Source organism: Dromiciops gliroides, chromosome 3 (assembly GCF_019393635.1).
Source record: "Dromiciops gliroides isolate mDroGli1 chromosome 3, mDroGli1.pri, whole genome shotgun sequence".
In the NCBI taxonomy this organism is placed as follows: domain Eukaryota; kingdom Metazoa; phylum Chordata; class Mammalia; order Microbiotheria; family Microbiotheriidae; genus Dromiciops; species Dromiciops gliroides.
This window is the reverse complement of record NC_057863.1, coordinates 596,930,505-597,002,593: the sequence shown is the minus strand read 5'-3', so window position 1 is coordinate 597,002,593 and position 72,089 is coordinate 596,930,505. Positions and strand designations below refer to the sequence as shown.

General features: G+C 43.0%; 1 protein-coding gene across 6 annotated transcripts; it reads right to left on the bottom strand.

The window, feature by feature from the left end:
• Positions 1-28,310: 28,310 nt before the first annotated feature.
• Positions 28,311-65,296, bottom strand: AZIN2 (antizyme inhibitor 2). 6 transcript variants are annotated; one of them, XM_043997136.1, is made up of 11 exons: positions 64,850-64,984; positions 64,444-64,561; positions 63,835-63,971; positions 62,705-62,878; positions 54,706-54,878; positions 51,759-51,893; positions 50,774-50,942; positions 46,104-46,266; positions 44,915-45,027; positions 34,985-35,199; positions 28,318-29,315 (listed from the first exon to the last, which is right to left on the bottom strand). In XM_043997136.1, exons 3-11 carry the CDS (start codon positions 63,928-63,930, stop codon positions 29,183-29,185), a joined length of 1,371 nt encoding a protein of 456 aa, XP_043853071.1. In that variant the 5' UTR covers positions 63,931-63,971; positions 64,444-64,561; positions 64,850-64,984; the 3' UTR covers positions 28,318-29,182. The 6 variants fall into 6 exon arrangements, with proteins under 6 accessions (XP_043853072.1, XP_043853071.1, XP_043853070.1 ...); XM_043997135.1 differs by having other exon boundaries at positions 64,444-64,564; positions 64,850-64,974; XM_043997134.1 differs by lacking the exon at positions 64,850-64,984 and adding an exon at positions 65,222-65,296 and having other exon boundaries at positions 28,319-29,315; positions 63,835-63,992.
• Between the last annotated feature and the right edge of the window lie 6,793 nt (positions 65,297-72,089).

The window sequence follows — 72,089 nt, the reverse complement described above, 5'->3', positions numbered from 1 at the left end:
GCAGCTGCAGTAGTAGATTAGTACAGATTTGGGACACACTTCAAAAATCCTGCATAGCAAAGATAAGGATATCAAGTCAATGGGCAAAGGACTTCTGACTTTTTCAAAGAAAGAACTACCATAGAAGTCATTTTAAAATATTCTCTAGGAAGGCATAGAGGGATCTTAAGAAGTTAAGGGAAAAGAATAGGTTTGACTTAAAGAGGAAAATCTCTTTCTTTGCAGAAATAGAGAACTTGAGAAAATGTAGAAATTGCAGGGATAAAAATATAGGTGAGCAAGATAAAGATACAAGACCACTGGCCAGAAGACTTTGGACTTTTATAAAGTCAAGGGTGCTGGAACATAAGTTTAAAGATACACCCTTAGAAGGCATTGAGAATTTTCTACTTTAAAAATTAGAAGGGAAAAGTAGACCTGATTTCACTCACAACTTATGGAAATAGAAAATAGGTTAAAAATCAGCAAAAACAATGAACAGATGATCTGAAAGGCACTATGCCAAGTAGCCTTCAGATATAGGACAGCAAAAGCACCAAGTAAAATAGGTTTTGTCCTGAGACTTAAGTAATTTTTTTGTTTTAATATATTTATTTAATATTTTATTTTTTCCAAAATTACATGTAAAAACAATTTTAAACAATCTGTTTTTAAATGTTGAGTTCCAAATTCTCTTCCTCATTCTCTCCCTTTCCCCTGATTGAGAAGACAAGCAATTTGTTATAGGCTATGCATGTGCAGTCATGCAAAACATATTTTCATGTAGTCATATTGTGAAAGAAAACACAGACAAAAAAATCCAAGAAAAATAAAGTTTTTTTTAAAGCATACTTCAGGGGCAACTAGATGGTGCAGTGGATAAAGCACCAGCCCTGGATTCAGGAGTACCTGAGTTCAAACCTGGCCTGAGACACTTGACACTTACTAACTGTGTGACCCTAGGCACTTAACCCTCATTGCCCTGCCCAAAAACAAACAAAGCATACTTCAATCTACATTCAGACTCCATCAGTTCTTTCTTTGGAGATGGATAACATTTCTCATCATATGTCCTTTGGAATTGTCTTGGATCATTGTATTGCTGAGAATGGCTAAGTATTTCATAGTTGATCATCCATACAACATTGTTGTTACTCTGTAATCTGTTCTCCTGGTTCTTCTCATTTCACTTTATATCAGTTCATGTAAATATTCCCAGGTTTTTTGTGCACATCCTGCTTATCATTTCTTATAGCACAATAGTATTCCATCATATATGCCACAACTTGTTTAACCATTCCCTAATTGATGGGCTTCCCCTCAATTTCCAATTCTAAGCCATAAGTAAATGCTGCTGTGAATATTTTTGTACAGAAAGGTCTTTTTCCTCTTTGTTCTGATCTCTTTGGAATATAGACATAGTAGTGGTATTGCTGGGTCAAAGGGTATAAATGGTTTTATAGTCCTTTGGACATATTCCAAATTGCCCTCCAGAATAGTTTAATTAGTTTAGAACTCCACTGACAATGCATCAGTGTCTCAATTTTCCCACCTCCCCTCCAACATGTGTCATTTTCCTTCTCTATCATATTATCCAATCTGATAGGTGCAGGGTACCTCAGAGTTGTGTTAATGTGCATTTCTCTAATCAATAGTGATTTAGAGCATTTTTTTTCAAATGACTATAGTTAGCTTTGATTTCTTTGTCTGAAAGCATCCTTCAACCATTTATCAATTGGGGAATGGCTCTTATTTTTGTAAATTTGATTTAGTTCTCAAACATATTTGAGAAATGAGGTCTTTATCAAAGAAACATACTAGAACATTCTTTCAGAATTATGATTGCTGTGTATTTCCCTCCATCCTATTCCCCAATGCCTGCCCATTTGTCCTACTGTCTCTCTCCCTTCACCCTGTCCATCCTCAAAAGTGTTTTGTTTCTGACTACAGCCTCCCCGTATCTGCCCTTCCTTCTATCAGACACCCCTTTTCACTTATCCCTTCCCCTCTTACTTTCCCATAGAAAACTTTTCCTGGGTGTGTATGTTATTCCTTCTTTGAGCAAATTCTGATGTGAGTAAAGTTCAAGCACTCCTCCCCACCCTCATCTTTCACCCCACTGTAAAATCTCTTTTGTGCCTTTTATGTGTGATAATTTATTGCATTCTACCTCTCCCTTTCCTCTTTCTCACCCCTTAATTTTATTTTTTAGATATTATCCCATCATATTCAACTCATACCCATACCCTATACTCCTTCTAACTACCCTAATAATGTAAAAGTTCTTAGGAATTACAAGTATCATCCTCCCATGTTGGAATATAAATAGTTCGACCTTATTGAATCCATTATGATTTCTCTTTCGTGTTTAACTTCTATGGTTCTCTTGAGTTTTGTATTTGAAAGTCAAATTTTCTATTCAACTCTGGTCTTTTCATCAGGAATACTTGCAAGTACTCTCTTTTATTGAATGTCCATTTTTTCCCCTGAAGGAATATACTCAGTTTTGCTGGATAGGTGATTCTTAGCTGTAATTTTAGCTCTTTTGCCCTGAGTCCCAAGAGTGTCCCTGGGGATGGGCCAAGCCTGTGAAGCTTCACAGCCTCACCTTCCCCAGAAGCCAACAACTTCAGCCCTAGGGCAAAGGCACATGTTCTCACCAGGTGACCTGGCCTGGGCCCAGTAGAGAAGAGATGGTAGCTGGTAAGAGGAAAAACCCTGAGGTTGAGTGATGGAAGTGCCTGAATCCCAAATAGCTGGAGAAATGTTGGGAACTTCTGCACCATAATATTCCAAAAGACCATGGAGCTGCAGAGCTACAAGGGATTAAGCCACTAAACAGTGGACAAAAATATCAGAACTTTTCTACCATTGTGATTCATTCAGGTGGTGCTGGTCTGATGGGAAGAGGGTTTATTCTAGCAGCCCCATATCTTTTCTTTCCAGAGAACTGCAACCCCCCAAGATAAGTACCCTTTATAAGCCTAGAAGCTTATAAAGATCTCTGGAGCATAACTGGGATTCACCAGAATGGCAACTGGTTACCTACTTAGCAACCCTAAGCTTGTTTCTTTCCAAGTTGGGTCCAAACCTTTGAGGTGGTCTTCTAAGGCTAGAGTAGTGTATTGGTCTCTTGGGTGTAGATGAGTCTCATCAAAAAGGGGAGGAAAGCTGTATTAACTGTTTATGGTCTAGTGTGAGTCTTTTATATTGTTTATCATTTTCTGTGGAGGAAAATAAAGGTTGTCTTACCTCATATGCACTATTATCTTCAGTATTTGTATCAAAAATAGGTAGTCTTTTATCCACAACTATGGAACCCTGGACACAAGCTATATGCTAAGCTCCCAGAGGAATTTCTGGGTTGAGGAACAATAAATCAGAGATGTCAACTTGGAGTAACCTCTGATATTTAACCTAATCCTTGTAAACCCAGAGCTTAGGTTAATGGTTCTTGGGTGGCATATGAATAGAGCAAAAAGTTATACATCAATAATGAAGACAGCAAAAGGATTATCATTTCTAAACATAAACTTTCCTTTGGAACTAGTATTTTGCACTAAAACTGTACTCCAAAACTGATGAACTCTGAGTGCAAACTGAAGTATAATTTTTTTCGCTTTATTTTTCTTTTTTGTAGCATGGCTAATATGGAAGTTTTTGTCATGATTTCATATGAATAAGTGATATCACATTGTTTGCTTTCTCAAAGTATAGGGATGGGGCTGGAAGGAAGGAAAAAACTTAGAACTCAAAAAAATTTTAAGTGAATGTTAAAAATAAGCAAATATTTTTTAAAACTTCAAAATTTAAAAAAGCTTCTGTCACTATTTCTCTTATTTGAGTTTCTTCTGTATTGAATTTGTTTGTATATATGGTGTAATCTATATACATATATACATGTATTGTTAGCAATACATATACTGCTAATTCAACAATTTGATAAATAGATGCACAGGGACATCCCCTCTCCACATCGAAGCAGATTACAGCCCATCAGTATCCTCTCACTTTGTATGACTCATGTGTATTTCCTCCTTAATCTCCAACAAAGGTTCTCCACAATATACTGGTGGGTTTACTCTTTATCATTTGACATTGCATGGAGCCCAGTGTAGTATAAGGGCTAATCATCCTTGATGTGTTTCTCTCACCATGTCACACATCTCTCAATTGACATCCTTCCCATAGAATCCCCTCTGAAATTCTTCATTGAGACCAAGTCACAATCTACATGCATACCCACCAGAAGCAGTTCCCCCACCTTTTGGGTCATCCTCAACTTAAATTCTTCGGAGATGGTGGTGTTTCATCACTCATGGCCATATGGCATGATATGAAGAATAGTGGTTTTGTTTCAGGAAGGAATTTGGAGTTCATAAGCTTAGAACTGGAAAAAATCCTAGAGGCTATTAGGTCCAACCTCCTAATTTTATAGATAAGGAGCTCAAGAGTCATTAAAAGCCCTGAAAATTTTCCCAAAGGTAACTTTTGTTTGTGAGATATTCCCATTAATGTTATGACATAAATCATTAACACTGAATTTAGGGGGCAGTTAGGTGGCACAGTGGATAGAGCACCGGCCCTGGAGTCAGGAGTACCTGAGTTCAAATCCAGTCTCAGACACTTGACACTTACTAGCTATGTGACCCTGGGCAAGTCACTTAACCCCCATTGCCCCACAAAAACAAAAACAAACAAACAAAACACTGCATTTAATATGATTCCCTAGAGATAGTGATTATAAGTTCTGTATATTAGGCCCCAGAGCTGTGAACTGCATATTGTAAGTTTACTTGTTTAATCATAGGAAGGTAACTAGAGGAATTCCACCCTTGTTTTTCTTGACCAAGCCAAGCATGGCAGAGGTGACTCAATGACATGGAAAGTCCCCCAGCTATTTTTGTTGCCCTCCATCCCTCATCATCCTTGTATTGCCCAATATGGGGAGATAGCCATGAGCATGTGGACAACAAATAACCCTGTTTGACAGCCTATGGCCTGAGTTTCTACTGGCCCATTAGTCCATGTGGATATTTTGACATGTTTATCAGCCCATCCCATAGGTCTGCTAATCAGCTCAGTAGGACCTCCCGAATGGTCAAAATAAGTCTGTCAAGGCCTGCCATCAGCTCATTTGTCAACCAATTGGATTTTCTACTTTATGTAGACCCTCTCCTAGAGGGTCATGGTCAAGATCTATCAACCAGTGAGACTCTGCAACTTTAGTCTACTTTATCTGTATTGCCTGGGTCTCAAGCATTATAAAACTAAGACCCTGGAGGAAGGGGGCATTTCAGATCAGGAGGAAGTTCTGAGATCCACTTCATTAGAGTAGACCATGGACCCTATAATAGAGTGTTATTAGCTCAGAGCTCTGCCTCAGCTTCTCACATCATAGATTGGATAATTCTGAGCCTCACAGTCCTTCCTACAACGAAAGAGTACCAGTGGAGCACTCTGGTTGCCTGCCTGTCATCTCTTGCTGTTGTCACATGATCAGCCTTTCTTCTCTCCCTGTCATACAATTCCTTGATGATAACTCTTGATCCTATTCATCTTTAGAATTTTTCATTAGCCATATGTTGTAACCTGCTCACGTCTTCCATGCACCTCTCCATTTGTAATACTCATTTTTAGTTCTTCAGAGGAAGAATTTTAATGTCTCATTCCATTTATCAACATCAATAAAATGTTAGTATTGAAAAGATGGGCTCTGTGAAGCCTGGGATCAGTAAGAAACTTTGAAAATTCCCAAAGCAATATAGCTCATTCTCCTCATGAAGCTTGGAGTCAATATGGAGCTTTGCAATTTCCCAAATGCATTCCAGCCCAATATCCTCCTCCCATTCAATTTTAGACCCAATGAGTTGTCCAAATGTACTGACATATATAGACACACTTGGGATGAGCTCTATAAAGTGTCCATTCAAATGTATGTTGAAATCTGGACAATGGACAATCTTCATCCACTTCCTTTCTGTGTGTGGATGGACAATTCAAACTCATTTCATGGGTTACAGATTTCTTCCAAGAAGCTATGTAAAGCCCTGGATCTTGATACAACCAGACAATGTCATCCACAAATAGAAGCATCTAGAGAACTTCACCATCCATGAGGAAGCTCTCTATGACTACACTCTGGGTTAGATTCCTTCCATCACAGTAATGACTACCTTTAGTGACTATACATCTCCTTATTTTATGCCTCATCTGATGTTTATTATCAGAGAGTCATTCAATTAGATTATTTCTATTGTTACATCTCACAAGCAATCTTAAATGATGTTGATATATAGATATAGATATATATAAGAGCTTTAAAGGTAGAATTTTTCCTATGGAATTAAATGCTTTTCATATCCAATCAACAATAAGCACAATAGGATATTATATTCTCTTTTTTTGCTTGTTTTTTTTGTTTGTTTTGGGCAATTGGGGTTAAGTGACTTGCCCAGGGTCACACAGCTAGTAAGTGTCAAATGTTTGAGGCCGGATTTGAACTCAGGCCCTTCTGAATCCAGGGCCAGTGCTCTATCCACTTCGCCACCTAAGCTGCCCCCTATATTCTCTTTATCTGCAACCATGATGCTTTAATCTTTCAACTCTTCTGTATATGGTATTGATTAGACTCCTAAGTTGCTTCCATACCCCTAGTCTTTCTCCTCTCCAATCTACCCAATACATAAAAATAACCTTCCTAAGGGACAAATCAAACTATGTCATCCCCCTACTCAAAAACTGTCAATAGTTCCCCTTTGACTTCTGATTTTAATATTGAATATTGATCCTAGAATTCAATGTCCCCCATAATCTGACTTTGACCTACATCTCCATTCTTATGTCGCATAGTTGTCCTTCATATATTCTTCATTCTAATAAAGCTTACCTACTCTCTGTCCCACAACTCATTCTGTTCTCCCTTCTCTATGCCTTAACTTTACTGTCCTTATACTTAGAATGTATCAACCATCAACTCCATAACCCCTACCAGTCTGCTGCAGTCTGTGTGCCCCCTTTAGTTTTTCTCTGTTTGTAATGTTCATCTGCTAAAAGTGAGTGCCCCCTTTAGCCTCTGTTAATGAGTCACTAAATTTCTTTTCTCTCTTTTCATTCCCTTTACTTTATTAATCATAAGTATCTGTAATGTTATTGCTTCATGTAAGGAAATGGTGTTTCTTCATGAAGCACAGGGGGTAGTGTGAGATTAAGGGTGCCACCCCCTGCTGAGAAAGACATTGTGAGAACCAGGGTCCCACCCCCTAGCAAACCTGTGGCTTGGCTTGGCATCCGGAAGTCATAACTATTCATAGAACTGCCTGTAAGTCATGTCAATCAGTGCTACCAGCCAATTAGCCTGGAGCTGTGTGTGGGTACTGCCCTGCTTCCTCTTCCACAGGGGGCTTCTGGGAGAAGCTGCTGAGGATCACCCTTTTTGTTCCAGGACTTTGGGTTGGTGGCAGAGAGAGAAGAAAGGAGGTAGACTTTTCTTGCTTTACTATACTCCATGTGTTATCTTTACACTTTAATAAATACTTAAAAGCCTAAACTGTTGCTAAATTTATCAGTAAATCTTAGCTAGTTTCCCCCAAAAGTTGGGGGGGCAGGTAAAGACACATATTAGATTTTAAACATCACAAGTCCCTCCCTAGAACTTCCTTCTTTATACTCAACCCTGAAAGTGAAAATTGGAAGGAGAAGCTCCAGAGAGCATATTATAAGTAGATAACCATATCTCTTTATGGAAACTCAAACCTGTTCTAATCTGACTCAATAAAACATTTGAGGTCTTAAGTACAGGGCATACTACATTTTATTGTGCTTCACTTTATTGTAGTTGGCAGATATTGAATTTTTTACAAATTGAAAGTCTGTGGCAAACCTGCATCAAGCAAGTCTATCGGTGCCATTTTCCAACAACATGTATTCACATTGTGTCTCTGTGTCATGTTTTGGTCATTCTTGCAATATATCCAACTTTTTCATTATTATTCTATCTGTTATGATGATCTGTGATCTGTGATTTTGGAGGGGGGCGGGGTGAGGCAATTGGGGTTAAGTGACTTGCCCAGGGTCACACAGCTAGTAAGTGTTAAGTGTCTGAGGCCAGATTTGAACTCAGGTCCTCCTGACTCCAGGGCCAGTGCTCTATCCACTGCACCACCTAGCTGCCCCGATCTGTGATTTTTAATGTTACTATTGTAATTGTGTTGGAGCACCATGAACTGTACCCATATAAGCTTAATCAATAAATGTTGTGTGTATTCTGACTGCTCTACCAACTGACATTACGCCTGTCTTTCTCCCTTTTTTCAGGTACCCCTACTCCCTGAGATTCAACAACATCAAAAAATATTATGTAAACTTGGTTGGTAAAACAGTGTCAGGGTTTGAGAGGATTGACTCCAATTTTGAAAGAAGTTCTTCTCTGGGTAAAATACTATCAAACAACATCTCATGCTACAGAGAAATTTTTTTGTGAAAGGAAGAGTCAATCAATGAAGCCAACTTGATTGTTGCCTTATTCTAAGAAACTGCTCTAGCCACCACAACCTTCATCAATAACCACCCTGATCAGTCATCAACGATCAAAATAAAGGCAAAATCCTCCACCAGCAAAAAGATCACAATTTTCTGAAGGCAGATGATGGTTAGCAATTTTTAGAAATAAATATTTTTCATTAAGGTTTTACATGTTTAAGGCATGATTCTGTTGTACACTCAAATGACCACAGTATAGTATAAACATAACTTTTATATGCACTAGGGAACCAAAAACATCATGTGACTCACTGGAACCAAACCCACAATATCTCTGAGCTATGCTTGTATATATATATATGTATATGTATATATATATATATATATATATATATAGTCAAGCAGTTGCTTTACTTGAGCAATTGCACTGATACAGAACAATCTTGGCTCCCCACTGCTTCCATTGTCTGCAAAAGCACATTCTCAGTAAAAGATTGTTAGTTCAGGTCAGAGAGACAGGCAGGCAGTCCCTCCATCCTCTTCAGAAAGGCCACATCACTCTGTCTGGCCACTCATCTGAAGACCTGAGCACCCTCCTGTGGGAAAGTCTGTAATCAGCCTTTGTAATTTGCTCGCTTTTCCAATTTCAAGCCTGCCACACCATGGAGGGAAAATCAAATTCATAGCTATTAAGGAAGTTGATAAATTTCATTGCCCATTTCCATGGGCAAGTTGAGGTCCCCAAGTATAAGGGCAGGGTTTGGAGTAGAAGATTGTGAGTTAGACATGGAACTAAGACCTGGGTGCCCCTAGATTACTGCCAGCAGGATGTGGATAGAATGGTATAACTGCATGGAGTGAACCTTAGAAAGAAGGTTGTAGGAGAGGGCTGGCAGCTGGCAGTGAGGAGGAAGAGACATGTCTCCTCCCCATCCTGGCTCAATGCATTTGGGCAGGAGAGAAAGTACTTCCTGTATTAGAGAAAGAAGCCAAGGACACTGTCTTCAAGAGAAAATCAGTTTTCTCTAACTACAAGAAGATGGAGAAAGTATGAGAGGAAAAATCCTGATATGGAGGGCAATTGGTTAAAAATAGAATACCTCCACAACATATAATACAAGGGAAAGGGTAGAGTTGGATAGATTGGGTGGAGCAATAGCATGTACACGTGGTAAGGAGTGATGGATATGTAAGACAGCTGTGATCTAGAGAGCTTAAGCCATCAATGACTCAGAAAATCCCAAGGATGAAGGAATATGGAAATTCCAAGAATCCCGGGGAGTCATGGGGCAGTAGATTAGCCTGCCCTTTCAGGTAGCAATGATAATTTTGATTTGACAGGTATTCTGTAAGCAAGAGGTAGAGATTAAGGAATGGGGACAGGGGAAGGTGAGAGCTAATGAGTAATGGTAAGACAGATGGAAAAATGTCTACCTTGGTAGCTAAGCCCTGGTGGAATAGTTCAATGGGAGCAAGCTTTACATCGGGCCAATTAGATATAGAGGTCTGAGATCATCTCTAAGGTCCCTTTCAACATTCTATTAGAATTCAACACTCTATTAGAGTTACATATTATATATAATTATATATTACTATATATAATACATAATTACGCTCTGTTCTATAATTATATTCAATTCTATTACACATAATTAATTATATGCTATTAGAATTATAACTAGCCCAGATTGAACCAAGCTTTGTCCAGGGTACTGACAAGTGACAGAGGTAGGGGGGATGCTTCCTCTCAGAACTACCACTATCCCCACACCTTGCCTCGAATTTCTTCAGAAGTCACCACCCTACAAGGACCAGTTGCCATGAAAGGCCATCTCCTTCCAATGCTAATTAGATTGATCTCTGTACTATGTCCTTGCCCCCAACCCAATTTCTTACTAATTAGAAAACATTTCTAGTTATAACTTTCCATTTTCTAGGATCCCCTACAAGTCTAAATCTTATCCCTCCAGACCCTGCCACTTTTTCCCAGGATATCTCTGGCTCATTATTGAGTTCTGGTATCTCTTCTGAGGCTTGCTCCCAACTTCCATAGATACCAAAAGCTAACCTCTGACCTGACCCTTGGAGGGGGTGGGATATAGAAAGAGAGACTAGGAGGCTTCAGATATTTTTCTACTTCTATTTTTGGGAGATTGTGGGAAATAATACAACAGATGACCTAATAATATCTCACCCAGTCAGTGCATCTACACTCATATTGCTGCATTCAGGCCAGGATAGGGTGACATGTGTGTAAGCTTATAGAGCTTTAGAAAAGTCTCTGTTATTGTTTCAAATTGCAGAGTCAAATTTTAAGCTTTTAGGGTTTCTGGTGTCAGGAACGACTCTCCTGTCTTCCAAGTACCACTTTGGTCAGAAATTCTGAGGTCTTCCCCTCCATGATTGATACTTTTCTGATAAAGTAGGGCATTTGTTGTCTCAATTCTTACTTAGCCATTAGGCATTGAATGGGCATTGCCTCAGACAAACTGAGACCTGGGAAAGACCTTAATTTTAAAGGGCCAAAGTAACCCACTGGGTTCCCACTGGGAATCCTGGGTCATTGCCAATACTCAACTTTTATCTTGGACTTTGATGACTCTGGAGGAAAGAGTGAGACTAATGAATTTGTGCAGCTCTGCCTCTCAAATCTAATTCAGGTACATATCAAGACATCACTTTCATATTGTTGTTGGTCCTCTTCAAGAATTGAAGGATGAACAACAGCAATTACTTAGTAGTTGCCTAGAACCTCTCATCTGAAGCCCTATATTCCTGGAACCTAAACTAGGAGGGGAAATGGATACAACTCTTCTAGATTTATGTGTGTACATGTTCCTGCAGACAGGGACTGATTCATTTTGGGGTTTTGTGTCCCCAATGCCCAGCACAGAGCCAGGGATTCATGGCTTAATAAATGTCGAATGTTGAATCTATCAACAAGTATTTGTTAAATGCCTACCATGTGCCAGGAGTTGTGCCACCTATTATCAAAGACTGAAAATGAACAATGACTGTATTATCAAAGGAGAGAAGGGGAAGGGAGGGGGAGAAAGAGAGGGAGGGAGGGAGAAGGAGAGAGAGAGGAGGAAGGGAGATAGAGGGAGAGGGAGGGAGAGAGAGAGAGAAGAGAGGGAGAGAGCAAAGGGGAGGGGGAAAAGGAATGGGAGTGGAAGAAGAAGAGGGAGAGAAGGAAAACAACTTGCATTTTTTGTGATTTCTCAATATATTCTAGATCATATTCAGAATATATGGGAAACCTTTTGAGCCTAAGGAAAAGGTTCCTACTGATCCATTGGAATTATTAGGGTATATATTAGAAGAAAGCAAAAAGGGCCTGAAGCACTCTTTGGCTCCTTCTGTTCTCTATGGAAAAGCTATACTGCCTAAGCAAAGAAAAAAAACATAAGCTGCCTTTAAGGATTAAGTAATTAGACACAGATGTAAATGAGCTTTTAATTTTTACCAATCGTTCGCTGAAATCAGAGGAGCTCTTAATGGATCTGTTGACTACCCAAGTGAAAAGGTCAATGTTAATGGAGGCAGAGATGAATAAGCTATGGAAGAAAGCATGTTTTCTGACCCAGAGGATTCTTGGGAGGATTTCTTAAAACTAAAGACTATAAAACAGGATGATATGGATAATCATGTTTGAGAACCAGAGCAGATGGTAAAAGACCTTCACACTTACCCTATTTCAACCCTGCTCATATCCCTTCCCCAGGAGTATCTCCTAGTGGGTTGGGCTGGGGGAAGAGTTAGCAAAGAGATGGACTTTTAAGGAATTTGGGGCTGCAAGAGAAATTTAAATAACAGGGCAACAAAACTTTAGAACAAAGGCTAACGAGAACATAATTTAATGAAAAGTAATTTAGTGCTTCTGTCATTTGTAGAATTATATCAGCTGGGAGAGTTTAGAGATGATTTAATTATTGTTCTTGAAAAGCAAGTGAATAAACTGGAAGAGCCAGATGGGGATCCCACTTTATTCCTTTTCAGGTGACTGAAGTGGAGAACCTTGCACACTTGGCCCTATAAAGATAAATTTTCTCCATAACCCAGTTCCTTTATGATGGTTAGGGAAGGTGTGAATTTGTTTAAAGAGATGGATTTGATGAATAAATCTATTATTCCACTTCTGCACAACCTGCCAAGTCCTTATGACCAGCCTGCTTCAGGTTCAATTAGATCATGCCTTTTGGCTGATATGCCCCATGTAAGGTAGATAGTACAAGTATCACCCCCACCCCCATTTTATAGATGAAAAAAACTGAGAATGGGAGTAGCTGGATTTGAGGTCTTATAGCAAATTAGTGGCAGAGTTCAAAGTCTAGAGCTCCTAACTCCCAGTCACAAGCACCTTGTACTACAGCACACTATCTCTCCAAGGCTCTCCTCCTCAAAGAACATCTTATATTTTTTCCAGTATGAGAAGGGTTGCTAGTCCTTCTTCTATATCCAAAAAAAGTATGAAGTTCCTCCCCTCAGCCCCTGAAACACCCCTATTTTTATTATCTAAGAGCCCTTTGATCCCTGTTAGCCCCTGGAAGTCCTGGGCTCACTCAGCTCCCCACCACCAGGCATAGACATCACCACCAAACCTCTTGACCTTCATTCCTTTGAAGCAGCTCTGATGAACTCTTTAGGTAGGAACAAGGAAGCTACTAAGACAACTGGAAGCAAACGCTTTGAGAAAGGAAAGAATGACAGAAAAATGAGGTGTTTCCCAAAGGTGGAGAGTGGCTAGAAGAGAACTAATAAGGACTCAGACTGCAAACCTGCCCCCCCAAGGTCACACCCAACAATCATTCAACTCCCTCTCTTAGCCCAGACTCTCCAAAGCTAAGAAATATTCCAAAAGTTTCACTCCACCCCAGCCCAAGGAAAGTCAGGACAATGGTAAGTCAGAGCTAGGAGGGAACTCAGGATTCTCAGATCATCTTTACTAACAAAAGAGGAAATTGAGGCTCAGAGAGATTAGGGGAGCTGGGGTTCCTGTGCAATCCACATCTTTTACCAAGAGATCAACCTGAGCCCACTCTTTCATGCTCTACAAATATATCTGCTCATAGACTTTATCATGTTTTTGAGACTGTGGCTGGCTGTGTCTCCCATATCCTATATAGAAAAATTTTCTATGTATAGCTGGATTGAAGCTAAACATTGTTTTGTGTATCATATCTTTCCAAAAAGGTTGTACGTATTAATAGGTCAACCAATAAGTCCACCATCAGTGTGCCCATTTCCCCCCACAGCTCCTCCAATTTGTCATTTTCTTTTTTTGTCATCAGATTTTTCAATCCAATTGGTGTGAGGTCGAGCCTCTGAATCGTTTTAATTCATATTTCTCTAATTATTAGTGATTTGGGAATATTATTTTTTCATCCAGCCATAGGAAACCTGGATTTCTTCCCTTGATAGCTGCTTAAACCATTTATCAATTGAAGAATGGCTTTTATTCTTATAAATTTGACTCAGTTCTTCATATATTTTCAAAAGGAAACCTTTATCAGAGAAACTTGCTCTAAATATTTCCCCTAATCATGTTTCCCTTCCAAACTAAGCTTTTTATTGGATTTGTTTGTGCAAAAACTTTTTAGTTTTATATAATCAAAATTATCCATTTTATCTTCCATGATCCTTTCTTCACTCTTGTTTGATCAGGAACTTTTCTTCTACCCATAAATCTGATAGTTAATGTTTTAATCCCATCCCATTCCCCCAAACCTATACTTGACCCTTCCTGATCCCTTATGAAGGAGTACAACCTTCCCTCCTTTTCTCTGTATCTCTAATCTGGAGCAAGCAAACCTCTTCCCTTCTGCCATCCAGTGACACTGGCCTCTGCTATCCATCTCCCATCTCCAGCAATTTTCACTAGCTGTCCCCAGTGCCTGGAACATTCTTCCTCTTCATTTTTGCCTCCTGCTTTCCCTGGCTTCCTTCAAGTCTCAGAGAAAAATCTCACCTTCCACACAAGGCTCTCCCAACCTTAATGTCATTCCCTTCCTTCTGTTATCTTTTCATCATGTATGTTGTTGCTTTTGTTCAGTCGTTTTCAGTCATGTCCAACTCTTCATATCCCCATTTGGAGTTTTCTTGGCAAAGATACTGGAGTGGCTTGCCATTTCCTTCTCTAGCTCATTTTACAGAGGAGGAAATTGAGGCAGATAGGGTTAAATGACTTGTCCAGGTTCACACAGCTAGTAAGTGTCTGAGGTCAGATTTGAACTCAGGAAGATGCTTCTTCCTGACTCCAGGCCTGGCACTCTATCCATTGCACCATTGACCTGCCCTATTTATCATGTACACAGCTTGTTTATGTGTAGTTGTTTGCATGTTGTGCTACCCCATTAGACTACGAGTTCATCAAGGGCAGGAATCATCTGTCTTTTGTCTTTCTTTATATTCCCAGCACAGTTCTTGGCACATAATGGCTGACTGCCTCCATTTCCTTCTGTGAAGAAAGCAAACCAATTATAACACAGGATCGCTGAAATCCTTTCCACCTCTGACATTTTATATTTGACATTCCACCATCCCTGATAGTCCATGAACACAGTTTAAAGGTCCCTCCTGGTTTTAACATTCTACATTATAAGGTCCCTTCCAGCTCTGACATATTTTAAAAGTTCTAAGGGCCCTTCCTAGTCTGACAGCCTTCCAAGGCACCTTCCTGCTGTGGCATTTTATGTTCTAAGACTCATCCTAGTTTTAACATTTTACTTTAAAAGATCCTTTCCAGTTGGGACATTTGACATCGTGGCTTCCACGACATTTTACATTGTAGCTGTCCCTTAGCTCAAGTAGTCTATTTTCCAAGGTTTCTTCAAACTCTTTCTTTATTCAATGTTCTAAAGTCATTTCCTACTCTGACATTGTATATTCTAGAAGTAGAGTGTATGAGGTGTTTGAGGAGGAGCAGCACCTCTGGTGTGAAGGCTTGCTGAGCCCTTTTTAGAGCTGATCTTCCACCTTTGGTGTCCACCTGCCACCCAACTCTCACCTGTGACTCCAAGAAGCAGTAATGTGTGCAGTGGTCGCACCCTAGTAAAACCATCTAGGCAGACAGGCTAAACAAAATGGAGGGGAACTAACAGGCCCCAAACCCACCAGTGAATTAGGGGGCGTCTACCCAAACATATGAAGACTTCCCCCAGTGGAATGGGCAAAGGAGAACAATTTGTTCTCATGGTCATGGAGGTGGCTCAATCAGGTGCTGTGGAGCACTTAGGGCTTGGTCAATACCAAAGACACCAATGTCATCCACTGCATCTTGGTCATCCCTGGTCATCTTGACTTTTGTCTTGCCACTGGACTTCAATGACTCAAGACATCAATTCTGTGATGTCACCGGTCCTCTTCAAAACAAAGGATGAACAACAATATTTGCAGTCCCTTTTTGCTCAGACACACTATGTCCCAAGGTCCCTTTCTTGTCTAGAACTGTGTTCTAAAGTTCTTCCCAGTTCTAATAGTCTAAGTTCTAAGGTCCCTTCCTACTCTGACATTCTATGTCCTAAGTTCCTTCTTACTCTGAAATGCCATTGTTCTAAGGTCTATTTCCAATTCTAAGTCAGTGTTCTAAGGTCTCTGGCTTTGACATTTTATGTTCTAAATTTCTTTCCAACTCTAAATCCTATGTTCCCAATCAATGGTCCCCATTATTTCCTTCCAGGGTGTAGAACCACGGTGCTTATCCAGACTTTGGGCATCTTCTATGAACATGAGATGCATTCCTTCCAAGAGTGATTGAGAAGCTCTGCAGTGACCTTTCTACCCCCGCTTCTTCCTTCAAGTCCAAGTTGTAGGGTTGGGGGCGAGGGATGGGATGGGATGGGGGAGTAAGCACCAGTGTATAGGAGTATAGAGGAAGGAGGCACCCACATCCTAATAAAAAGGTGGCAAAGTATAATGCAAAGAATGCTGGACTTGTAGTAAAATAACCAAGGTACTGGGGCAGCTAGGTGGTACAGTGGATAGAGCACTAGCCCTAGATTCAGAAGGACCTGAGTTCAAATCCAGCCTCAGACACTTGACACTTACTAGCTGTGTGACCCTGGGCAAGTCACTTAACCCTCATTGCCCCGCAACAAATAAATAAATAAGTAAATAAATAGATAGATAGATATATAGATAAATAAATAAATGAATAAATAAATAACCAAGGTACCCATTGCAGCTCCAATAATTAACTGTGTGATCTTGGACAAATCACTTAAGCACTCTTAGTCTGTTTTTTCTTCTTTAAAATGGGCATGATAAAAAGGGCTAGTACCAATTATTTAATAATGTTGTTGTCAGGGGGGAACTATGTGAGCCCTAAAGAAATGTGAATTATGATGTCCCTAGAGAAGTCCCCAAGCCCTCTAAGTAATCTAAAGTGTGATCCTACCTTATTTTATAGAAGAATGAGCCCTAAACTCTGAGCCTGGACAAAGTCCTAGTTTCAGCTTTGCTACTGACATGTGTGACTTTGGGCCACTTCTTTGGACTTAACTGTTCTCCTCTGAGGGGTTAGACCAGATGGTCTCTTCCAGCTCTGACCTTCTAGGTGTCTGTGAGATGACAGATTTGAAAGCTGCTGAAAATGATTCTCATCCTTTGGTTCCAATGACACTTTAATCTCACGGTTTCCCTCCTACCTTTCTGACTCCTCCTTCATCGTCTTCCCTCGCTGGCTCTTCATTCTCCTTAAACATGAATACCCTTAGTCAAAAGTCATTTATTTAGCACCTACTATGTGTCAGGCACTCACTGGGGATACAAAGAAAGATGAGATACAATCCCTGGTGTCAGTGAGCTCACAGTCACAGAGACTATGTACAAACAAGATATAGACAGGATAAATTCAAAATAATCAACAGAGGGAAGGCACTGGGCACTTTCTTCTCCATCCTCTCACTTGGTGCTCTCACCTGCTCCCATGGACTCAATTATCACTTATTTTGACAAGTCCAAGATCTACATGCCCGAGCTCTAAGCTCCAGAATCACATCTCTAACTGACTGCTAAAAAGTTCTAGCTGGAGGTCTCCCCATCACTTCCAACTTAAAATGTTCACAGCTGAACTCATTCTTCTCTCAAATCCCCTATTGATAGCACCGCCAGATCCCCAGTCACCTACATGTGAATTCTGAGTCATCTCAACTCACCCTTCTCCTTCCCTTGCTACATTGAGTCAGTTGCCAAGTCCTGATGAGTCCACAGTATCTCTTAAATCCAGCTCTCTCTCTCTCTCTCTCTCTCTCTCTCTCTCTCTCTCTCTCTCTCTCTCTCTCTCTCTCTCACACACACACACACACACACACACACACACACACACACACACACACACACCACCCTAGATCAGGCCCTCATCTCTTCTCAGCTAAGCCCCTTGGAAAAAGGGTCATGCTTTGTATTTCTATCACCAACATCTAGCACAGTACCTAGTATACAAGAGGCATGTAATAAACACATTAATTGATTAATTACTCTATGTCAGGGTGTCCAAAGTGTGTACCCAGGCCCCCTGAGGGTGTCACAACCTGAACACAAGGAGATGGAGAGGACAGGATCAACCCGACAGAGGATTTAGCCCCAGCATAGGACACTAACTTTGACCTGGGCACCCACACTAGCAGCTTTGCAGGTGTTATTGGGAAAAGTCCCTGCTCCTTCCACAGTCCCTGCCCTCACACTTTTGACATCCAGATTGCCTCATGGAATCATCAGGTGCCCATCAGCTGGTGGCTGGACATGTGCTCCGGGGCAGTGATCAATAAGAGCATCAGCCCTTTTCATTTTGGATGGGTCAGAGTGAATCACACAGGAGGAGCAGGCATGGATGGTTTACAAGCTGCTTGTAACATTATCTTTTCTCCCAAACCCACCCCTCTTCCAAAATTCTTTGGCATTGTCAAGGGCACTACCAACCTCCCAGTGACCCAAACCTCCAGATTCAAGGTCATCTCACATATCCCAATCTTGTTGTTTCTACTTCATAAGATCTTTTGCTTTTCTCTACTCTACAACCAACAGGCCTCGTTCAGACCTTTGTCACCTCTTCCTTGGACCACTGTAATAGACTTCTTGCCTCAAGTCTCTCCCATCATTCCAATGCAACTGGATAAAGGTGACAAAGTGATTTCCCTAAAGCAAATGTCTTCCCCACTACTCAACAAAGTCAAAAGGTTCTCCATTGACTCTAGGACCAAATCTTCTTCCTCTTGACCTTTTCAAATTTTAATTTTCATATAAATTGTATAATGTATATAATTAGTAGTATATGTATATAGCTAAAGTAAATGTATATATGTGCATATATGTGTATACCTATACATACATACATAGATATGTATATATGGGGGATACTCTAAAAACTTTTAGTGATGGGGTCCACAGTCAAAAAAGTCTGAAGTCCATTCACATAGATTCTTATTAGAATCTACTAACTTTTCTCGCTGCTGCCATTTTTTTCTCTGTCTGGTCCTTCTTGCCTATACAAATGGTCTTCTTTTTTTTTAATTTTAGTGAGGCAATTGGGGTTAAGTGACTTGCCCAGGGTCACACAGCTAGTAAGTGTTAAGTGTCTGAGGCCGGATTTGAACTCAGGTCCTCCTGAATCCAGGGCTGGTGCTCTTATCCACTGTGCCACCTAGCTGCCCCACAGACGGTCTTCTTAATACAAAAGTCTGACCATGTCACTACTCCACTCAGAAACCTTTACTAGCTCCCTACTACCTACCAAATAAAATTTTAATGGATAGTCCTGGCATTCAGGGCCTTCCACAATCAATCTCCACTGTACTTCCTAGTTTGAGACTACTCCAGCCAAATTGGATTCTTCTTCATGCTCCATTCTCCTTCTACTCTCTCCTGGCTCTAAGGTACCTGTGCTCACCCCTCCACCATCATTAGAATGTACTCTTCCTCCTCCCACCTCAGCTACCTCTGTCTGTTGAAGTTCCTATCTCCCTTCAAATCCCAAATCACATGCTATCCCAAGCTAAAGTTTTTTTCCCCACTTGAACATGAACTTGTAAGCTACTTGAAAATAATCTGTTCCCTGACTACCTTTGAATCTGCGGTGCCTAGCACAGGAGTACTACATGGGACAGACTCAACAAATGTTTGTTGAATTGTAGAATCACAGGTTTCTAAATCAAGTCTACAAGCATTTATTAAGCACTTACTATTTGCCAGGGACTGTATTAAGTTATAGGGATGCAAAGAAAGGCAAAAACCACCTATCCACACCCAGGGAATTCATATTCAACAGGGGAGATGACACAAAAATACCTAGATATATACCGACATGTACAGAATAGTTATAAAGCAATATGGAAGGGAAAGATGCCAGCAGCTGGGGAGAACAGGCAAGGGCTCCTGAAGAAGATGGGATTGGAGCTGGGTATTGAAGGAGGCCGGGGAAGCCACGAGGTGGCTATTGAGATGAGAGCATCCTAGGCATTGGGGATAGCCAGTACAAAGACACAGAGATGTGAGATGGAGTGTTGTGTGTAAGGAGCAGGAGGTAGGTGAGTATACCTGGACTGTCGGGTGTATAAAAGAAAGGAAAAGCAAGCAGGGGCTAAATTATGAAAATCTTTAAATGTCAAACAGAGGACTTTCCATTTGATCCTCTAGGTATTTAGTAGTCACTGGATTCTATTGAATGGGGTAGTGCCATGATCAGACTTTTAAAAAAATTCCTTTGGCAAGAGGGTGGAGTTTGGAATGGAGTAAAGAAAGACCAGGAAGACCAATTAGGGGGCTACTGTAACAATCCGAGTAAGAAGTGATGAGACCCTGAACTAGGGGAGTATAATTAGAGTGGAAGATCTAACAAAGGCAGAAATGACAAGATTTAGCAAAGGATTAGATATGTGGGAAAAATAACAATGTCATTTTCTTCATGACCCCATTTGGGGTTTTCTCGGCAAAGAAATGGCAAAGTGGTTTGCCATTCTCTTCTCCAACTCATTTTACAGAAGAGGAAACTGAGGCAAAGAGGATTTAAATGACTTGCCCCAGGTCACACAGCTAATAAGTATCTGAGTTTGGATTTGAACTCAGGAAGATGAGTCTTTCTGACTCCAGGCCCTGTGCTCTATTCATTATGCCACCTAGTTATGATACTTTCATTTATATATTATATTCATTTCCTAAAATGCCCCCCTTCTTTTTTCCCTACCCAGAAAGCTATCCTTGTAACAAAAATTTTTTAAATAAAGAGACAGTTCAGCAAAACCAACCAACATAGCAATCAAATCTGACAATAGAATGTTCCTCTTCCAAAATTCCCCCACCTCTATGACTGAGAGTGCATTTTCTCAACTTTTCCCTAGGGTCAGTTTCCATAATTATAATTATATTACTATTCAGGTTTTGCATTAGCATTCAGTTCAGTATTAGCATTCAGTTTTTGTTTTACTGTTCTTTCCCTTTATATTTAAGTGTTTAGTGCCTGGCACATAGCTACTGAAACAAAGACAGCTGCACTGGCTCGGTCATGTGCACCGCATGCAAGACGGGCGCATACCTAGAGATGAGTTAGCCTCAGGCCAAAGACCTGCTGGACGCCCCCAGCTTCCCCCAGCTTCACAACAGAGATGTATGCAAGCGAGACTTGAGGGCTCTGGGAATAGACATCGGCAGCGGCAGCGGGGAGGCGATGGCCAAGGACCGAGTCTGAGTAAAAACTTAATGTTTGTTCACTCGACATAGTTGTATTCATTATGTTAATTTTTTCCTGGTTCTGCAAACTTTATTCCACATCAGTTTATAACAAGTCTTCCCTTGTTTCTCTGAATTCTTCATATTTGTCATTCTTCACAGTTCAATAATATTCCATCACACTCACATACCACCATTTTTCAACCAGTCCCCAATCAATGGGCCCCTGCTTTTTCCCCCAGTTCTTTGCTACCACAAAAATATAGTAGAACATTTTAATAAGAAAGAAAACATTAGTAGTTTACTAGAAACATATCATACACACCTGAAACCCAACATAGTGTGAGACCCCATATCTATTTGGGAGACTGCATTCAGGCCCAGAGTCAACTCCAGGCTATGCCATGGGTGCTCCCCAAGGTCCTCAGGTGGCCCTACTGCTAAAGTGTCACAAGTTAAAGCTTTAACAAGGGCAGCCCCACCAGGACCGGCAGAATTGGAGAAAGGACCTCAGTGGCCATTTAGCCTTACTCAGACATGAAAGGAATCCTCACATGAAACAAGTACCCAAGAAGTGATCATCTAGCCTCTTCCATAATACAGAAGAAAGAGTACTTGCTTCGGAGTCAGGAGACCTGAGTTCAAATCCCACCTCTCATATTTTGTACCTTTATGACCTTGAATCATTTCTTTTCTGAACATCAGTTTCCCCTCTATAAAATGAGAAAGTTGAACTAAATGACCTCTGACATCTCTTCCATCTCCAAATCTATTATCCTATTTCCTAGCACCTCTCAAGGCATGCCATTGACCTTTTGGACAGTTACAGTTCTAATTGTGAGGAAGCTTTTCTTGATATCAAACTGAACTTTCCTCTTTGTCCTCTAGGGTCAAATAGAGCAAATCTAATCCCTTCTGCCATGACAGTCATTCAAAGACTTCATGGTCCCCCCCTGTGTCTTTCCTTCTCCAAGCTAAACTTCCCCAGTTCCTTCTACCTTTGGTATCAAAATGGTTGGGGATTTATCACCCAACCAATAGTCCATGGGCATATCTCTGGACGCATCAGGCACAGAAGAGTGGGTTAGAGAGTTGAGATTTCAGCCCTCACTAGGAGCGGTAAGTTGTCGGGTGTTTAGGAATTACAAAATCATTATTAATTTCATTCTTGATTTATTAGTAAATATACATTAATCCACATGTGAAGGGGTAACCATTTCGGGTGATACATTATTTAAGGGTTTAGATTTGGGAGTTCAAGCCAAGCTAGTCATAATTTGTGAACTATTGCTGGATATTTTTATATTTCATATCCCAGCCCAGATGAGACTGAACCTGGGTCAAAGCAATCAAAGAACAATCTAGAAACCAAGGTCGTCCATACATGTGCTCAGGACCTAGACTGGGACAAAGCTCTATAGGTACCTGCATAAAAGGTCTAGGGCACATAATTCAAAGGTTGGGACACCATCTAGTGGCTACTGGAGACATTACACCCTAAAATCACTGATCAGGACAGAGCCTCATGCCTACCTGCTTATCTGTCTCTAACAGCATTGTAAAGCAGGTACTTCCTCTATACTAACTAATAAGGAAAAGCAACTTCGAATGGTGAAAAGAACATTGGAGTCAGAAGACCTGAGTTTGAATCCCAACTCAGATAATTATGAGCTATATGACAAGAGGCAAAGCATTTTACATCCCTGAATCTGTTTCTTTAGCTGCAAAATGGGGAAATTAACCATTCCTTCCACAGGGGCTGTAATGAGGCTAATTGAGAGACAGCACCGTGTATTAGAAGGAGCACTGAAATGGGAGTCAGGAGATGCAAGTTGGAATCCTAGTTTTCACATCCTTGTACAACTCCTTGGTAAGTCACTTCCCCATCCATACCTCAGTTTCACCATCTGTCAAATGGGGATAATCATCACAGTGCTACCTCTTCATCAGCTGGTGCTTTGTATCCTGTACTAAGAGAATGGGAGATGTGAAAACTCAGATTTACCAGAAGGATAAATTGGGGAATGATGAGCCACTTTAGGTTCACCATGTACAGACAGACTTCTCTGATATGTCTGAGACACATCTTCATTCAACATTCGACCTAACAAAATAAAATAAAAATCATTTTTAAAATTTGAACACCGTGTATTTGATGTAACAGCCATTCCCCAATAGGTAAACAGACAAAGGATTATGAAAAGGTAGTCCTCAAAGGAAGAAATCTCAGCTATCAGCAGATATATGAATGAATGCTGCAAATCACTAAAAATTACAAAAATGCAAATCAAAACAACTTTGAGATTCCATCTCACATCTATCAATTGAACAAAGATGACCAAAAGAAAAAGAAAATTACAAATGTTGGTGGGTTTGAGGGAAGCTGGGCATATTGATGTATTCAAACTATGAATTGGTCTAGCTATTCTGGAAAATAATTTGGACCTTTGTCCCCAAATCCACTTAATTGTAAATACTCTGGGGCAGCTAGGTGGCGCAGTGGATAAAAGCATTGGCCCTGTTTCAGGAGGACCTTGGTTCAAATCTGGCCTCAGACACTTGACACTTACTAGCTGTGTGACCCTGGGCAAGTCACTTAACCACAATTGCCTCCCAAAAAAGTGTATCTAATCAGTGTATTAATACTTATGGATCAGATTTGGACTTGATTGTATAGGCCTCAGTGGTAGAGTCTGTGAGAGTTTAACTTCTGTATTCCTATAGGCTACAGGCTGACCATAAAGACTTGAATCTAAGCTTTTGCTGACCAGGGGAGGGATGTGAACCAATCTAGCCACAGGATGTCTGCCCACCATGAATCTTTCCAGGGAAAGTGAATCAACTCTTTTTCCCTGTTGTTCTGGGTTATGAAAATCTCCACTCTGAGTCAAACCAAATGCAAGACCACCCTCCATCTTCATGTTAGACCAATCACAGTCTTATTTTAGTTTGCATCACTAGACTACATTTTGCACCTTATGTAACCAACTCTATAAAAGAGTTTCTCTGGCTGTCAGAGGGGTACCTGGCTACTGAAGAGCCTTGGATCCTATTTATTGGCAATTGCTAGCCTAATAAACTGGTCATGCTCAGAGCTTTGTGTCTCAGTTTCTCTTTATCACAGATTTCATTCATGACACAATGTAGAGTGAAGTGAGCAAAATTAAGAAAATAATTTATACAGTAACAACAATAAGATAAAGAAAAAAACAACTTTGAAAGACTTAAGAACTCAGATCAACACAATGACCAACCATAATTCCCAAAGACTAATGATGAAGCATTCTGCTCACCTCTTCAAAGAGGAAAGATGGGTTCAAGATGTATATGTTTTTGGCAGGGCAATGAGGGTTAAGTGACTTGCCCAAGGTCATACAGCTAGTAAGTATCAAGTGTCTGAGGCAGGATTTGAACTCAGGTCTTCCTGAATCCAGGGCTGGTGCTTTATTCACTTTGCCACCTAGCTGCTCCCCCAAGGTGCACATTTTTGGATATGGCAAATGTGTGGATTTAGTTTTCTTAACTATGCTTATTCGTTATGAGTTATGTTTTCCTTTTTTACTAGGAGCAGGGATTTGGAGAAGAGGAGCTAAAAACAGTGTTGACAAAAAAGAAAAAGATAAGAAAAAGGCTCATTGGGGAAATTTTTCTAAAGACAGAGGGAAGTTCAGAAGAAAACATGATTTTTAAAAATTTAAAGATTGCCTAGAAGTTCCAGATTTCAAACTATATTACAAAGCAGCAATCATCAAAACAGCCTGATACTAGCTAAGAAATAGAGTGGTGCAATAGATTAGGTACACAATGCACAGAGTAAGTGACCATAATTAGCTAGTGTTTGCTAAACCCAAAGATACAAGCTTTGGGGGTATGAACTCACCATTTGACAAAAATTGCTGAAAAAAGTGGAAAGCAGCTTTGCAGAAACTAGGCATAGGTCAATATCTCCCACTATATGGTAAGGTCAAAATGGACAAATGATTTCAACATAAAGTGTAATATCACAAGTAAATTAGGGGAGCATGGAAAATTGTACCTGTCAAATCAATGGATAAGGGAAGAGTTTATGACCAAAAGAGAAAGAGAGTAGTATGGGAAGTAAAATAGTTTTGATTACATGAAATTAAAAAGAGTTTGTACAGGGGGCAGCTAGGTGGCGCAGTGGATAAAGTACGGACCTTGGATTCAGGAGGACCTGAGTTCAAATCCAGCCTCAGACACTTGACACTTACTAGCTGTGTGACCCTGGGCAAGAACTTAACCCTCACTGCCCTGCAAAAAAAAAAAAAAAAAAAAAAAAAGTTTGTACAAACAAAACTAATGCTGCCAGAATTAGAAGGAAAACAGGAAACTAAAGGGATATTTTACAATAAGTTTCTCTGATAAAAAGACTCATTTCTCAGATAGGGAATTGAGCCAAATTTAGAAAAATAAGAGCCATTCCCCAGTTGATAATAATCAAAAGATATAAACACACAGTTTTCAGAATAATAAATCAAAGCTTTTAATAACCACATGAAAAAATGCTCTAATTCACTATGAATTAGAGAAATACACATTAAAACACTCTGAGGGGGCAGCTAGGTGGTGCAGTGGATAAAGCACCAGCCCTGGAGTCAGGAGTACCTGAGTTCAAATCCGGCCTCAGACACTTAACACGTACTAGCTGTGTGACCCTGGGCAAGTCACTTAACCCCAATTGCCTTACCGAAAAAAAAAAAAAAACACTCTGAGATACCACCTCACACCTATAAGACTGGATAGCATGACACAGAATGAAGGAGGGGATGTGGAAAAATTGAGGCACTAATTCACTGTTGGTGTTGTAAACTAGTCAAACCATTCTGGAGAATAGTTTGGAACTATGCCCAAAGGGCTTTAAAACTATGACCCCACAATACCACTACTAGATCTGTATCCCAAAGAGATCAAAGAAAGTGGAAAAGGATCTGTTAGTATAAAAAATATTTATAGCATCTCTTTTGTGGAGGCAAAGAACTTTAAATCAAAGGAATGGCTAAACAAATTGTGGTATATGTGGTGATGGAATACTGCTGTTCTATAAGAAATGATTATCAGGACAATTTCAGGAAAAACCTGGGAAGACTTATATAAGTGATTTGAACAAGGAGGAACTTCTTGGCTGGTCTTGGGTCAGAATGAGTCAGCTAGATCTGGGTAAGGGCCACTAGAAAATAGTCATAAATGCAAGATGCAGAAATGGGACACCTTGAATCAGAATCTTAAAGCCAGAAAGAACCTCAGGGGCTATCTGGTATGACCTATATCTTACTAGACATGCCTTCCACAACATCCCCGACAGGTGAGCATCCAGCCTTTGCCTCAGGACTACCTCCTGAGCCAGCCCTTCCTACTTTGGGACAGCATTCATTGTTCTGAACATCAAGTCTAAATAAATCCACTTCTTTGAGACTTCCACCCACTGTTCCTAGTTCTGCCCTCTGGGGTCAAGCAGAAGTAGTCTAATAACATTTCCAAGTGAAAGCCTTTCGAATACTAGAAAATAAGATCATGTTCTCCACCCCACAAGTCTTTTTTTCTGAAACTAACCTTTACTCCAATCAACCTGATCACCACACGCTACAATCTCGAGGTCCCTCTCCACCCTAATTGCCTTCCTCTGAATGAACCAAAGTTTCTCATTGTTCCTCCTATAATGTGGCATCTAGTCTTGGACACGACATCCCAGGTGTGGTCCAAGCAGGACAGAGGACACTGAGACCACCATCTCCCTCAAGGGTCCATAACCATTTTTGTGTCCTGGATCACTTTGGTTGAAAGCCTATTGACTCCTTTCTCAGTAGAGTGCTTTGAAATGCATAAAACCCAATGGTAGGATTACAAGGGAAATCAAAGCTTAGTGAAAATAAAGATGTAAGTGTCTTCCCATCCAAGTTCACAGACTCCATAAAATCTATCCATGGTCCCCTTGGATAGATCAGGAACCCCTAAGAACATTATGCATCTGTTAATGAAGAGTAATATTAATTTTTGAGGATCAAGTGAGATATTTGTCAAACACAGCATTATACCTGGCATGTAGGAGGTGCTTAATAAATGCCTTTTCCCTTCTTGTTTTTTTTATTGCTGAGTCATGCTGTTGACTTGGTTTGAGCTTTGTCTTCACAAAGACAATTTCTATCTTCTCCACACAAAATGTCACGTAGTCACATCTCCTCCATCCTGTATTTCCTGCTGTTCACTTTTTTTAAATATTCAAATGAACAAGAATTGATCCAGAGAGTTGCCTACCTCTCTGATGAGCATACTGGGTGATGCCTGGGACTTTGTCTGGGACTTGGAATCAAATCTCCTGATATATTCATACCCGGCAACCCAAAGTGGGTTTCCCTTCCAAAGGGAATCTACACCATAGGATGGTGCCATGGGGGAGTGGGAGGAGGGGAAGGGTACAGATGCTAGGGAGTTGCACGAATTTTCTGTTCAGACGAAAGAAGGTGCAACCCGGCAACTGCTCCTGGAGATGCTGTCATCACACTTCCTGAGGAGCCAGGAAAGAAAGTTCTCACTTTTCTGTTTCCATTGGACTTGGCACAGTCCAATGTCCTTGGCACGATCTAATGTCTGCGTGACAGGAGGAGAGGAGGAAGAGAGTCCACCTTGCATGGGTGACCACCAGGAGATGCTACATACAAAAGCCCAATCGTGTTGTTGTTATTCAGTCGTGTATGATACTTCTTTGTGAACCCTCTTGGGGTTTTCTTGCAGAGATGGTTTGCCATTTCCTTCTCCAGCTCATTTCAGAGAAGAAGAAACTGAGGCAAACAGATTTAAGTGACTTGCCCAGGGTCACACAGCTAGTAAGTGTCTGAGGTCAGTTTGAACTCAGGAGGATGTCTTCCTTACTCCAGTCCCAGCACTCTATGCACTATGGCACCACCTAGCTGCCCCACCCTGGTCATGCTGAGTAATAAAAACCAGGTGCTATCAACCCAACCCAGTGTACATCTTCCCCAGTTAAGATATGCCACTTGACATCAGAGGGGACTCTGCGTCTCTTGAACTCTCAGGGAGCTGGCTTCCCTTCTTCCCTTAGCTCTGCCCTTTTTGTGGGTTGGAAGGTCTGGTATGTGGATTTGTCCACTCAGATCCCATGTCAAGCGGAAAAACCCCTCCCTTCATCCCAGCCCTGTTCCAATTTAATTGAGGTCATTTACAAAAGCACAATTGCATATAATTCTTTAATCATAACATGAGAAATGAATCTTTTTTTTTAAATCAATGTATCTTGTGAATCATGGAGAGAAGAGGACATAGAAAAGAGATCTTCATTTAGTCTAATACTCCTATTTTACAGATGAGGAAACAGGGTACTCAGGGAGGGAAAGTAATTTGTCCAAGGTCACAAAGGTAGCTAGCTGGTCTCTCTGACTCCACATCTTTCCCCTATACTACCACCAGTGTCTGAACAAGCAACACAGGCCTGTTTGGTAACTTTGGGCTGGAGGGAAGACAAGGTGGAGAGGAAGAGAGCTCTACTGTCCACCTAGGGTCCCACCTTGGCCTGAGGCTATACAGGGACTAGATCCCCACCCCAATCCCCAGAGAGTGGCAGACACAACTCTGCTCAAGATATTAAAACCTAAATATTTATTAGTGCGTATTTACAGAAAAGAGGATAAGTGGGAGCCAGTAGCAGAAGCCAGGGTGAGAGGAGGGACAGGACAGACAGACAGACAGACAGACAGACAGACAGACAGACAGACAAAGAGACAGACCAGGAAGGCAGAGAGACCCGACTGGCGCTGGAGAGGACACAGACACGATTGGAAGGGACAGGATTTATGTTGCATACTTTAACTACAGCGATTGTAAGACTGGGCCTACTTACAGGGCAGAAACACTAGAGGTGGGGTTTGGGGGACAGGGCCCAGAGGCCTCAGAGAGGTTCCCCACCTCCTCCCCCCACCTCCCCGGAAGGCATCCATCTGCCTCAGCCCGCCACCTTCCCTACCCACCCGTTCTCAGGTAGGGGAGGGAGCAGAGCCAAGAAGAGATAGAGGGAAGATTGGAGGGCAACTCAGATGATGCTGGTGGGAGCAAAGACGGGGCCCACACACAGAGTGTCTGCGATCTCCCAGCCACAGGACAATGGTTTACACATGTCCTCTGCGTCCTCTTCGGGAGGCAAAAGCCTGCCACGCACTGCTTCCCTGTGGGGGAGAGAGGCCCAACAGTGACAACAATAATAACTAGCATTTCTACAACTCTTTAAGGCTGACAGAACACTTTATAGATATGACCACCGCTAGATCCCCACGACAATCCTGTGAGCTTCAGTCCTTTTATTATCGCTGGGTCTTACAGAGGAGGAAACTGAGTCTCAGAGAGGTGATGTAACTTGGCCTGAGGCAGGATTCAAACTCTCAAGTTCCTCACTCCAGCTCCAGCATTCTGTCCACTGTGACACCTACCTGCCTAAGTCACTAGGAGCGGGAAGGGACCGTAGACCTCATTTGAGCCTCACAGATTCAGAGCTGGAAGTGGTCGTGAGAGTCCGTCTCTTCTAATCCTCTCATTCCAGCAGTGAGGTAACTGAGTCCCAAAGGGGAAGTGATTTGCCCAAGGTCACACAGCTAGTAAGTGTCAAGTGTCTGAGGCCGGATTTGAACTCAGGTCCTCCTGACTCCAGGGCCGGTGCTCTATCCACTGCGTCACCTAGCTGCCCCTTTTTTTTTTCCCCCACAGTAAGCATTTAATAAATAACTCGTTGACAGACTGCCATTCTCCACCTTGATGTGGTCAGTACCGGGCTAGGACTTTTTTATCCAGAACCCCACACCTAGTCAGTGGACAACATTTATTAAGCTCCAATTGTATGCACTGTGCCAAGAGCTAGAGATATAAAGGAAGGTAAAAAACAGGCCTTGTTCTCTAATATGTTCTATTGCACTGGTTCTGCTGCCTGTGTGACCTTGGGCAAGTCACCTCCTCTGAACCCTGATGTCACCAGATCTAGATTGAGGACGTTGGGATAGATAGATCTTAAGGACACTTCCAGTTCTGCTCTGGGATCTGGAATCCTATTATTCTAAGCACAGTATGCTCACAGATAAGTAATTTGAGAAGAGAGAGTGCATTACAAACTGGGGGAGGGGTTCAGGAGGGCTTCATGGGAAAGGTTCTCACCTGAGCTAAGCCTTAGCACCCTGGTGTCAAACCCAAATAGAAAGACGGGTCACTCAACTGTCAATAAAGATCCCTTTGGGCACATATTGACTTAGAAAACCACATGTTAACATTATCTATGTTCTATCGTATATTTCTTCATTTTGTTAAATATTTCTCAATTACATTTCATTCTGGTTCAGCCCAGTGTTTGACACCTCTGCCTTAAAGACTCTTAATAGGCAGTGATGAGATGGGAGCAATGTTCCAGAAATGGAAGAGCGAGCTAGCGAGGAAATGGAATATTTACTTTGGAGAACACATAAGTAATCCAATGGGACAGGAAAGATCTAGAATTCAAAAGGGGGAACAATTATATAAACAGCTGAGAAGGTGGGTTGGATCCAGACTGTAGAGAACCTTAAACAACAGGCTGAGGAATCTGTATTTTATCCTCAAGGGAATAGGGAGTATATAGGGTTTTGGAACAAGAAAGCGGCATGTCAGACATGTTCCATAGGAAGGTTATTTTGACAGCTACGTGGAAGATGAGTTGGATAAGAGAAAGACTGGACACAGGGAGACCAACTGGGAGGTTATTAGAGAAGTCCAGATGAGGGGATGAGAACTGAATTAAGATACTGGCTGTGCGAATGGAAATGAAGAAATGGATGAGGGAATGGATGGGAAACATATCACAGAAGTAAAAGTTTATATATAATAATAGGGAGCCACTGAAGCTTGTGATAAAGGATACAACATGGTCATACCTGCCTCTTGGGAAGACTATTTTGGCAACTATATGGACTCAGGAAGGAAACCAGCATTTATTAAGTGCCTACTACATGTCAGGCATTATCTCATTTGATTCTCTCAACAACCCTTCAAGGTAGGTGCTATTATTCCCTTTTTTTTTTTTAAGTGAGGCAATTGGGGTTAAGTGACTTGCCCAGGGTCACACAGCTGGTAAGTGTTAAGTGTCTGAGGCCGGATTTGAACGCAGGTACTCCTGACTCCAGGGCCAGTGCTCTATCCACTGTGCCATCTAGCTGCCCCTATTATTCCCTTTTTACAGTTGAGGAAACTAAGGTAGCAGAGGTTAAGTGACTTGTCTAAGTTAGCAAGTGTCTGAAGTGAGATTTGAACTTGGGTCTTCCTTACTGCATATCCAGCTCTCTATTCACTGCACCAGCTAGCTAGCTCTAGCTATGGAGGATAGTAAGGAAGGATGGATGATGGCAAGGAGACCAATTAGGAAGCTATCGTCATAGCCCAGATGAGACGTGATAAGGGCCTGAGCTAGGGTGATAGCTATGTGAGTGGAAAGGGATGGATACCCTGCCTTACGGGGTATATTGGCAAACAAGTGAATAATCTTTGAAAATCTTAAAGTGTTATATAAGTTTCAGCTATAATTAATCATAATAGTCATTATCATTATCTCATCCTTTGAAAGATATTCATTTGCTAGTTTGTGAATGTTAGAGAACTTCTGACATATAGTTCTGAAAAAAATCTGGGTATGCAACAAGTACTAAATTCTTTATAACCTGTGGTGATCTATTGCCTAGTTTCTATTGGGCAATCATATACTGTTTCCTTAAAAAATGTGCAATAATCACTAAGTCTGGATGTTCCATAAATTCTAGTTGCTAGGCTGTGCATTATTTCAAATGTGAATAAAACATTTTTTGAAATTTGTCTTTAAAGAGGATGGCTATAGGAATAGTGAAGGTAGAATCCCTACTGATTCACTGAGGGGAGGGGGAATTTAGGGAGAGAAAAAAGCCAAGGATGATCTGGAATTATAAAATCCTGGGTGACTTGAAGGATGACCTTGGGCAGAAAAAAAAGAAAAAGAAAATTTTAATGGAAAAACCAGTCTAGGGATTAAGATGATCTGTCCCATTTGGGACATGTTACCTTTGAGATGCTTTCCAAGTGGAGATGTGGGCCTGGCATTCAGGAGAGAAACTAGGGCTGGCTCAGTAAATCTGGGAATTATCAGCATAGGGATGCTAGTTGACCCCAGGAAGCAGCCAATGAGATTGTTAAGAGAGGATGATTTGGGGAGAAGAGAAGAGGGCCTGGAATGGTCTTCAGAAATAGCAAACTTAAGACAAGGATGAAGGAAACTGAAAAAGTTAGCAATTGGGTAGGTAGGAAGAGAGAGAGTATTCAAGAGAGTAAAAAATATCCAGGAAGAGAGGAGCTATCTGTGAAGCCCGGAGCTTCAGAGTAGGTCAAGGTGGATGGGGAAAGAGAAGGCATCAGTGGATTCAGGGCACTGGAGGAGGGCAGGGAGGAAGGCCAGGTAAGGCTCTCTCAGGCTGCTTTTGGTGCCCAAGGCCCTAAGCACCATACTGCACAGTTCAATTTGTGGGCACCTGCAATTGTCAGAAAGCTTTCTAACATTCAATCTGCCTCTGATTTATTGTGTTTGTCTCCCCAAGTGCTCCAGCAGCTGGAGAGCAAAGAAATGGCTTCTGAAAGGGTCCCTTTCCAGCTCCCTCTATATACTATTCTATCTCTGGGCCTCAGGCTTTTATAAAAGTTGGTTCCAAGGGGCAGCTAGGTGGCACAGTGGATAAAAGCACTGGCCTTGGATTCAGGAGGACCTGAGTTCAAATCCAGCCTCAGACCCTTGACACTTAACTAGCTGTGTGACCCTGGGCAAGTCACTTAACCTTCATTGCCCTGCCAAAAAAAAAATCTGGTTCCAAGGCCTGGCATATATCCCCTCTTCAATTCCCCAGCTCCCTTTACTGTTCAGCTCAAAAGTCAACTTCTGCAGGAGCCTTTTCCTAATCCCCCAACCAAGAACCTTCCTACCTCCCCAACACCACCAAAGATACATATATTTTGTATATGTTCTGTATTGACTGATCTCTGTCCATGTTATTCCTTTTCTATCCCCAGGAGGTTGTAACTTCCTTGAGGGAAGGAGTCATTTCCTTTTCTTAGCATCCTCAGTGTCTAGCACAGGGCCTAGCACTCAACATTTGTTTAATTGGAATTGAATTCTCCACTCTAAAACGAAAAGAACATAGGAGAGATGACAGACTTCCTCACCCTCGGCTCCCTTTCCTCAAAAGGGCAAGTTTAGGGGCAGCTAGGTGGCGCAGTGGATAGAGCACCGGCCCTGGAACCAGGAGTACCCGAGTTCAAATCCGGCCTCAGACACTTAACACTTACCAGCTATGTGACCCTGGGCAAGTCACATAACCCCAATTGCCTCACTAAAAAAAAAAAAAAAGAAAGAAAAAAAAAAGGGCAAGTTTAAGGATCATTTGGTTGCCTGACTCAGGGGAGGTCACCTTGCTGCTAAATCTAATAAAGCAAGGGAGAAGTAGGACCAACCAACACCTGTCCATTCTCATGTGAGCCTCAACACTGCTGAGCAGGCAAGAGTAAGCATTCCAAAATGCTCTGATGAGCTAGAACAAGTAGCTGAATCTAAGAAGATTAAGTTTAAATTTTTTTTGAGGCAATTGGGGTTGAGTGACTTGCCCAGAGTCACACAGCTAGTAAGTGTCTGAGGCCAGATTTGAACTCAGGTCCTCCTGGCTCCAGGGCCAATGTTCTATCCACTTGTACCACCTTGCTGCCCCTAATTTTTCCTTTTTTTGGCAGAGCAATGAGGGTTAAATGACTTGCCCAGGGTCACATAGCTAGTAAGTGTCAAGTGTCTGTGGCTGAATTTGAACTCAGGTCCTCCTGAATCCAGAGCTGGTGCTTTATCCCTGCGCCACCTTGCCTCCCCATAATTTTACTTTTAATTAACTGCACAGATATAGGATGGACCACGTACAGCTAGACAATAATATATATATATGAAAAAGATACAGAGGTCTCAGTGAACTTACAAGCTTAATAAAACCAATAGAGACAAGGCAGATAAAAACTCTTTCTCTTAATACAATCATTATTGTTGGTCAGTAGTTTTTTTCCAGTCATGTCCAATTCTTTGTGACCCCATTTGGGGTTTCTTGGCAAAGACACTGGAGAGGTTTTGCCATTTCCTTCTCCAGCTCATTTTACAGATGAGGAAATTGAGGCAAACAGGCTTAAGTGACTTGCCCAGAGTCACACAGCCCAGTGTCTGAGGAGGGATTTGAATTCAGGAAAATGAGTCTTCCTGACCCCAGATCTGGTGCTCTATCCACTGCACCACCTAGCTGCCCCAGTATAATCACAGAGGATATTAAGAGAGGGACAGCACCCCGGAAGAGGGAAATGATTGTCTTGCTGGACTCTGCCCTAATCAGACCACACTTTGGGATGGTCTCTGGGAATAGGAAGGATAAGACAAATGGGAGAAGCAAGGGATTTGAGAATGCTTCTCCTGGACAAGAGAATGCTTTGCAGGAACAAATATTTGGAGGGTTGTCTTGGAGAAAAGGGATAACTCCCCTCAGAGGGGTAACTTCCCCACAGAGCTGTCCACATGCAGAAGGGGCTCCCCCTCCCCAGAGGTCTTCAAGCAGGGGTTGGATGCCCATTTGTCAAGGATGTTATAGAGGGGCTTGCTGGTACAGGTTGGACTAGATGCCCTCCGAAGTCCCTCCAAACTCAGAGATTGTAGGATTCTGCCAAGTCACTTGTCCAAAAGCAATATGCAGAATCATTTATTGACAGAGCCAAGAAGACTGCTCCCTAAAATGGCAGGGACTATGCACCAGCTGCCTCTCCACCCCAGCCCCAGGCCCCTTACCAGGTGACTCTAGACATGGCGTAAGTAGTCTGACAGGTTTGGCGCCCGCTGCGGGAGGCTGTCATGCCCACGGTGTAGGCTCCCATGTTCTCAAAGATGAGCCAATCACCTGGCTGCAACTCTGGCAGCCAGATGCCCTCAGTCACACGGTCCAAGTCATCATAGGTTGGGCCCCAGAGGCTGCTGCTAAACACACGCTGATCTGGAGATGGTTTCTACAGAGGTAGAGAGGCAAAAAAGGGCAGCAGTCACTAGAGAGGCCCAGCGTGCCCTCCTGCAGGACAAGGGTCAAACAACGGACCTGGAAGATGAGAGAGACAACCAAGTCATCCCCACTGGAGCCTGGAGAACTCAGAGATAGGAGAGTGCACTGGAAAGCCCTCTAGATTGGGAGCCAGGATCACAGACCTAAAGCTAGGAGGGACTTGAGGGCCCCTCGTTTTACAGATGAAGAAACTGGAAAAAAGGAAAAGCATTTATCAAGTGTTCACTATGTATAAGCACTGTACTAAGTAAGGGCTGAAAGAGCAGCTAGGCAACCCCAGTTCCATCATGATTCTCACGTGGCATGATCTCAAGGTTCCATGCCAGCCTGGTGGCCCTCACGTAGATGCTCTCTGGTTTATCAGCATCCTTCCCAAAATGCCTGTCTGCCTCCACCTTCCACTATCCCCTTGCAGATATCATATGCATAGTCTCACCTCACCTTAGAATTCCCCCTGCCAGGGTTGCCCTACTTACCACCAGCCTGATCCAAATTCTACTCACTAATGCATCTGAGCTCTCAGGCACACCCTTAGATTAAAAGGTGAAATCACCCCATTCCCAGGGCTGTCATGGCAAATGTTTAACAACCAGCTTTTAGGGAGGAGGGGAGGGAATGTATGCATGATAAACTTTTAAGATTGACCTGCATTATTAACACTTTTCCCATCACTTTCTTAAGCCTACACAATCAACAAAATAATAAAATCAAACCCTGATTTGCAATGCTTGCTGGTTTTGAAGGTGAAAATTGCTCACGATGAAAATTTAATAATTAGCTCTCTGAAGCCATCTGAGTTGGTGCTAGCACAACCCTGACCCTATCACAACTGGAATCTAGGTTCTCTTTTAGAAGGCTTCTCTTCAGACTCAGTGTGTATCTGAACACTAATCTCTTGACAAGCAGGGATGGTACAAAGCCCTTCCAGAAGACAACCAGATAGCCAAGGAAAGACATGAAGACAAGCACAGGCTGCCTCCCCTTGAGGATAATTTGTAGTCCTTACACATACATACCTGCTAAAATGTGCCTGCTCTGACAAAGCCATAGACATCTGTTCTCTGTTGGTATGTCATGTGGTCGCCAAGATCTTACAATTATCTGGTCTCATTTGTTCTACCTGTAATCTGTGGTCCAACCTCTTGGGCTCTGAGCCATTGTGGATTGTGTCCAATCCTGGGGTCTCTCCAAAAATCATACCTCTGGCTTATACTGCCACTCACTCAGAATGATCTCTGGGAAATTTCAGATTATAGCTCAAATATACAACTGAAATTAAGGTAAACTGAGGCACAAAGTTCTAAGCATGTTCAATTTATTGGTAAGACTAGCAATTACCTGTAAAAGAGATCTCCTAGCTCCTCAGCAAGTCCCAAGACCCCTAAATGAGGGGGACAGCTCTCTTTTACAGAAAGAATAGAAGGCAGTAGGGGAAGGGGATAAAGAGAGAGGGGAAAAAGAAGGAAGGGCAGAGTGGGGGAGGGGACAGACAGAAGCAAATCCCTTTTGAAGAGTGATAGGATGAAAGAAGATGGACAGTAGAATAAATATCATGGGGAAGGGAATAGGATGGAAGGGAAACAGTTAACAATAGTAATCATGAAAAAGAGAAAAGGGGGAAAATTGTACAAAAAATATTTATAGCAACTCTTGGTGGAGGCTAAGAATTGAGAATCAAGGGAATGTCCATCAATTGAGTAATGATGGAAAAAGCTGTGCTATATGATTGTAGTGGAATAGTCTTTTGCTACAGGAAATGATAAACAGGATGATGCCCCAAAAACCTGGAAAGACTAATGAACATCAATGTACAGTGAAGTGAGCAGAGCTGGGAGGACATTGTACACAGTGACAGCAGTATTGTTCAATGAGCAATTGTGAATGACTTAACTACTCTCAGCAATGCAATGATCCAAGACAATCCCAAGGAACTAATGAGGAAGCTTACTATCCATCCCCATAGGAAGAACTGATAAAAAGAACACTTGTGGATTGTACATATATAACCTTATTGCAATCTTGTGGAGGGGGGAGGAAAGGGAGGGAGGGAGGGAGAAAAATTTGGAACTCTAAATCTTATGAAAATGAATGTTGAAAACTACCCTTACATGTAACTGGAAAAAATAAAATAAATGTTTGTTGCTAAAAAAAAAAAAAAAGAATAGAATGCAGCATCATAGATGGGGGGGGAAGTATGATTGGTTACAAAGCTTCTAGCATCAGAGGTTGAGGAACAATATGATTGGCTGGAAATGTGGAATGTGTGGCTAGCGACGCCCCCTCCTTCCATCCAGTCACTTAGAAATGTTTGTTGTTTTGAGTCCACCTGCAAGGACGGTTTAGTGATAGTGGACCAAACTACCTTGGATAACAGACCAGTCCCCCTGGCATTTACCTGCATCCTTCAAGGATAACAGATATCCTTGAGGCAAGAATAGAACAGGGATAGAAAGATGAATTTCCAAACTTAGCTTTGAGAAAAATGAAACATGATTTAGGCAGTTACAAAAACAGCATTAGTGATACGGAATGAAATCAATAACAAAATAGAATCAATTTGATTTTCCCAATTTTCACTAGATCTCTATCAATGTAGGGGAAAAGGGCCCTTTATTCCTGTACAAGCACTCAAGATAACAGTGTATATACTGGGCACTCCACAGAAAATGCAAAGACAACATAATGAATCACAGTATATCATGGGGTAGTAATAGAATTGCCTTTCCTTCTTTAAGGGTTCTGATATTTTCCTAGATCTTATGCTATCCTCCAGGTTCATAATGCTACCCTATCATTTGTGTTCCTTTGGGATGGGAAAATGGGGTAGAGCTGAGAGAAACCTCCAACATTACAGTGAGAAGAGTGTATCTACCTGTCCAAGAATGGGCAGGTCTGCATATCTGAGCCATTTCTAGAAACTGGAGTGGAAATACCTAAGCCAGGTGTACCTAGAACCCCATGCACACTCAAGACCAGGTCTCATATGCACATATGTCTTGGGAACTGCTTGGAGTTCAGCCTGTCCAAGATCAGTCAGGATCCATGCCTTTTCAGGGATCTTAGAGAACATTCATAAGATGGAGGAATCCCTCCTGCCCTAGGCTCCAAGCTGGGAAGTCTGACAGGAGCCCCTCCACAATTACAAGTAGCAACCTTTCTATACCTCTTCATCCTGTCCAACTTCTCTCCCCTTGGAAATCCTTTCCAGGTATCCCCCTGTCCAAGGATACTGAATTACTTGCTGTTCCTCCCTCCTTCACCCTGACTACTCACCTCCCTGGCTTCCTTTAAGACCCTTCTAAAAATCGCACCTTCTACAGTAGCCTTCCCTAACTCCTCTTAATTCTAGTGCTTTCCCTCTTAATTCTTCCCTATCTTTCCTGTATATAGCTTGCTTCGTACATACTTGTTTGCATGCTACCTCCCTCATTGGATTGTAAGCTCCTTGAGGTCAGAGGCTGTCTTATCTCCTAGCACTTAGCACAGTACCTGGTGGGATGTGCTTAATAAATATTTATTGACTTTAATTTCCCACCTCCTGTGCAAAGGCACAGGCTCTCTCCCATACCTGGATTGTGCTCTCTCTCTCTCTCTTTCATTCATTCTCTCTCTCTCTCTCTCTCTCTCTCTCTCTCTCTCTCTCTCTCTCTCTCTCTCTCTCTCTGTTTCCATCTCTTAGAATCCAGCTCCAGTGCCACCTCCTACAAGAGGCTTTTATCAGTTCTCCATCAGCTGGAACATTCCCTACTAAGGTTATCATGGTCAGTAGAACATATACCAGACTCCTCAATGTATACTGAACTAGTTCCTTTCCTCAAAAGGCATTGAAACCATCCTCCAAATATAATTGACTCAAGAGACTGAAGGCTTAGACCACTGACATTGATGTCTGAGTCCCAAAAGCCATAGGGAGAAAGTAGAGAGGATCCATCTGAATTTTTCCTCTAAGAGATTTCTTTGCTCCAAGAATCAATTAAGATTTGTGTCTGTCTATCTTTTCTTCCCTGTGGCCTTAGATAACACTCGCTTCAAGCCTTTGCCTCACCCCTGAGTCTTAATATACTGACATTTCCCTTTCCTTCTTCTTCAAATGGGCCAGGCAACTATGGTCCTCACACTAGGAGATTTGGTCTTATTAATGGTCTTAACTTTGGGAGACTAAGATGTCTGGTTTGTATTTGCTTTTTGAGTTTTATAGCTCCCCTGCCTTCATAAAAGTTACCTCCCATTCCCTTACTATCCTGGATGCATCTGCACTACCCAAGTTAATGATCAGGGGGCTCCACATCAGACAAACAGGTCTTGGTGAACCTAGCATTTCTACCTCTTAAAGGACCACACTTCCACAAGCCTTAGAATAAGGCCTCCTGTTGTCGAAAATTATGCCAACAGAGGACAAACTGGCAGGCTCAGAGTACATACAGGCTGTGTCTGTGACCAAAGGGCCAGCCTAGGTAGGCTTAGAGGCTCATCAAAAATGGGCTGGCCACTGGATGAATCCATTGGCCACAGCAACCCATAGAACCAAGAAAAATAGAAAATGTCCCTCAGTCCAATGGGGTCCCCTTCTGCTTCTGCAGTGATGGTGTCAGAGTGGTAGGAAAGGGAGAGGGGATGATAAGAACCACATGGTTTGTAGATCATATATAGAATATTAATTCAACTCCCTGGCTCTGAATATGAGATTCTTCATTCAACAGCCAAATAAAATTATATGCTACTGGAGGAACTGAGCTAAGTCAACATAGACATGTTTACTATTGATGGAAGACAAAACATGGGAGGAAGCTAGTAGAGAAAATGATAGCTCATAGGCTCCCCTTGAAAGGGCAAATATAAAGGAGCTAGCAGAATCAACTTCCCCAAGTATGTTCCCAAAAGTAAGGAGAAATTTCATTCACAGGGCATTTGCTTTTCTCCTCTTAGAGGACTCACAAAGACAATATAAGCAAAAGACAGCCAAAGAGATACTATGGCAGTTAACTGGCTACATCTTATAGTATCAACTAGCATTTATATACTGCCTACTATGTGTCAGGCACTGTCAAGTGCTTTTGACAAATATTATCTCACTTGATCCTCACAACAACCCTGGGAGGTAGGTGTATTTTATATTTGAGGAAACTGAGGTACACTGAGGTGAAGTGACTTGCCCAGGGTCATACAACTAGTAAGTGACCAAGGCAGGATTTGAATTCAAGTCTTCCTGACTTCAAACCCAGCACTCTATCCACTACCACACACTACCTCTACTGCAGAGGCAAAGAAGTAAAGAAATCTTAACAGGATCTCAGCAACATCTCCAGAGATACCTAGTGACTTCAATGTGAACATAAGCAAAGAGGAAGATAGTGGGGGAGTGGGGGGGAGGGGAATATGGCAGAAAATGTCTTTCTTCAGCAACAAGAGAGACCCAAGCCATATGGACTGCTCTGAGATCTCCTATCTATGTGTCATGAATATTTGTTTCCAGAAGAGAACAATGAGGTACTAGATATAGTAAGGACCAAACAACATCATCAAACATAAAACTAGCTTTATGAACAAAAAAGAAACGGATTGAGATGTGGTGACACATGCCTGCAATCCCCTGTATGAGGGGGACTGAGACTGGAGTTCTGAGATGCAGTGGGGCTAATGCTGATCAGGTGACCACAGTTAAGGAGAGAAAATGATGGAAGGAGGGAAGGAAGGAAGGAAGAAAGGAAGGGAGGAAGGAAGGAAGGAAGGGAAGAAAGGGGGAGAGAGGGAGGACCAGTTAGCAGTGTGGAAGTTATGTCTAAATCAGCTGTGCACAATTAAACTTCACAGAATGAACTTCGTAGTTCATTTACATAAATATTATATAGGGGTGAGAAACAATTATGAGAAATAACTACCCATAGTCATTGAGGGTACTCTTAAGGTACAAACAAGTAATCACAAAAAGTTTTCCCCGGCACAACCCACAACCATGTACCAAGCAAAAGACCACCTTCTATTTAATGTATGTTATTTGGGGGGGGGGGGTAGGGTAATGGGGGTTAAGTGACTTGCCCAGGGTCACTCAGCTAGTAAGTGTCAAGCGTCTGAGGCCAGATTTGAACTGAGGTACTCCTGAATCCAGGGCCAGTGCATTATCCACTGTGCTACCTAGCTGCCCCCTGTTATTTTTAAAAAGTATTTGACTCAGGGGTGGTCAAAAAAAGTTCTCATTTCATATACACCAAAATATTCATAGCAGCACTTTTGTAGTAGCAAAATATAATAATAGCTCACATATATAAAGCCCTTTAAGGTTTACAAACCACCCTACTATGCCCCTCCAAGACAACTGGTCGTGCGATCATCCAGCTTGTGCTTTAACACTTCCATGACAGGAAGTCCAATACCTCCCAAGGTCATCCACCCGATCTGTGCACAGCACTGGTTATTAGCTCTTACTTCTATTGAGCCAACATGTGACTCTAGAGAATTAGCACAGTGTAGTGGAGAAAGTGCTGGACCTGCAGTTAGAAGAGTTTGAAGTTTATATCTCATTTTTCATACTCATTAACTATACAGCCACAAGCATGTCACTTAACCCTCATCTGGAAAATGAGGACAATATTAAGGTCACATCCTATCTCACAGGGCTGTTTTTAGGATCAAATGAGCTAATGTCATATAGCGCTTTGTAAAACTGTTTTAGAAATGTCAGTTATAATAAATATTATTCATTAATTATTGTTATTTTATTTGTTGTAATAAATATTGTAATTGGAACTATGTTGTTGTTGTTAGATTGTTTGTGACCCATTTGCACAGGTTTGTTTTTTCTTTCCTTCCTTATAGTCCCAACCCTGAAAGCCCCAAAGGAACAGGCAACGTGAAGTTGAATTGCCTGGAGAATTTTTATGTAAAGAGAGTCAATCATTCTCCGTCTCCCCAGAATGGGGACATCTGAAAGAGTCTCCTGCTTTAAAGGAGATGTGCCAGATACTTCAGAGAGAGAAGCAGTGGAGACAGTGAAGCTCAAAGCATGAATTCACCAGATGACTCCTCAGTCCACTTATTAGGAGCCCCCCCAGGTTCAAGTGATGACTATTCCTGAACACAGAACCTTCGATGACCTCTAATCCTGCTAAATCACTGGCCTCCCTCCAAGTTTTGCCTGGGGATCATCCAGGAAGCGACTGCTGGCTCTCCGAGAGTCAGAATGTGTGACTGTCATAGTGAGACACATTGCATCTGGTGAACCAATTATTCCACCCCTTCTCCCTTTGACCTCTGGGGGGATTGGGGAATTGAGAGCTTGCCAGGAGTGACAGGCTGTTAAGAAACTCAGGGATTTTAAAGCCAAAGTTGTTCATTTCAAATGTTTACTTTAGTCAATGTATTCTTTCCAAGCCATATGTGAGTGAGTGATTCTTTAAAAACACACAGAATTGGGAAGATAAGAATCCTAATGGCACTAGGAACAGGAGTCAATCACAAGTTATTGTTGCATTATTTCATACCTCGAACTAGATGAGACTGAACCTGTCCCAAGGTGTTCTGCACATGTGCAAAGGGACTCGGCATGACTGGAGGAGAAAGCAAAGATGACAACTTTGCGCAGCTCTGCCTCAGTCAAATCCAATTTATGTACAAGTCAATACATTAACCTCATGATGCCATTGGTCCTCTTCCTGGGACAAAAGCCAAACAAAGGGACTCAGGACCTAGGAGAGATCCTGTAGGTACCTGCACCAAGGTGCTTAGGCTGGTAATTGACGCCTTGGAGTGTCACCTAGTGGTGTGTACAGAAATTGCACTGTGGCTAGCCAATCCTTGAAGAAGATAGATGGTTTGCCTGCCTTTGGAGCCAGTTGAAAGCAAGTAAACTGAAGGAAAGAAACATTCTTGCTCTACACTCACTAGTAAGAGAAGGCAGCTTGGTGTACTGGAAAGAGTACTAGGCTTGTAGTACAACGACCTTGGGTTCAAATCCTGACTCTTACAGTCCCTGGTACTGTCCAATGGCTCAACATCAGAAACTGAAAAGATAAAGGGGCAGCTAGGTGGCGCAGTGGATAAAGCACCAGCCCTGGATTCAGGAGGACCTGAGTTCAAATCCGGCTGCAGACACTTGACACTAGCTGTGTGACCTTGGGCAAGTCACTTAACCCTCATTGCCCTGCCAAAAAAGGGGGGGGGGGCGGAGAAACTGAAAAGATTCTATCAGTAGAAATGACATTCGGGTAATGGAATACTATTGTGCTGTAAGAAACGATGAGCAGGCAGATTTCAGAAAAACCTGGAAAGGCTTACATGAACTGATGCTGAGTGAAATGAGTAGAACTAGGAGAACGTATTGTACACAGTATTAACAACATTGTGTGATGATCAACTGTGATAGACAACTCTTCTCAGCAATACAGTGATCCAAGATGATTCCAAAGGACTCATGAAGGAAAATACTCTCCACATGCAGAAAAAAGAACTGTGGAATCTAGATGCAGATAGAACAGTTCTAATTTTTTGTTTTTCTTTTTTGAATTTTTTCCCTTTTGTTCTGATTCTTCTTTCACAGTGTGACTAATGCAGAAATATGTTTAATGTGATTATACATATATAACCTATATCAGATTGCTTGCTGTCTTGGGGAGGAGAAAGGGAAGGAAGGGAGGGAGAAAAATTTGGAACTAGAAATCTTGTAAAAACAAATGTTGAAAACTATCTCTACATGTAAGTAGAAAATAATAAAATACTTTTATGATTAAAAAAGAAAGAAATGCATACTGAATAAATAAATGATGAATGAATATTTAGAGTCAAGTAAAAAAAAAGAAATGATATTCGGGGAGAGGCCTTAACATCTAATTTGTGGCTAAGAACCAAGGGACCTTCCCTTCTGACTTGAAGTTGAAACCTTCCCTAAGCAGCAGCTTCCCCTCCAACCCCCTCAACATTAGAATGTGAGCTCCTGGAGAGCAGAGACTAACTTTTCAGGACTTAGTGCAATGCTTTGCATAAAGTAAGTGCTTAATTCAGGCTTTATTCATACCTTTCTCCCTGTATGACCCTGGGCAAGTCACTTCCCTCTTCAGGGTGGGCCTCAGTTTTCTCATCTATAAAAGGAAGCATTAGACTAGATACCCTCTGAGGTCCCTTCTGGCCCTAAATCTTCTATCCTATGGCCCTGTGACCTGGTTTAAAAGAGAGAAAAAAGGAGAAGGGCATAAAGGGGATTGAAGATGATTCCCAGCCTTAAGCATCCTTTGCCTCTAAAATGCTACAATTCACAAGGTACTTTCTTCATGCCAATCCTGTGAGGTAGGGAGTCCTAGCATCATTATTTGCATTTTACACATGAGGGAACTGAGGCTCAGAGCTTAGGTGATTTGCCCAAAGTCACACAGCTGGCCAGTGTCAGTGCCAAGACTCAACCATGGTCTCCTGACTCCAGCTCTAACCATGTTTCCAGTATATATGCTGCCTCAAAAGTTTAGCTCGCATACATACCCTTGCCCCTCCCCCAAAGGCTCTGCTATGGAATAAACAGAGATAGGGGGACCTCTTCCTAGGGACTGCAGTGGTTAGAGGTCCCATGGCGGCATCTCTATCAAGGAACCTGCTTGGAATATTTTCTTTCTCTTAATATTTCTGCTGACAGTTAACTTTTTTAATGGAAAAAAAATAGCCTCCCAGCCTATCCCATTTACCTTCTGCAAGATGGGCATGGGACAAGCGTTGTCAAAGAAGACACAGTTGAAGGCTCCATAGACACCCTCAGCAATATGGTACACGATACTCTTGGGAGAGGCCCCGTCTTCCTCTGTAAAGGGGAAGGGCAGAGATCAGGGAGAACAGTCAGAACCTGTGACCTTCCTGGAGTTGGGGCAATGATGGATTCCCCCTCCCGGTAGACTGTCCCTGTGAAGGTTGACCAGGTTCCCCTCTCCCCAAGAGGCCAGACCATTGCTAGTTACCCTCAAAGGGAGAGGCAGCATGGCATAGGAGAAAGGTCAGTGGATCTGGGGCACAGACCCTGGATTCGAATCCCAGCTTTGCAATGGACTGACTATCTGAGTCACCTTGGGCAAGCTGCTCTGCGTCCCTGGCCTCAGTTTCCTCATCTGTAAAATGGGGGAGGTGAGACTAGACGGTCTCTTAGGTCACTTTCCTGAGTGGTTATGGAAGTACCATGGAACGGTGGGAAGACAAGTTAGATTTGGAGTCCAAGGACCTGGGTCGGAGTGCCAGCTTTGCTTACGGCCTCTGTGATTATGGGCAAGTCACTCCAACCTGTCAGGGACTTAAGGTTCCACTTTCGTGAAATGAGGACCTCTGAACTAGACACTCTCCGAGGCTCCTTCTAGGTCTAGCTCTAGGATTCTATGATATTTCTAGCTTTCAATCCTGTGGTGCAATGGGCGGAGGGAAGGTGAAAAAGGAAAGCCCCTTCCCCTCCATCCCGGGTGTATGCTCTGTATAATCAAATACCCTTTGGTACCAGTTATCTTGTTGACCATCACAGTATGCTTGGGAGGTGGGGAGAAGGAGGAGGTTAGAATCCCAAAATAGCAGAAGGAGGAAGGGTCTCCCACTTCCTCTCCCCGGTCTGGGTTCCCATGATCAGATTGCTTCTTGCCATCTCTGCCATGCCAGGTTCCCACACACAGCATTCGAAAGCCTGCCAGACAGCTCCAGGCAGCCTTCCCAAATTAACCCCGGCCAATTCCCAGCACTGTTGTCATCTCACATCCTTTTGTATGTGGTTCATGTATTCTGTTCACACTCTGAAATCGTGCCTGCATACAACCCCAACTGGCCTGAGAAGAGCCTCCCAAGGACAGGGGCACCAAGCTTCCTTGGCCATCTCCCCACCACCCAAGCCCCCACCCAACTTACCATCCAAACCAGCCTGATCTGATGGAACTTCGTTCTTGGCAACAATCTTGACAGCCAAGGTGAAAGCGGAGGCCACATAATAACGTCCAGGCTCAGCCAGAATGTCCACTCCACAGCCTTCAGGAAAGTACATGTCCAAGGCCGAGTTGATCACAGAAGCCATCTGGGGACAGGAGAGGAAGAGAAGGGAAATAGTGAATGAGCCATCAGATCCCTTCAGAAGTAAAATCCCAGCCCAGAAATCATTCCATCGAGAAATAAAAGTCTACTCTGAGAGTTGGAAGAGAGCTAGCAATTGCTTAAACCAACCCCTACCTATTCCCCCTCCCCCACTCCATAGCTGATAATTCTGGGACCTTCGGCCAAGCAGAACTTGAAAAAAAAAAAAAAGGCATTAAAGCTATATGGATCAGCCCCCAGTATCAATGGAAGTTGCAAAGAGGCAAATTTAGGCTTGATCAGGAAATTTTCCCTCAAAAATGGTACTGTCCCAAAATGGAATGAGCTGCCTCAGGAAACGATGACCACCCTTTCTTTGAAAGTCTGGGGGGGGGCGGGGCAGCTAGGTGGTGCAGTGGATTGAGCACCGGCCCTGGATTCAGGAGGACCTGAGTTTAAATCCAGCCTCAGACACTTGACACTTACTAGCTGTGTGACCCTGGGCAAGTCACTTAACCCCAATTGCCTCACAAAAAAAAAAAAAAAAATCTATGAACAAGGAACCTGAATGGGCTATGTGTCAGGTATGCATGTGATAATGAAAATTCCTTTTGGGTATGAGTTGGCCTGAGACGACATCTCCAAGTTAAAATCCTATGATTTTTCCAGAACCTAATCAATCACTCCTCTATATGAAAAAATACTTAAAGACATCTATCATGTCTCCCATCGGTCTTTTCTTCTCCAAGCTTAACATCACCCAGTTCTGCCAACAAGTACTCTTATGGCATTGGTCTCCAGGCCCCTTGCTGGCCTGGGTCTAAAAGAAAGTCCATTATCTCCCATGGCAGCTCATTCTACTTTGGGGCAGCTATAACTGTTAGGAAGGGCCACAGACACTTACTAGCTTTGTGACCCTGGGGCAAGTCACTTAACCTTGTTTGCCTCAGTTTCCTCATCTGTCAAATAAGCTGTAGAAGGAAATGACAAACCACTGCAGCATCTTTGCCAAGAAAACCCCAAATGGGGTCACGAAGAGTTGAGTACAACTGAAACGACTGAACAACAACAATTATTAGGAAATCTTTCCTGATATCAAGCCTCCTCTGAATGAACTCAAGTGTCAATATCTTTCCTAAAATATGGTGTACTAGATGAGAACTAACTAAACCAGAGTACAACAGGATCTCCCTTGTTCCAGATGCTATGCCTCTGCTAGCGGTCTTGGCTGCCATGCTGACCCACATTGGGCACATGGGATCACTAATTTTTTTTTTGGTGAGGCAATTGGGGTTAAGTGACTTGCCCAGGGTCACACAGCTAGTAAGTGTTAAGTGTCTGAGGCCGGATTTGAACTCAGGTCCTCCTGAATCCAGGCCCGGTGCTCTATCCACTGCGCCACCTAGCTGCCCCAACTAATTTTTTTTTTCACACCAATTCAGTTACAGTCTCCCCCATCCTAGACTTGTTTGGCTAGACCTTGAGCATAAATGCTTTGGAGTCCCAATTCTGTCAGCCAGTGTGTTCAGTGTCCCTCCCAGTTTTGAGTAAGCTGAGAGTCTGATAAGCCTGGCAACCATGCCCCATGAGGAAACCACAATCCAGAGGGGTCACATGACTAGGAAAGCATGGTGGCACCAGCGGAAAGAGTTGGATTTGTATTCAAAGGACCTGGGATTGAGTGAAGCTAATCTCTAGCATTCCTTCTAGTTCTAGATCAATGTAAGCCTATGGTTAGCTCAACCAAACTCCCTTAGGTAGCAAGTAAGAGAGACAAATTTCAAGTACAGAGGTTGCTACCAGTAAATCATTTTGCTTCAAAAGGGACAATTTCTATCTCAGATGAGAGGGTATGAGAAGGATTGTGATGGCAGGATATCAAAACTGATACGATTAGTGACCGGTTGAAGTATTCCTTTTCTTTGTTTTTGGAGGCAATTAGGGTTAAGAGACTTACCCAGGGTCACACAGCTAGTAAGTGTCTGAGGCCAAATTTGAACTCAGGTCCTCCTGACTCCAGGGTCGGTTGCTCTATTCACTTCACCACCTAGCTGCCCCTGAAGTATTCCTTTTCAAGTGGCACCCCTGTAGCCACTAGATTTCAGGGGGGGAGGAACAGGCAGCTACTACCACTGGTGGGTGGGATAGCTTCTCCAAAGATCAAGAGGACAGTGGGGGACTCTGCCCTCCTGCAGTCTCACTCCAGCAAAGGTAGCAAAGAGACAGAGACAAGGAAGGAGAACTTATCATCTGAGTAGAGGCCAAAGTATTGGGTTGGCTCCATCAGTGAAAAGAAAAACAACACCTTTTAACTCTTTGTGTGCCTGTCAGAGGCAACACATGGTGTTTTTCCTCTGCTGTGAGTTCCTCAAGAAAAGGACCACCACTTACAAGTACAGTGTTCAGAAGCACCAAGTAAGCACTTAACAAATGGTGAATTAAATTTGCTGTTGTTCGGTCATTTTTGTTTTATTCTTTTGTGATCCCATTTGGGGTTTTCTTGGTAAAGATACTGGAGCACTTTGCCGTTTCCTTCTCCAGCTAATTTTACAGATGAGGAAACTGAGGCAAACAGAGTGAAGTGACTTGCTCAGTAAGTGTCTGAGGTCAGATTTGAACTCAGGGAAATGAGTCTTCCCGAATTCAGGCCTGGCACTCTATCCGCTGCTCCATCCAGCTAGTTAGAGAAATAACCAGCATTGGCAATTCAGCCACCTCCTCAAAATCCAAAGACAAACAGTAGGGGGTGGTGATTGAGGGGAAAAATACCATGATCATTATTCAAGACCCCCAGTGTGATCCTGGGCAAGTGACTTCATCTCAAAGAGCCACAAGGCATAATTCTAAGACTCCAATTTGCACTGGTGGGGGGGGCAGTTCTCATGGAGAGTTCCCTGTGCCAACCAACTCATGGGTCCAATTCCATTGTCCCATCCCTGAATGCCCACTCCTGCTCTCTTCTTCTTGGAGGACTGGAAAGAGCCCTAGGTTTGGAGTCCCAGCTCTCTACCTTACTACCTTGGGACCTGGGGAGCAAATTCCTTCTCCTTTTTTGGGTCTCCATTTCCTCATCTGTAAGATGAGTAAGTTGGAATAGATGATCTGTTGAGTTCCCTTACGGCTTAAAATTCTGTGATTGTTGACCTTGTTATTATTACACTAAAGAGCCTGACCAGGGCTCAGATGAGACTCCTGGATTCTCAAGGGCTGGAGGACAAGCACTAAGAGATCCATAAGCTGGGGGCCAGTGATGTGCCTGGAGCCAGCCCAGCTAAATGCTTTCAAACTCTTAAAATGACATTCTATAAATATCACATCTATTTATCTAAACCTGTTTAATCAAGTATTTATTAAATGCCTACTATGTGCCGGGCTCTGGAGATACAAAAGAAAAATTAAAACAGTTCCTGCTGTGATAAAATAATGGGATTTAGCAGATGCCCAGGGGCCCCACCTGATTGATTTAGTATTGTTTGAATTGGGTGATAATGAGAAACTGACTAAGTACCTACTTGGAGATGATTAGATTGTAACCACACCTGGCTGGCCCTGAGTGACATGTTGGTGTTGGTGTACTGCTGACCTCAGTAGGGGACCACTCTCAGCCAATCCAGCTTGAAGGACCTCCCCTTTGGGGGAGGGACAGAAAAAGGAAGAGGGGGAACGCTGGTTCTGAGAAGTCCTCTTTCCCTTTCGCGAGCTTACCAGAGAGGGACTGCACAGCTGACTCCCATTGAAACTACAGACCCCAGGTGGTAAGTTATTAGAAGTGAGGCCAGCTCTTTGAACTAGCAGAACTGGAAGCAAGTTTGGGGTTTGAGTCAGTCTTTGCTAGAGCCAGGGAGCTTATCCATTTTTTTCTTCCCCTATTTCCTTGTCCCTGGCTTTATTAACTTCAGCTTTGTTGTAAATTTTATTCCCATTCATAAAACCTGCTTTGTTTGTGGAAAAGAGGCTGTTAATCTCCTTTCTTATGAGCCTGGGAGAAATAACTTAAAAAGGCAGTTTGGAAGGGAGGAAACTTTGGACCTAGAGGTCCCTCATTATTTTCTGAACCCCAATATTATGGTGATCCACCCAATTAACTCTCCCCATAATAAATTTGGTCCTTACACTTCCATCAAGGAGTTTATATTCTATTGGGAGAGGTAAGCAAAAGTAGATACAAGGTAATTTGTAGGGAGGGGAAGGAGGAAGGCAGAAGCAGAGATAAGAGAGCAAGAAAGCCCTCATACAGAAGGTGGTGCTTGAGCTGTATCCCTCCCCCCACTCCCAGTAGAATATAAGCCTCCTGAGGGTAGGAACCATTTCCTTTGTCTCTGAATCCACAGTGCCCAGCACTGGGCTTGTAAAGTGGAGCTACATGACTGGGGTCCCAGCTCTGAATCCATCATCATAGATGTTTACTGAATTGAAATAATGGCTGGACCGGGGCTTCTTGATGGACTGGATTCCTGAAGCAGGACTCTCGGAAAGGGGAAGAGGGGGCCCCCAGATCACTGGGCTTTTACCTCTTCAAACCTGACTTTGGAGTCCTCGGTGCCAGGAAAGCCACCTCCAAGATCCAGGATGTGCATCCGGTAGCCCAGCTCAGTCCCCATTTCAAACACCAGGCGCGCATCTGCGATGGATTGAGTAAAGGCCTGAAGGTCGGAGGAGCAGCTACTTCCAACATGGAAACTAAAGAGAAAGAATCCTGCTCTAAGTGGATGGACCTAGTGGGAGGTGAGGGGAGGACGAGGTGGGGAGAAGGGGAGGGGGAAGGGAAGGAAGAGGAGGAGGGAAAGGAGACAGAAGAGAGAGAGAGGAAGAGAAGAGGGAGATTTGGAGAGGAGGAGGGGAAGGAAGGAGGAGGAGGAAAAAAGCAGTCCCTTCCCAACCCTACCAGCCACACAGTTGTAGGTCTTGGAGTTAAAAGGAACAATGTAGGGGCAGCTAGGTGGCGCAGTGGATAAAGCACTGGCCCTGGATTCAGGAGGACCTGAGTTCAAATCTGGCCTCAGACACTTGACACTTACTAGCTGTGTGACCCTGGGCAAGTCACTTAACACTCATTGCCCCGCACACAAAAAAGGGAGAGAGGAACAATGTGCCCATTCTACAGAAGGAGCAACTGAACCCCAGAAAGATAAAGGACCTTGCTGAGGGTCATAGAGCAAGAAAGTAGAAAAGAGGATTGAATGGTTCTAAGCCTCAATCATTGGCTGGAAACTGAGTGCTAGGTAATTTGGTCTTGCCTAAGAACCCACTTTACAATTTCCAGAAGACTCTCCCTTCCATTATTCTCATCAGATCTTCATAACATCTTTGTGACCTAGGCAGGGAAAATATTGACATCCCCATTTTGTGAACGAAGAAAAGAAGGTGCGGGGTGGGTCAGGACATAGCTGACCCACTATAGGAAGCCACAGGTTGACAGGTTCCCATCCACCCAGGGGAGGCAAAATCTTAGAAGGCCTGAGAAGCCAGGTGACCTGGCAAGAGGCGTCCACTCACCTAACACCCACCACCTCCATGTTCATCTTCTTAGCAGTTTCTAGCAGGTGTCTACAGGACTTCAGAGTAGCACCGAGCTTCATGCTCAGGCGGGCAGGAGAGCAGGAGTCATCTGTGGCAATGCGTAAAACCATCCTGTGGGGAGACACACACACCCCGCCCTCCCCGCTGGGTGGAGATCCACCCCCCCTCCACAGAGTCCTCTGGCTGGCTTGCCACCAGCAGACTGAAGGCCCACCTGGCTTAGAACCATTCAACCACCAAGTATCACCAGGAGGTGAGCCAGGGTGGGCATTTACCCACCCCCCCCAAACTCCTAGTCTGAGGGGGTTCAAAGGTACAGCTTACTACTTTCCTACCACAGGCCACCTTCCTCTAGTTTTAAGTCCTCTTTCTTTCTTCACCCACCTCTCCCTTCCTTCCAGATAACAGATGCTACCAGCATATCATAGAGAATTCTGTGCCAAAAACACAGAGGGCAAATGGCCCCAGGTAGCCTGGACCAGAAAGTATGAATGGTGCCAGATGGCCCAGACCCCTTCCTACTGCTAAAAAGATGTCCCACACAGTGACCACTACAGACAAGTATATACATTTTCTTTTGTCATTGGCTACCTTTGTCTTATCACTCTCCAGCTCAGAAACCTTCCATGGCTCCCCATGGCCCTCCACACCACACTCTTCCCTTGCCCCTGGCATTTTCAGGCCCTCCACTATCTGGCCCAAACTTTTAAGCCCCCCCAAAAAAAAACCTCTATCCTAGATGGAGTACTTAGGAGAAAATTAGTATGTATAGTTCAAATTGTTCATATAGGTATATATTGCTGTAAGGGTGAGGGCCTTGTGAATCTGCAGGGCCCTTAGTTATTGCAGGGCAAATTGTACCAGGATCTGGAGTCAGAGGACCACATCTGCAAAATGGGCAACGCTGGACTTAACAGTCGATTTATTGCTATTTACTGTCATCTATGCAACCTCAGGTAAGTTCACCTCTATGGGCCCCTCTGTTTCTCATCTGTAAGATGAGGGTGTTGGGCTTAGATGGCCCATGAGAACCCTCTTCCTGCTCAGGAAGTCTGGTCCTCTGACTGACCAAAGGTCAAATCTGAATTTGAAATCTTCGATTCTATCTCTACACTCGGGGAAGTGTCAAATGCCAGATTCCACAGAGCCACCCACAACCCTGATCTTTGCCCTTAATGGGCCACTAACAGCTCACACTTCTATCACACTTAAAGGGTTTCAACACACAGTGTGCTGCAGCCTGTCCTACCCAGCTTGACAAAGCCAGTTGTTAAATGTTCAGAATAAGCACTTTACATCTCAGATACCAGCAAATACCACAAAGCAGGGCACATGATTTATTGTTTTGTTGATTTCTAGACCTTTCAAAAGTGATTGGGGGGGGGCAGCCAGGTGGCACAGTGGATAAAGCACCGGCCCTGGATTCAGGAGTACCTGAGTTCAAATCTGGCCTCAGACACTTGACACTTACTAGCTGTGTGACCCTGGGCAAGTCACTTAACCCTCATTGGCCTGCCCCCCAAAAAAAAGTGATGGGTAAGATGTTAATAATGCTTAAAAGTGTGGCAGAGATACATTATTTACCCAGAGAGTCCATTGTTAAACATTTTCCACTTACCAGTGTTAAACATTTATCTCCACGTAGGAAGGTAAATGCTATCCATGTGAGGTATATGGGAGTGTTGTCATCCCCACTTAATAGAGGAAGAAATTGAGAGGCTGGAAAGTTAAATTACTTGAAATCAAAGGATCACTAATGTAAAACTGGAATGGCCCCTTAGGGGTAACCTAGCCCAAACCTTTCATTTTATAGGTAATAATTGATCATTTCTATATTTTCTATAATATATTAGTATATAATATATACCTGTATACAATATATACTTATTAACATATATTGTATCATATATACTTCTATATCATATATAATAATTTATAAATATTATTTTAGTTTATGCTCAAAACAACCCTGTAGGGCAGGGGCTACAGATGAGGAAAGTGAGACCCAGAAAATCTGAATCATTTGTCCAGGATCACATAAACCAGTCTCCCTGCTCCAAGTCCAGTGCTCTATCCCTCTATACTGCCTTTTTTTCTTTTTTTTTTCTTTTTGGTGGGGCAATGGTGGATAAGTGACTTGCCCAGGGTCACACAGCTAGTAAGTGTCAAGTGTCTGAGGCCACATTTGAACTCAGGTCCTCCTGAATCCAAGGCCTGTGCTTTATCCACTGTGCCACCTAGCTGCTCCTATACTGCCTTTTAATAAAACTTGTAATCTAGTTATAGAATCATGAAGGCTTATCAATTACATTAAAGACAATGCAACACCTTCATTTTCTACCTAGGGGGAACTGGGGCTCAGACAGGAGAAATTACTACACCAAGATCACACATAGGTATTAGCAAGCAAAGTCAGGTCTTGACTCTAGGCTTCAGAATCCCAGAACTTTGGAAGCAGGAAGGGACCTCAGCTGCATCTGAACAAGAATTACACACACACACACACACACACACACACACACACACACACACACACACAGACACCCCATCCACCTCTACAACAGCCTGTGTTGTGATAGAACTCTCCAAGCTTGATCTGAAGACTGGGTTCAAAGCCCAGCTCTGCAAGTCTTTGTGTGACTTTGGGTAAGTGGACTAACCTCTCTGAGACATCAGTTTTTTCATCTGGATAAGGTGAGGGGAGTTAGATTAGATGACCTTTAAGGTCCCTTTCCATTCTAAACCTGTGATTTAGGGGAATGTGGCCACTGAGGCACATTCTGGAGGTCCATGATAGCCTGAACCCTCATCCTGAGCAGTCATCCTGCCTCCTTTTGAAGACTTTCAATACTTGGGAATCCCCTCCTCCCAAGGAAGCCCAGCCTCTTTAGCTTCTGTGAAGCAGTCCCTACAATCAGCCTACCTGGCAGTGGGGTGTGACCTTGCCACCTTCGCCAGCTCCACCTCGTTGTCAAAGCTGAGCACTCGAATGCCAAGCCTGGCAGCCTGTTTCACCTGGGCAGCCTGCTTGCATGGGCTGGTATAGATGATCTTGTGGGTAGGGACCCCAATGTGCCGCAGCAGCTCTATCTCTGCCTACAAGGACAGTAGAGGACTGAACTCTGTCTTTGCTCATCCAGCAGGGCTCCAGAAACCTGGCCCATTACCATCCCATGGGCCAATCTGGGTGAAAGAGCTGGCATTTGAGTTAAGATTTTCAATGTGGATAAGAATTCAATTAAAAGTAGCCTGGTCCCGACAAACAGACACCCAGTCTCAGAGTCAGGGAGACCCAGCTGCATTCAGGTTTTGTCTTTAGCACAAAACTGGCTGTCATTTAATCTCTTGATGCCCCTGTCAACTCTCTAAGACTAGAAGGAGCAGAACAAAGTGTCTCTGTATGGAAAGATGGAGTTTCCATGTCAGGAGTCAGGAAATCCCTACATGAAAAGAAAGAAAGAAGGGAGAGAGAGAGGGAGAGAGAGAGAGAGAGAGAGAGAGAGAGAGAAGGAAGGGAGGGAAAGATGGAGTCTTCATGTCAGGAATTCCCTACATGAAAAGAAGGAAGGAAGGGAGGAAGAAAGGAAGGAGGGAGGGAAGAAGGAGGGAAGAAAGGAAGAAAAAGGAAGGAAGCCTAATTTGGCCATTGTTTGGGCTCTAGATGGCTCAGAATATAAATATGAATTGCTTCTGTTTTGGCCAGAAACCCTGCCAGTCTTCCCCTCAAAGATTGATTTTTTTTTTGGCATAAAGGAGGCCATTCTTTGCCTCATTTCTTGGCTAGCCTTAAATCACTGAATGGGCATTGCCTCAGATAGACGGAGGACCTGGGAAAGACCTTAAAAAGGCCAAGGTCTCCCACTACACCTCAGGCCATTGCCTGTCATCCTGATGTATAGCTTGCCACTGGACCCAGATGGCTCTGGAAGAGAGAGTGACGGTGGTGATTTTGCACAGCCCTGCCTCACTTAAATCCAATTCAGTGCAAGTCATGGTCCTCTTCAGGAATGAAGGACAAACAATAACAACTTAACATTGTGGGAGACAGAAATATATGCAAGGCCTTGACTTGTAACATGGATTGAGGTTGCAAAAGGTCACAGAATCCCAGAACTATGCCCAAAGGGCTATGGGATTGTGCATACCCTTTGACCCAATAATACCACTACTGGGTCTGTATCCCAAAGAAATAATAAACAAGGAAAAAGGACCCACATGTAAAAAAAATATTTATAGCAGCTCTCTTTGTGGTAGCAAAGAATTGAAAATTGAGGGGATGCTCATCAATTGGAGAATGGCTGAACAAGTTACAGTATATGGATGTAAATGAAATACTATTGTGCTATAAGAAATGATGAGCAGGCAGATTTCAGAAAAACCTGGAAAGACTTAGGTGAACTGATGCTGAGTGAAGTGAACAGAACCAGGAGAACATTGTACACAGTAACAGCAACATTGTGTGATGATCAACTCTGATAGACTTAGCTCTTCTCAGTAGCACAATGATCCAAGATAATTCCAAAGGACTCATGATAGAAAATGTTCTCCACATCAAAAAAAAAAAAAAAAACACCTGTGGAATCTGGATGCAGATTGAATCATACTGTTTCTACTTTTTTGTTTTTGTTTTTTCTTTTTTTGAGGTTTTTCCCTTTTGTTCTGATTTCTTCTTTCACAACATGACTAATGCAGAAATATGTTTAATGTGATTGTACATATAACCTATATCAGATTGCTTTCTGTCTTGGGGACAGGAGAGGGAAGGGAGGGAGGGAGAAAAATTTGGAGCTAGAAATCTTATAAAAACAAATGTTGAAAACTATCTTTACGTGTAACTGGAAAATAATAAAATGGTTTTATGATTAAAAAATAAAAATAAATTTTAAAAGTAGTTGGAAATGAGATTAAGAGATATGTAATGGGGGTCATATTTTGTGTGTGTGAGGCAATTGGGGTCAAGTGACTTGCCCAGGGTCACACTGCTACTAAGTGTCAAGTGTCCGAGATCGGATTTGAACTCAAGTATTCCTGACTCCAGGGCCGATGCACTGCGCCACCTAGTTGCCCCAGGGGGTCATATTTTAGATCCCCACCAGTTAGCATTCCATATCTTTTCTCCCTGCTGTGACTGAACTCATCTGAGAAGGCTGTCTATAATCAATGCCTCCACTTACTTTTTTCTCATTCTTTTTATGTCTCTACAATGTGGCTTCTGACCTTATCATTCAACCAAAATTGCTCCCTCCAAAGTTACCAATGATCTCTTAACTGCCAAATCTAATGACCTTTTTTTACTTCTTATCCTTCTTAATTTCTCTGCATCCTTTGACACTATTGATCATCTTCTCTCCTTGGTACCCTCTTCTCTCTAGGTTTCTAAGACACTACTCTTTCCTGGATCTTGTGTCTTGGTTACATCTACTAAAGGTGGGTGCCCACCCAGGGGTCTATCCTGGGCCCTCTTCTCCCCTTTATATTTTTTCACTTGGTGATCTATCATTTCCCAGGAAACATTTCAATTATCATCTTTATGTTGATGATTGTCTAATATAATTTATCCAGTCCTCCTAATCTCTAGATCTCTCCTAATCTCCAGTTTCAACTGCCTATTAGTTATCTCAAACTAAATGTCCCATAGATATATCTTAAAATCAACATGTCCAAAATGGAACTCATTATCTTTCCTCCCAAATCCTTCCAAATTTCCCTATTATGACCAAGGATACCACCATTCTCCTAGTCACCAAAGGCTCAGAACTAGGTGCATCTTTCCCAACTACCCACTCTTTCAGTCCCCTCTCCACATCCAGCTCCTGTTGATTTTGCCTTCATAACATTTCCCATATATAACCTGCCCCCTTCTCTCCTCTGACACATCACTGTCCTAATAGAAGCCCTCATCAGCTCCTTCCTTAACTATTAGACTGCTTGTTTGTCTCCCTGCCTCAAGTCTCTCTCCACTCCTGTCCCTGCCACTCAGCTGTCAAATTAATCTTTCTAATATCATGTCACACACACACACACACACAAAAACCACCACCACCACTACTACCATCATTCAATAAACTCTAGTGGTTACCCCATCACCTCCAGGATCAAATATATAACCCTCTGTTGTCATTCAAGGCCCTTCCACAATCTACCTATCCCACCTTTCCATTCTTATTCCACATTACTGCTTCCACCCCAGACATGTCTTCTTCTATCCGGTGACACTGTCATCCTTGCTGTTCCTTAAACAAGAAATACTCTATCTACAGACTCTGGGCATTATCACTGGCTGTCCACTATGTCCTGAATGCTCTCCTACCTCACCTCCACCTCCTGGATTCCTTCAAGTTGCAGTTCAAATCCTGCCTTCTAGGTGCAGCTAGGTGGTGCAGCGGATAAAGCACCGGCCCTGGATTTAGAAGGACCTGAGTTCAAATCGGGCCTCAGACACTTGACACTTACTAGCTGTGTGACCCTGGGCAAGTCACTTAACCCCCACTGCCCCGCCAAAAAAAACAAAAACAAAGCTTTCTACAAGAAAGCTTTCCTTATCTTTCTTTGGTGCCTTCCCTCTATTGATTATCTCCAATTTACCCATTATATATCTTGTTTGTACAATGTTGTCACCCACCTCCCAATTATATTGAAGGGACTGTCTTTTGCCTTTCTTTGTATCTCCAGATCACACAATAGGAGTTTACTAAGTGCTTACTGACTTGACTGACTAGTCGACTTTAAAGAGTAGAGACGTTCCACCAAGAATAGCCACAAGGGGGCATCCTCTGCTATATAGACCAGGAATCCCTGAGAATGAGCTTCTAAACTGGGTGATGTCACAGAATTTCCTGCAATTGAGGCGATAGCATCACTTCTACCTAGAACTGACTAGAAAGTGAGAAGACTTGTTGAAAAAAGGGCCCACCTGCTTATTAGCGTGGGACTCCGTGCCCCATCCTCATTTTCCCCCACTCTCCCCCAAACCACCAAAAAGATGAAGCTGCTGACTCAGTGGGTCAAGCCCAGAGCCTCGCAGTTCCCCTTCCACCACCACCCCACCCAGGAAATGGGCCCCGAGGGAATCCAAATGTCTAAATTTCCCATGAGGGTTTTCTTCAGTCAGCCTTGGGAGGAGGTAAATAAATAAGAATTAAGCAAATGCTAAGCTCAACAACAACATGATCTACCAAGGAGGCTTATTATAATAGCTCAAGTTCAAGTCAGGCCAGATTTCATCCCCAGGCTCCTTCTCTCAGCCCCAACCACATCTTCAATGTAACCCAGAACCTGGATTCATCTTTCCACCCCTCTTCCCTTCTGGCTGGTCCAAATTCTATCTACTCTTCAAGATTCTCTATTACAAAGCTTCTTAAACTGAATTGGGAGGGGAGAGGCAGAGCTTTAAAAAATCTAGCAACTATAAAAGGTTATGTATACCTATTTTATATACCTATATACCTGGGGTCATGTAAAAATTTCTCGGGTGAAAAGGGGTCAAGAGTGGGAAAAGTTTAAAGCCCTGGTCTATTAAGTCTCCCTTGATAATCCTGGCCCAAAGAGAAAATGATGAATATTATTATAGCCCAAGAAATGCCGAGGCAGATGGTTTCTAAAAAAGAAAAAACCTGGGGAGACATATGAATTGATACAAAAGTGAAGTAAGCAGAACCTGAACAACATTGTACACAGTAACAGCAAAATTATAACGATGGTCAGCTGTGAAGACTTAGCTACTCTCATCAAGACAATGATCCAAGATAATTCCAAAGGACCTGTGATGAAAAATGCAATCCATCTCCAGAGAGAAAACAAATTTCTGAGTACAAATTGAAGCATATTGTTTTTCACTTTCTCTATTTTTCTTGCTTTTTTTGCAACATGGCTAATGTGGAAATATGTTTTTCATGACTTCACATATATAATGGGTAACATGATACCTTACCTTCTCATTGGGTGGGGGAGGGACTGGAAGGAGGGAGAGAATCTGGGACTTTAAAAAATTTCAAATATTACAAATAAATAAATAAAATGTAAAATAAAAATAATCTAGTTTGCAAGGACTTTCAAGGAACCTTATTTTACAGATGAGGAAACAGACCTAGAGAAGTGAAGTAAGCCCTGCCCTAGGACACAGTATTTAGAATGTTAGTCCCCAGGGAGACAGCTAGGTAGATAAAGCACCAGCCCTGGATTCAGGAGGACCTGAGTTCAAATTCAGCCTCAGACATTTGACACTTACTAGCTGGGTGACCCTGGGCAAGTCACTTAACCCTCACTGCCCCGCAAAAAAAAAAAAATTATTTTTAAAAAAATAGAATGTTAGTCCCCATTTAAGAGGTTAAGAAAAGTGAGGTTCAGAGAGAGATATAATCACAACAGGGAAATGACAAGACTCTAGATTTGAATCCCAAGTTTCCTGATTCTGAGCTCTATGATTTTCCTTTTTGGCGGGGGAGGAGGGGGCAGGAGGAAACTTTTCTTCTTTCACTTCATATCATTTAAGGGCAACTAGGTGGTGCAGTGGATAGAGTGCCAGGCCTGGAGTCAGGAAGACTCATCTTCTTGAGTTCAAATCCAGCCTCAAAGACCCACTAGCTGTGTGACCCCAGACAAGTCACTTAACCCTGTTTGCCTCAGTTTGCTAATGTGCAAAATAAGTGGGAGAAGGAATCAGCAAACCACCCAAGTATATTTGCCAATAAAAGCCTAAAAGAGGTCACATGACTGAAACAACTGAACAACAAAAACACTGGAACTCAATCTTAGACCCCTTGGTTCCCTTTACTGTATCTTTGAAGCCCAGAATATTTAGTGAGCAACTACACTTAATACTGAATAACTGGAAGACATATTTTAGTGATGGTAAAAAGCCTTGGATGTGGACAAGTCCCATATGCCACTACTGACACTGTAGATAACTCCAGGCATCACTAAATTCCTCCTCCCTACATCTCAGCCTCCTCCAACTGTGATAGGAGGAAGAGGAAGGAGATAGATGGACTACATTGTTATCCTGTCCCCCTCCCTTCTATATACAATCTATTGCCAAGGCCTGTCTGTTTCACCTTTGCAACATCTCTTGAATACGCCCCCTCCTCTCCTCTGCCCCTTGCCAAGCCTGACTCTAGTGCAGGTCCTCATCACCTCACACCTGGACTATTACAATAGCTGCTGGTGGATGCTATCTCAGGTCTCTCCCCACTCCAACATTCCCACTCAGATGTCGAAGTGATTTTTCCTAAAGCACAGGTCTGACCATACATGACTCCCCTATTCAAAATTAATTCCCATGGCTCCCTATTGCCTCCAACATCAAACGCAAAATCCTCTGTTTGACATTCATATAACCTAGTCCCCACCTACCTTACAACCCCCTCCCACCAATGTACTCTTCATAAAGTCCTTGCTGTTCCTTGGACAAGACACTCCATCTCCCAGACTACATGCATTTTCACTGGCTGTGTCCCATGCCAGGAATACTCTCCTCCCCCATTTTCCCCCCCTGACTTTCCTGGCTTCCTGTAAGTCCCACCTAAAATCTCACCTTCCACAGGAAGTCATTCTTAATTCAAGTGCCTCTCTCTGTGTTGATTATTTCCTCTTTAGCCTATATATGTTTATATAATTGTTTGCATGCTGTCTCTCTACTAGATTGAGAGTGCCTTGAGGACGGGGCCTGTCTTTTGCTTTTCTTCAATATGTCTCCCATTAGATTGTGAGCTCCTTGAGGGATTTGTTGGTGTTGTTCAGTAGTTTCAATTAATAAGTCCAACACTTTGTGAGTAGAGTGGTTTGCTTTTTCCTTGTCCAGCTCATTTTACAAAGGAGGAAACTGATGCAAAGAGGGTCAAGTGACCTGCCCAGGGTCACACAGCTAGTAGGTATCTGAGGGCCATTTTTGAACTCAGGAAGATGAGTCTTCCTGACTCTACACCCAGCTCTCTCTATCCACTGAGCCACCTAGCTGCCCCTCCATGAGGGTAGAGACTGTCTTTTACCTTTCTTCTTATCCCCAAACACTTAGCACAGTTCCTGGCACATTACTAAAGAAGTATGTAAGTATATAGAATGACTTTAAGCTTCCTTCTAAGAGCTAACATTCTGTAAGGTCATCAGCTGGATGGCACAGGAGATAGGACACCAAGCCTAGAGTCAGGAACACCCAATTTCAAAACCCACCTCAGATACTAACTAGCTGTGTGACCCTGGGCAAGTCACTTAACCCCAACTGCCTCAGTTTCCTCATCTGGAAAACGAGATGGAGAAGGAAATGGCCAACTCACTCCAGCCGCTTTGCCAAGAAAACCCCAAATGGGGTCACAAAGAGTCAGACACAGCTGAAACAACTCAACAACATTTGATGCCAAAAATAATAAAAAATAAAATAAAAATATAATTCAATTTTTTTAAAGGAAAAAAAACCAAACATCCAATGCCAAGTCTATATTCTAAGGTTCCTCATTCTACCTTTTCCACCTTTGATAGTATCTATGTTCTAAGGTTCAGCTCCCAGCTCTGACAACACATACTCCAAGCTGTTAAAATGAAATAGGATTGGGGGCAGCTAGGTGGCGCAGTGGATAAAGTACCGGCCCTGGAATCAGGAGGACCTGAGTTCAAATCCAGCCTCTGACACTTGACACAACTAACTGTGTGACCTTGGGCAAGTCACTTAACCCCAACTGCCTTACCCCCCCAAAAAAAATATGAAATAGGATTCCAGGGGCAGCTAGGTGGCGCAGTGGATAGAGCACTGGCCCTGGATTCAGGACCACCTGAGTTCAAGTCCAGCCTCAGACACTTGACACTTATTAGCTGTGTGACCCTGAGCAAGTCACTTAACCCCGATTGCCTCACCAAAAAAAAAAAAGAGAGAGAGAGAAATAGGATTCCTAATGTGGTTTAGAGAAGGAAAGAGCAGGGCATTGCCTTACCTTATTAGCACAACTGAACCCCAGCCCCAGCTCCGCCAGGGCCCTCAGCACCCCGGGGCTGCTGTTGCACTTGACAACATAGAAGGGTCTGACACGGGGCAGGTTCTTCAGAAAACGAAGGTGCTTCTTCACCACATCTCCCAGGTCGGCCACAAAGAAGGAGGCACCTTCATCCTACACAGAAAGCAGGTCCTTTGGTCCCCACCCTTCCCCATACCCCTGCCCCATCAGAACAGAAAACTAGGCAATCACTGCTAGGTCCCCGGCTCATCTATTTAATTCTTCCCCCAAATACTGACTGGGCTAACAGTTGTGCAAGGCTAGAATGCTCTTTGAGCATGCCCTTCCTGGCATCTCCTCCACCTAAAAATGGGAAGAATAGTCTATTTAAGAGCATGAGATTTAGCCCTGGAAAGAACTTTTAGAGATTATCAAGTCTGATTCCCTTTATTTGGCAGGTGAGTCCAAAGAGATGGAGTGAGCTGGTCAACATCACCAGTAACTAATAGGAGGTCTCTTCTCCACATTTCTGTAATTAGTCTTTATGCATCTGCCAAATGAGGGTCCTTTTCTTGAGGGGTCTCTAAGGGTCCTTTCCAGCTCCAGAGCTTATCAGCCTGTATCTTTTCCCGCCTTCCATTCCAGCTTATTTATCTTCTTCTTATATAGATTTTGAGATTGATTTGCCTTTTGTTGCTGCTGTTGTTGTTGTTTCAGTCATGTCTGACTCTTCATGATCCCATTTGCAGTTTTCTTGGCAAAGATATTGGAGTCGTTTGTCATTTCCTTCTCCAGCTCATTTGACAGATGAGGCAAACAGGGTGAAGTGACTTGCCCAGGGTCACACAGCTAGTTGTTCATGCACAGGATCAAAGGATACTATAATGAATTTAGAACTAGAAGGTGACTCAGAGGTCTAATCTGACCCCTTCCCTATCGATGAGGAAAGTTGGCTTTATTTAGTGACTTGTTCAAGGACATCCAGGCAGTCTGATGCTAACATATGTCCCAAGTGACTCCAAATTCAGGGCTTATCCCACCATATTCCGAGCCCACCTTCCTAGCTAGAATCTCTGGATCTTCCCTTACCTGCAAGGGATCAGATTATTCCCCTTCTTCTCTTTTCCTACCTGTGAGCCCCCCAGGGTCAGTTCCTCCAGCAGGTCTCTGGTGGTGAAGCCCTCCTCCACCATCACAAAGTCTGATTCACTCAGGTAGCCAGCCATGCTTGGGAGCCACGGGGAATGCTAGGTGGACCGGCTCCCGGCTGTAGAAAGTATGCAACACACTGCCAGGGAAAGAAAGACAGGAAGAGAAGGCCCCGGAAGAGGGCGCAGAAGCAATAAGCTCACACAGGGCCCAAGCATCCCAAGGCCCCAGCCTGTTCCCTGGAACACGGCAGCATAGGAAGGATTGGGGGAGAGTAGGAATAAACCTTGCCTGGCAGGCAAGTAGAGTCTGCAGGAAAAGGCCTGAGCTTTCAGTGTGAAATCCTCAGGGTCCTGATCTAAGAGAGCTGGATATTGTCAGTAGAGAGGGATGATGAAAAATACCCACCTGGGATTAAGAAGACCGGGAGAGCTGAGCTCTAGTTACTATTTCCCATGCTGCCTTCTTTCTCTCTGGGCCTCGAGTTCCTATCTTGGCCAGGATGCCCACTATCTAAGCTCATCCCTCCCGGGTCACCAGACTGGAGCCCTCCCCTCCTCACCTTTCCCCCGGGCAGGGCCTCCACTTACCGAGCCCCGTCCTCCTTGTGGGGGGGCAGAGCCGGGTGCGATGCTAGGGGGGCTCGCAGGTGAGCTCAGAACTTGTGCAACACCCCGAGGAGTAGCTGCTGCTGGGGAGCTGAGGCCCCTGCTTCCAGAGAAAGGATGGATGGAGGGAGGAAGGGAAAGGAAGGAAGGAGGCAGTTAATCAGAATGGGATGAAAGGAAGAGGGAAGGAGGGGAAAGGATCTACAGCAGGATAGGATTGAGTAACCGTCTGGTGCAGACCTTCCCCGTTTTACAGATGGCAAAACTGAGGCACTCAAAGTGTAAGGGACTTGTCCAAGATCTCCGGGAAGAGAGGGAGGAGAGGGGAGATGGCCCGCTCTCTTTCCACCCCCTCGACATCGCCCCCTTCCTTCTCCCTTCAACTCACCTTAAAACGCATTTACACGGCTTCTGCCCATAGGTCTCCCCAGCTAGTGAATCGGATACCGGCGCCTCCGCTCCCCCCGCGGCTCCGGCCCGGCCCTGCGGCCTGCGCCCCGCCCGCCCGCAGCAGCGACTGATTCCACACCCCGCCTCCCGCCAGCCTCTCCCCTTATATACCCCCACCCCCCACGACCCCCCTCGCCCCGCCTCCTCTGACTCTCCCGTAGTCCTGGCAACCGGGTATCGCCAGCCCATTGGTCGATTCCGACACAAAGCATTCGTCCCGGCCGCACCCTGCCCGGCGACACACACCTCAGCATCGCCCTCAACACCGCCCCTGTCTCCTGGACCTCACCCTCCACACGCCCCGGTTCACCTCCACTGGTCCCACAGAGCTATGGATCTCACAGTGCATATGGTCACAAAAGCAGGTAGCTGCTCCACAACGCCCAGGCTCAAGAAGGAATGATCCTGACATCCTGAATGATAGGTCATGTGGGAGGAGGAAGGCTTCCCAGCAAAGCAGGCCATCCCCTTCAATTCCAAATCCAGGGCGGATTTGTTGCTCATTTATCGCTTCAGGGCCCGGATCCAATCCACCTCCTCTGCACTGCCTTTCCCACTCATCAGAGCAAGAGAGATCTCTCTCTTCTCTGAGATACTGTATCTTACCAAATTAAGGGGTTAGACTGAGATCCCAGGATTTCGTAGTTGAGAGGGACCCACAATCATACTTCAATCCTATATTTGAGGAAACTGAAGCAAAGATTACCCATTAAGGAGCAGAACCAGAATTCAAATCCAGGTTCACAGATCCAGTGATGTTTCCAATGCTCCATGCTAGATGGGCTTTTGAAGCTCTTGCAGCCCTAAGGCCCAAGTTTCTATGACCCCCTTGGTTCTTGTCATTTAGGCACAAGGCCAGAGACTCATACCGTCAGTGCTCTTTTCAGGTCTTCTGTCAGCCCCAGCATTGATTGTGGACACATCGCTTCCCTCCCTCCTCTGTAAAAGGACAAAGGGTTGGACTTGGGTGTTTCCTTTTCTAGGTCCAAGATTCTTCGAGTGTGTAAGCCCTTTGAAAGTAGGGATGGTGCCCAGGAATCCACAGGATCCCAGAGTGTGAGCTGGAAGGGATGTTAGATAAGCCCCACGTTTTACAGATGAGGAAACTGAGGCTGAAAGAAGTGTAGTGACTTGGCCAGGACCATAGAGGTGGTAAGTGACAGGATGTGAGCCCCCATTCTCTGTATCACAAATTCAGGTACAAAACTTAAATGTATATAAATATGTTTCTATTTAATTATATTAATTACATAATATATAATTATATAGTATATTATATGATATATTATATAAATATAGAATATGTTATATAATTATATAATGTTACATAATTATATAATGTATAATTATGGTTTTTATGTCTTATACAATAAACATATATAGGTTTATTATGTATAATTATATACTATATTAATTATATAAATATGTAGGTTTCTTTGTAGCCCCCATGGCCAGCACAGAGTGAGGTAAAATAAAGAGAACTTCCCCTTTGTGGGAGAGGGGACTGTAAAGGACTTAACCCTGAGCCCTGGACCTTAGTGAGACGCATCAGCTTCCCAGAAATTGATGGTGCAATGGAAAGAATTCTGCCTCTGCTGATTACTTCCTGTGTGTCGTTGGGCAAGATGCCCAACCTCTCTGGGACTCAATTTCCTAATCTATAAAAAATGAGGGAGTTGGATGTGATGACCACTGAGGTCATTTCAGCCTAGAATTTCTCATGAATTTCATATTTCCCAAGCCAATACCACTGCATTCAACCTCCAGGGGTTCCCCTTTCATTATCAATCAACCCAAATTTATTAAGCAATTATTATGTGCTAAGAAAGATACTAGGCAATGGGGCTAGAAATCTAAGAGCCAAGCAGTCCCTGCCCTCAAGGAGCTAACATTCTCTTGGGGGAAAGAGAAAATAGGAACATAAAAGTATACACAAGGTAGTTTGGGGAGGATGGGAGGGCACTAGCAGCCTTGGAGAGAAAGCCTCCTGCAGAAGGTAGTATTTGTGCTGAATTTTGAAGGAAACCAGGAATTCCCAAAAGACAGAGGTGAAGAGGGAGTGAATACCAGCAACTAGGGACAAGTGAAGCAAAGGCACAGAGAAGGAATATGGAGAATTGAATGGCCAAAGCACCAAGGAGGCCAATATGGAAGGAATGCAAGGTGGGAGGAGGTTAGTAAAGTATAAGACAACTGGAAAGGCAGGAAGGGAATAGGTTGTAAAGAGCTTTAATAGTCAAACAGAGGAGTTTATATTTGATGCCAGAGGCAACAGAGCCCATGAAGGTTTCAAATAGGGGGGGTAATATGATCAGACCCTCACTTTAGGAAAATCACTTTAGCATTGGTATGGAAGATGGATTGAAGTGCAGAGGCATGGGACAGGGAGGTTAGATAGAAGGCTATCCCAGTAGTCCAGTTAAGGGATGAAGGCTTGAATTATGGTAATGGCCATATGGGTGGAGAGGAAGCAATATATAGGAGAGTAGTTGCAGGGCAAATGATTACATCTATGGGTAGGTAAAAGTGAGAACTCAAGTGTAACGATTGGAATAACGCCACCTGCTGGATACTTACTGTAGAAGAGTTCTGCCCATGAAGCGAAGGTCTTTGAGGGCAAGACCAGGAGTCAGGAAGTGACGCGGGCTAGTGGGAGGAGGAAGGAAGAGACTGGCGCTCGCTCTCGGGCTCTTTCCTGAGGACGCTGGCGGAGAAGGGAGCTAGAAATGTGCTCTCCCTTTAATAGATAGGAATCTAGGCCTTTCTCTCTCTCTTTACCAAATTCTTATTCTCCTTAATAAATGCTTCAAAGTCTAACTCTTGCTAAAGCTTATAATTTATTGGCGACCACTCATTAGATATTTTAGACAGACTAGCTAGAATTTTAGCCCTTAACACAAGGATGATATGAGGTCATCAATCTGGATGACTGGGAGGATAGTCATGCCCCTCGACAGTTTAGAAGGTTGGAAGGAGAATGGGTTGGAGGTTGGGGAGATATAGTGAGTTCTGTTTTAGACATGTTGAATTTGAAATGCCCCTTAGATTTTGTTGGAAACTACCAACAGGTAGTTTGTGATGCAGAACTGAAGCTCAAAAGAGATAAGGATGGGATCTATTGATTTGGAAGTAATCTGCATAGAGATGATCATTGACTACATAGGAGCTGATGGGATAGATCAGAGACAGAGAAGGAGAGAGAAAGAGGGGGGCTCAGAATAGAGCCTTGGGACACCCCCAAGATTAGTGGCCATAACATGAATGATAGTCAGCAAAGGAGATTGAGAAGGAGCAGTCAGAATCAGGAAAGCAGTGTCATGAAACCCCAGATGAAAAGAGTAGTCAACAGTGCCAAATGCAGGTGAGAGAGATCAAGGATAAAAACTGAAAGTAGACTTAATGGCTAGGAGATCATTGGTAATTTTGGAGAGAATAGTTTCAGTTGAGTAGTGAGATCGGAAGCCACATTGTATGGGGTTAAAAGAGAGTTAGAGGGGGCAGCTAGGTGGCACAGTTGGATAAAGCACCAGCCCTGGATTCAGGAGAACCTGAATTCAAATCTGGCCTCAGACCCTTGACACTTACTAGCTGTGTGACCCTGGGCAAGTCACTTAACCCTCATTGCCTTGCCAAAAAAAATTTTTTTTAAAACCACACAAAAATTAAAATTTAATTTAAAAAAAAAGAGAGTTAGAGGAAAGGAAAGGGAGGCACCAAGTATAAATGGATTCTTTAAAGAGTTTGGCTAAGAAAGGGAGAAGAGATACAGGATTATAGTGGGGGATGGTCAGATCCAATGAGGTTGGTTTTGGTTTTTGTTTTGTTTTAGGATAGGGGAGACTTGGGTATGTTTGAAAACATCAAGGAAATACCCAGTAGATAAAGACTGGAGATTGTTGAGAGGCCATGATCATAGAGGAAATCTCCTTAAGATGAAAAGGGATCAGATCAAAGGTGCATATAGAAGGACTGGTCTTGGTGAAGAGAATAGCCAATTCTTCACTAGAGAGTGGAGTAAAAGAAGAAATGGTGAGGAATGATATCAGTATGAGAAGAGACAGGAAAGTTGTTGGGTGAGGAAGGAAGAAAAGGTAGTTTCCAATGGATAGTCTCACTTTTCTTTGTAACGCACTTTCCAAACCATCCCTGACTTCCCAACCCAAGACCCCTAGTTAACCTGACCACAGTCCCTTTATGCTTGGCTCCCTGACTTCCAGGACCTACTGTTGCTAATCCCTAATTACCTTCCCCCTTCTCCTGTCAATTCCATCACAACTGGACACTTGAGTTTGCCCTCAACCTTCTATTTTCTTTTCTCCCCTCTGTCCCTACACAGTTCAAACCATAAGAGTCCTAGTCCTCCTTTATCATTTGCTCTTTCATTTCCCTTCTCCCAATGGAAAGAAAAACATGGAAGTACACATTAGTGTCACAATTACTTCATAAATAGAATATATTATCACACAAAGACAAGCCCATCCATCACAGAGGCAGATAATTAAATGATTGGTCAACACCAAAGAAAATCTCTGGTGGGGAGCCAAGGGACTCTATCCGTGGCTATTTAGCATTTTTATTAATCAGTTGGATGAAGACATAACTGACATACTTAATCAAATTTGCAAGTGATCCAGAGCTGGGTGGAATGTTCTGGATGATAGAGGCAGCATGAAGGGCTATCTCAATGGGCTGAAACATGATTCATGACCCAAATGTAATTAGATGAAATTACACTTCAATATGTGTGGCTTGTGGTGGGTGCTCCCTAATATAGTGCAGATTGCAACCCCTTTAGATCTCTGTAGATAGTCTTCACGGCCATCACCTCATAGCTAACTTTCTAGTCACGAAATCCTTTGAAATTGGCTAAGCAGGTCCTTGGAGGACAGACTTAGTCCATTCCTAGACCTGAACTTGAAGCTTTTTTAGCTTAGTGAGAACTTTCAGAGTTTGTGGTCCAATGGTATAGGATGGATGACTTTTTGTCAAGGGAGCAGAGCAGGGTTGGCACTTTTTTTTTGCAGGGCAATGAGGGTTAAGTGACTTGCCCAGGGTCACACAGCTACTAAGTGTCAAGTGTCTGAGGCCAGATTTGAACTCAGGTTCTCCTGAATCCAGGGCTGGTACTTTATCCACTGTGCCACCCAACTGCCCATGTGCCACCTGGCTGCCCCAGGGATAGTCCTTTGAACCAAGGAATCCATCTGTGGAGAAAACTCTCAGTATTGATATTCTCTCTACTGATTTAGTTTAGCAATACTGTAACTTATCATCTTAGACAATTGCCTGAGACACTAAGAGGTAATAGTCAAGACCAGGATGTGTCAGAGGCAGGATTTGAACTCAGGTTTTCCTGACTTCAAGGCCAGTCCTGTATTTCTTGTACTATTCAGCCTCCCATAGCAAATCATCAAAGGTTTAGAGCTAAAGCAATCAGACAAAGCATCTGTAGGAAAGTGTCTCTACCTAGTCCAGCAGTTAAGAAAATTGAGCATCAAAGAGACAGAATTATGAAAGAATATGAAGAGGGAGCACTTTCCAGGAATAGGGAAAAGCCTGTGCAATGCATATCAATTGTAAGGGGGTAAGGAGGGAAGGAATAACCATTTATTGTCTACTATGCACCAGGCGCTTTGCTAAGTGTTTTACAAATATTATTTCACTTGATAATCAAAGCAACTCTGGAAGGTAGGTTCTATTGTGATCCTCATTTACAATTGAGGAAACTGAGTTTAAGTGACTTGCTGAGGGTCACACAGCTAATTATGTGTCTCAGGCTGGATGTGAACTCAGGTCTTCCTGACTACATGGCTGGTGCTCTCTCCACTGAGCCACTCGGCTGCTCTCTATTCTCTCTCTACTTAGAGTATCCTGACAAAGTTCAACAGACAACTAGTAATCAAGTTTGGATTGTAAAACGAGTGCTTAAAGGAGAGAAATAGAAAATAAGTCTTTAATTAAAAACACTAAACAGCACAGGACCGAATAGATCCCTGGGACATTCCTCTAGAAACTTATCTCCAGACTAGCATTGACCCATTAATGACTGTTCTTTGGGCCTAGTCATTCAACCGGTTTCAAAATGTACTATCTTATTTATTATCCAGCCTACAGCTTACTACCTTATCCATATGGATAGCATGAGGGACTTGGTAACATGTTTTGCTAAAATCTATATATTATATCCACAGCATTTCCCCGATCTATCAGACTAGTAACTTTGTCAGAAAATGAAATAAGGTTAGACTGACATGAAGCCATGCCAGTTTCTAAGGTTTCCTTTTCTAGAAGCTCACTCACCATCATCTCTTTAATAATATGTTCTAGAACTATACTCAAGGGGGCAGCTAGGTGGCGCGGTGGATAGAGCACCAGCCCTGGATTCAGGAGGACCTGAGTTCAAATCTGACCTCAGACACTTGACACTTACTAGCTGTGTGACCCTGGGCAAGTCACTTAACCCCCATTGTCCTGCCAAAAAAAAAAAAAAGAATAGAACTAGAGTCAAGCTCATTGGCCTGCAGTTTGCAGAGTCTGCTTTTGGTGTGCAACATTTGCCTTCTCCAGTCTTGCAGTTCTTCACAGCCTTTCCAAGTTTCCCAACAGAGATTGGGTAGCTACCGAGGTGTGCTAGAGCCAGATAAAGCAAACTCCAAAGCCAGGCATCAAAAGCAGCATGGTCATTTACACCTCAGATATATAAATCAGGGCTTAATTTATTCTTTTGTCTAGGCTTTCAAAAGTTATGGGGAAATGTTAATAATACAGCTTCAACTTAAAAGTGGTCAGCAATAAAGGAGGTCATTAAACATTTACCAGCAGACTGCTCAGCAGTCACATCCACCAGGATAAGAGGACATAGTACATCTGGGCCTGGTGACTTAAACAAGTCTAGTAGGTTGACTCTATCTTATTATCTCTTTACTGATCTAGAATTTCAACTAACTATGAATTGTTCCTTTTCCTTTCCAGTCCAAAGATCATTCTCCTTGGCAGAGAAAATAGAAGCCAAATAGTAATTGATTAGTTATATCCTCTCTCCATCTTATATGATTGTCCCATCCACTCCCAAACAACGGTCCTGTTCCTTTTTTATCTTCTTTTTTCCAGTATACATTTATTTAAAAACAAAAAAAAAAAAACAGCAAGGGCAGCTAGGTGGCACAGTGGATAGAGCA

Excerpts from the sequence above, each read along its gene's own strand:
- AZIN2 (XM_043997134.1), bottom strand. The coding sequence starts at position 63,930 with ATGGCTGGCTACCTGAGTGAATCAGACTTTGTGATGGTGGAGGAGGGC. Across the intron at positions 62,879-63,834 it reads TGACCCTGGGGGGCTCACAG|GATGAAGGTGCCTCCTTCTT; the intron begins GTAGGAAAAGAG and ends CTTTCTGTGTAG. Across the intron at positions 51,894-54,705 it reads AGGTCACACCCCACTGCCAG|GATGGTTTTACGCATTGCCA; the intron begins GTAGGCTGATTG and ends GTCTCCCCACAG.